Genomic DNA, 65,177 nt, shown 5'->3' with positions numbered 1-65,177 from the left:
TTTGTCAGGGATGTAAGATGCGTTCCGGGGGAGATCGTTGTTTTCTTGTGTCTCCCCCCGTCTGATTTGCCCTTCGGACACTTTATGCAGAGCAAGCTTCCGCTAGTCCGTGTTCAGATCAGCTGAGTAACCTCGACCCAGCGCGATGGATCCGCTGGCCGGTGCATCCAAAATTCAATTTCAACGTTCATGCTGCTGTGAATGTAGCTGCCCATTTGCTATACTTGGTTCTGCATCCTTTTCCCATCGAAAGATGGTAGACAACAGAGTCAGGTTCTTGATATCAATCAAAAACGAACAGGTTGGGAGAAAATGCCGGGTGAGGGCCATATAAGAACCCTGCTTGATTCTCAGGCAGGCTAGATGGTGCTGTGGTGTGCTTCGTGCTGTGATACCGATGACACTCACCTCGCCAACGACAGCATAGCCTAACTAGGGTATTTCATTCCTCCGTATGTGTTAGTTTGCAGGGAATCACTAGGTGAATTTTTCCATTGTGAAACTCGGATGCGTTCCTCACTGTCCTAGGGACTCGATGCGAAATCGTTTGATAGGGCCTTGTCGCTTTTACTAAGCTGATATTACTTCATAATCATCATAATCATCATGATCATGATCATTATGGAGACAATGTCAGATCACTCCAGAGGTTGCCACGTCAGACCGTCTGGAGAAATCCAGCCTGGCGTCATCATCATCCATGTCATGGCCCCAAGCTGAACCGTTTTACCCGATCCATACTGTCCAAGGAAAAATGGGGGGGGCATCTCGCCTCCCTTTTTCACAAGCCGTGTGTTAGGTTTGCGTGTCCTAGTGTAGTTAATGCAAGGCCTGAAGAGGAGGGTAGAAGGGTTAGAATTGCCTGGTTAGGTTCATCAACGCCGCATCATCCGATCAGCTGAGATTCATGCATTCCATGGCTTGTACAACCGGGCACATTCTCCAAGAGGGTCAAGACAGTTGATAGCGGGGGGGCAATCTGGCTCAAGGAAGGCACACGAAACTTCTAGCCTCTTTGACAGGGGGAGTCAGAATTTCTCCTCTTTTGCCACATCAAAATCTGGTTTTTCCAAGCGAGAGAAGGATGAGGCAATCAATTGCATGATCCGGTGCATAGGCAAGAAGAGGGTGAAAAAAAGTCAATCACCGTAGCTCGGGAGCATTGGTTAGTATTGCTTGGTTTCCTTTCGCCGGCCCGTTAGCGGGAAAACGGGCTCCAAAGTTTTAACTTAACTATGACTAAAATTATTGGAAGGGATCAATCATCCGGTCCTGGTGATGAAATTTTCTCTTTGTCACACTACACATAGACTGCAGCAGGGTGAAGAAGAGAGAAATGAAAGTCGGAAAGTTTGATTGACTTGAAAACGAGCTGAAGTGATCTGAACACCCCCATGGACCATATCAATTGGACGAGGCAGCTCAACTATGAAAATGTATGTAAGACGGCTTCGTTTCGAATGAGTCGGTCTATTGGTGGCCAGTGAAAGAAGGAAGAGAGGGAAGGAGGGGAGGGGGGAGGGGTATATCGGATTGAATCCCGTGAACGACATAGTATGTGGCCAGCCTCATTGTAATAGTCTTTTGATATTGGAATGACAGGGAAAAGAAGGTGTGTGGAGCCTACTGGGCAGTTAGGATGCTGCAGCACTGTCGGCGAGATCACTTTGACCAAGAGTAGTACAACCAGCTTCTTTTCTCTCCCTTCCCACAGTTGAGTTTCAGAGAAAGCCCGAGGTGGAGCAAGAAATGCAGGGGTTATGAAGTAGAATAGGAGAACGTAAGGACATGCAGAGGGCTTGCGACACCCCCTTAGGAGAAAAGCGAGCATGGGCTAAAAAGTTAATTGATAGATCTTCAACTGAACAGAAGGGTGGTCGTTGGCCAAGGGAGTGTCCACGACATCTGGTCAACCGTGCTAAACCGGATCGCATTTACACAGCATGCAAGGGTGCTTAGGCCAAGTTGCGAATGCATGAGGCAAATGTGAAAAGGTTCTCAGACAACTCCACACCCGATGTAAAGACAGACAGAAGCCAAGCTGAGGAGAAGCAGACCGGGGGACCAGAGGAAATCCGGACAGATAGACAGACAGGCAGAGAGTGCCGTCCAAGGCCAGTGAAGGTGGGCAGCAATCATGCGAACACGACAGTTGGCCATCTCCTCAATATGCAGGATGGACGTGGTATCAAAATATCCAAAGGTGCTCTCTGCGTCGAGGCATAAATATCGCCAGCTTTCCCCCGAGAATGCGGAAGAGATATCATCAACAAAGCAGACAACTCCAGTGAGCAGCAGCAACGAGAACAACACACTTCCAATTGATAAAATCAGCACACAAAACAACAGCAAGCACCGCATCCTCCTACATCATCAATACTTCCCTCCTCAATAGTCAAGCTTTCCCTTGCCAAACAAACTGCTTTGTCAGTCAGGAACTCGATCCGCCATCGGGTCCATAGAAGCAAAACTTGAAACACCGAGAAAACAACAAGGAAGAAAAAGAGTTGGTGAGTGCGCATTGAAAGCTCCAAAGGTATAGAAGACTGATGAAGAGTGTTTCAAAGTCACCATGTGCTTCTACAGCCAGAAGAGATTCCTCTGCGGTGATTGGGCCTGGGGCAGCTTTGCTGCCAAGTGCAATCATGAATACCGAATGGGCGAAACCTGCGGCATGAAACTCGTCCACAACACCGAGAACATCCAAGCCATCTGCAAGCTTTGCGAGAAGATCCAAACCAAGCACCGCCGACGCAACACGGAGGTTGAGCGTATTAACCGGTGGCGCCGCGAAGGAAGCGTCATGAAAGCTTCCATGGAGAAATCTCAGGCCATGGTCAAGGATTTCGAACAGGAAATCAGCCAATTGGAGCATGAGAGACAATTGAAACAGAGATCCATTGGCAAGTGAGCACGACCAGGGACTTATGCGGGGGCCAAAAATCGAGTGAAGCATGGGAGAGTTGGTCCAACGTGCAAAAGAAAAAGGGGGAGGTATCAACTGCTAACGATATCATGTAATAACGCTTTCGTTTTCGTTTCTTCTGCATTCTCATTTGTTTTTCCTTTTTCTTTACTTTCCTGTGGATTTTTTTGGTTATGATTTTGCAACACCTTTTCGGGATAATGAGGATAGCATGGGCTTCGGACTAGCAATGACTGCACGGAGCAGGGGCTTTTGACTAGCTAGCTAGTTAGTGGACCAAGATTGAATGGAATCTGTTTTAGCGTTGTCACAATTGCAAGCTGAGAGTCGCCGGTTGCCAATGGATTTTCGTAAAAGCTGCATCGACAGCCGTCTCAGGGGCCCCGCGCCAGCCCTGGACAACGGGGATATTCTGGCGTTAGGCGCCCAAGGGGTGGCTTTTGTCTTTTTGTGCTTGGGACAATCTGTCGTTAACCGCCTATCATTTTCTTCCATGACCAGGGGCGTCGCGACACACAGGGCGGGCCTGCGCCGCAGCCGAGCAGCTCGCGCATGAAATTTCCATCGGCGCGAAAGACAGACTGCCCCGTCTAGCACCTCGCTTAGCCCCTTTTCCTCTGCCTGTCTGCTTCTCTTCCGCTCTTTTCCTGCGCTTTTCCTTCGTCGTTTTGTTGTTTGACGTTGAAAAAGAAAATAACGAAAAATATAAAAATAAAAAAAAGGCGGGAGAGGCCCGTGACCTCGTCTACGCTTCCCGCGCGCAGTTTTGGGCACCGCGTCTAAGCGCGCGTCTGCCTTAAGTATCATGTGATGTAAGCGCCGCTGCGTCTTTCTTGACATCAAAAGGGGGAAGCAATTACAAAAAAAAATAAAAATAAAATAACAACGACGAGCGGAGATCCTGGGTCAAAAAAATAACAGCTGAATAGACGTTCAGAGGCTTGTGGATAATGCTGTCAGGCTGGAATTGCGTCTTGGTTTGGCATCAATGGGCCAGCCGGGAGCCGTAGTTGTCAATAACTAAGCCCGGCTGCGAAGCGCTCTTTGCCTATTCGCATTTGCTACGCGCTACATGGAACACACGCCCCCTGAAATCTTCCTTTCATCCCACCCTTGCCAGCCGCCTTCAGGCCTTACACTCATGCGGTTAAGACACCCTGGGCCGCATGGAGCGGGCCAAACGGGCTCCGGGACCGTTGCGTTTTGCTTACCGCCCGCTCCCTTGTCCCCCTTTACCCACTGCTAATTGACCGTCTAGCCAACCTCCCACGTCTTTAGTCTATGGTGCTGTTTCATACGGATAGATATTCCTACAGCTTCACTGGCTGAAATCGGAACCTTTCGCACACGGGAGCTATTGTTGAATTTCCCCGAGACCCCTTTTTCATGCCGGACCCTGCAGGGTCACAGCTTCGCCGTATTTTCTCCCCATTCAGGCACCACATGTTGCTTTTGACCAGCTCTTCCGTCAATATCCTTTCCGCATCACTCCGTTATGCTAATAAGGCTCGCGAGTCCTCTCCTTTCTCTCGAGACACTTTAAAGATTTGATGCCACAAGTAAACACCCCAGTGGACAGAGTTGAGCCAACGTGTTTGGCAATGCCTGTACATGTACCTCCTACGCAAAATAGATGGGTTATTGCCAATAGATTGAGTACTTGCTAGTTAGGTAACTAATTCAATTATATATTTAGTTGCCTAAAAATGCCCCTATCTACAAGTGCGTTAAAATCAGTGGCAATATGAACATATATCGTTAGGGTGTCTCAGAATAAGGTGCCGATTGCCGTAAAATGCCTACAACTTCGTAAGATCTGCATAAACGGCTCTCTCAAACGTAGTCGTCAGCTCCTCAAACCGTGCATCTGATGCTGAAATAACTTGTGTGAAGGTCGTTGCAGCAATGCCTTCCTGGCGATCAATCCACCAAAACATGTTAGGTTTTCCGGACCACTGTACAGTGCCAGCAGACCTCCTTTCAGGGATGCCATCTACATACACTGGCCCAGCAATGGCAATCTCGATGTTTTCAGCCTCCATATCGACAGTTGAACGCAGTGATGCGCGGAGAGGGCCAGATAGCAATTCACGTAACTCATCGCCTGCAATTGCTTGTGGCTTGAACATCTCGTCCACGCTTCTCTTCTGCAATATTGGTCTGCCATCACAAAGAATCATGTGGACAAACTTGTTCCAGTCGCGTGGCGTCGACCAGAGGCCATGTCCGCCACACTCATGGGCCGCTGGAAGCTTGGTATATTCGGCGCCAGGCATGAGGTACCCGTCATCGTTGCGTTCGTAGAATTCAACACGTCGTTTTAGCATGTCAATGCGTTTGTCAGGGTGGAAGGTTGTCGAAGTCATCCCCAAGGGCTTGCAGACCTCAGCCTGCAAAAACTCCTCAAGGCTCACCCCGTTTAAACGTGCAACAAGCTCTCCAGCCCAGTCAAAACCTGATCCATACATAAAATTTGACCCTGGTTCAAACATCAAGGGAAATGTTTCCATAACTTTCTGTGGGAACAGTTAGCCATACCCTAGCTAACACATTTGATAAAGGAGGCAGATCCTTACAAAATCATTATCGAAGATACTCTCTGTTCGGCCATTTTGTTTGGCCCATCGCGCCAGATACGGGCTAGAATGATACCCACAACCACTTTGGTGAGTAAGGAGGAGTCTAAGGGTGATCGGCTTACTTCGCGTCTTAGTCGAGTACTTTCCTTTGGCATCAACACGGTCAAGAACCGGGAGAGAACATAGGTCAGGCAAAACGGAGGTAACGTCCTCGTCTAAGGATATTTGACCACGTTCTACACAGAGCATGACAGCAATTGCTGTCATCAATTTTGTCATCGAGGCCATCCAGTAGACTGAATCAAACCCTGCCCTTTCATTTGAATGTTGTGAAATTGAGCCTTCCGCGTGGGAGTACAGTTGATCACCTACAGAATTTCCCGTTAGCTTTGGTATGCAAGTTAGAGCGTCAACTTACCATCCTTCTTTATCACTGAACAGACATAGGAGTGTGCCACTGGCTTCGGTCCCGAAACTGCCTGTTTAAGGTATGTAGAAAACCTCTCTAGATGGGACCCAGAGCCTTGATGATTCTCCTCAATCTCCTGTAGTAATCCAGCTCCATTTGTGCCATTGTCTTCCGCGTGTGACTTTTCAATTGTATCAATAACGATATCTGCAGCTTCAGCGTCTTTGGCCACCGTTGATTCTTTGTGCTTCCGTGCAGTGTCATAGATAACTCCAGCTAGGTGTTTCGATGTACACATAGGGTCCAGGAGTTCAAGAAAAGACATGCCAACAGAAAATTTCTGGGACAGCCAGTGTATCATCTCGCTGCCATACATACTGTCAATGCCGTAATGTGATAGTGGGCGCATGATATCAATATCATCAGAAGCAACAAAAAGTAGCTTTGCCAGCCTCTGAGCAACCGCATCTGCCAGGATTATCATAGCCGCGTTTCGGTCCTCGGGGATATCTAACGCTTCGTCACTCATCATTTCAGCCGAAGCGGTACCTTCTCCAATTGCAGCTTTACGGGATTCTAAAATAGTGACCAACAGAGCGGAACGGCGATCCTTTTCAATCCTGGTTACCTGAACCATGCTCAGGTCATGTTTGCTGTATTCCACGCCTGTGAGAATATGCGCTTGGGTATTTCTGTCGAAATGTGGTGACTTTTCTTGTTCCTTGATGAGTCTCTCAAAATGATAAATAAACTCGGACTCTGGTGCTTCAATCAAACCAGATCGTAGTAGGTTTTCAGCATATTCCGGTTTTCTGTTTAGAGTCCCAACCCCCTTGATCGGCCCTAATGAAATTGTTGTCGCTGGAAGGCCCAATTCACGTCTATGCCTTGCCAGGTTGTCAAGGACCGCATTGGCTGCCGCATAATTAGATTGAGAAATATGTCCAACATAAGTCACAGTAGAGCTCGTCATGAAGAAAAAGTCCAGTTCGGCTTGTGCATCAAGTGTCGCTTTATGCAGGTTAAGGGCGCCGAGGACTTTGGGGCGAATAGCCGCATTGAAAGTTTCTAGAGTCATAGTATCAAAAAACGCATCCTTTTAATAATTAGCTATGTGACAGGATATTGTTGTACTTAGAAGATCTGGACTTACCTGTAAAACCATCGCAGCATGAACCACTCCTTTCAAAGGGCCCATCGAGATTGCCTTAGTAACAGCCTCCTCCACATCCACCATTCTGGATATATCTCCTCTCAGAGATGCAACATTAACGCCCTTCGCTTTTGCTCGTGATATGAAGGAAGCATTTTCTTGCTTGTTCTCCCCGGAACGAGATAAAAACACTAAATTCCGGGCACCATGCTCGATCAACCAATTCGCAATGCTGTGCCCAAGGCCACCATGGCAGCCAGCTAAGACATAACTGTTGTTGGCGTGAATTCCGCGGGGCTTTAGAACTCCATGTAGTTTGATTTTATTTTCAGTTTGGCCATAGGTCAATACTACCTTACCGATATGTTGTCCTTGGCCAAAGTATCTAAGAGCTTTTTCCATGTCGGTAATGTGGAAAGTCCGATCTATTTTAACTGGCTTTATCTTCTTTTCCCTTAGGAGCTCCGTCATATCTGCTAGAAGTCTGAAGATTATTAGCCAAAAAATAGTGTGAGATAGGTGGATGGGGGTCATACCGTGAAGCAAGTTGAGGCTTTTTCTCGAGCACGAAGTTGAGGTCGAAAGAGAACACACTAATGCTTTCATCAAAAACATGCAATCCCAGCTTTCCCTTGTCCAAAACATTCCCTCTACCCACATCAATTAGTCTTCCACATGGCGCCAGGCAGCCAAAGCCCTCATAGAAGCCTGGGCCTGAGATTGTGGAAAGCACTACATCAACTCCTCGCCCCTTTGTCTCTTTCAACAGGTTTTGCTTGAAGTCAAGAGAGCGAGACCAAAAGATCCGATTTTCCAGGATCCCCAATTCGTTAATCAAATATTCCTTTTTCGCTTGAGTACCAACAGTTGCATATATTTCTGCTCCGACGAGCTTTGAATATTGTATTGCTGCCAAGCCCAGACCACCTGTAGCAGCTTGAATGAGAACTGTTTCTCCAGCTTCAAGTTGTGCTAGGTATCTCAGGGAATATAATGCAGTACCAAGTGCAATGCCAATTGTAGCCATTTCAATCAAGTCATCACCGTCGTTTAGCTTTAGACACTTGGCGACGGGGCTTCTCAAGAATGTGTCATAATGGCCTCGCTCGAAGCATATAACCTTGTCTCCTGGTTTGATGTTCTTAACGTTAGTACCAACGCGGGATACAACCCCAGTCGATTCGATGCTGGAATTGACGCTTTCAAAATTTCCCATAGCAATAACATAGTCCTATACTATTGTTAGCTTTTGGGCAGTTGCTAGGGAGCGAGGAGACGTACTTTCATATTCAGGCCAACGGCTTTAACATTAATTTCCAGCTCATCTGAGCCGAGATCAATGTCGCAAGTAGGTTGCTCACGGAAGTATATCGTATCGAGAAGACCTGGTGTTTCAAGAGCTAGCTGCACATTCCCAGAGGTTGGGAAATCTTGGTCTACGCGACCATCTCCATTGTCCAACCTGAATTCTTCGTTCAGCTGAGCGTCAGGAACAACACGACTTATGTAAATGACACCGTTCTTGAGAATAAAATCGGTTTCACAATCTTCTCTTGATTGCGCCTTTGCAACCAATAAGAATATGTCCGCGATATGCTTAACAGCTGTTGTAGTTTCAGAGACAGCCGCATCGTCGAGGTCCAGTGTAGCAAACCTGAGATTCTTCGTTGAATTTTCATTCATCAGGACCGTATTGATTCCGTGGGCCATGGCAGCTGATGGATTTTTTCCGGCCATAAGGTCCCCTGCAGTAACCCAGAGAATGCTTGAGGCTGTACGGACAAGCTTCTTAAAACCTTCAAACTGCATTGGCTGCATATCAATTAGAGTCGGCTTATCGAGTTCTTCCAAAACGATATATCCTTGTGGCTGACTCGAGTCAACAAGCTCGGGCAAGTTTGCCATGGAGCTATACCTGACACTCCCTCCCGATTTCTCAATGAGTTGAGCAATAGCCAGGGCTAAGTCTGCCTGGTTAGCTGAGTGCACCTTAACGATGTTAGCAGTTGTCCACATAAAATAGGATATTCCACTTACAATGATTACAGGACCAATTTCCGAGACAACTGTAGTTCTAGTTGATGCGTGGATAGCAGTTGACATCATGACACTCTCAAGTGCTAGGGGTTCTGGGAAGTCTCTCAGAATCAAATCCAAGCCACTAAAACCAGAGAGGCGAAGTTGTTCATCCCAAGATGGCAGCGTTCTAAACGGGCCCAGGGGACGGTCACCATCAGCATCATCAAGACAGCCCCAAAAGCTCGGGAGAGTACCAAATGCAAATTGGACAGGTGTGAGACTCTCAGTTTGGGTGATCTCGAGCATGACCAGCTTTCCACCAGGCTTGAGGAGCTTGCAACAGTTCGCGAGCAATTTATCTGTATTTCCAGGTGCATGAAGCACATTGGATGCAAGAATTAGGTCGTAATCATGGCTGTTAAAGCCCTGGATTTCTGGGTCCCTTTCGACATCAAATACCTTAAAGGTTATAGCAGAGTACTCCGAAAACATCTCCTCGGCCTTCTCAAAGAAGGATGGTGAAATATCAGTAAAGGTATAATCTGCATATCGCTTTGCGTGCCCGTTGTTCTTGTCGTAGGTATTCAAAATGTCCAAAGCGACAGATGTGCAGCTTCCTGTTCCCGCACCCACCTCGAGAATCTTCATAGTTGGGTTTTTATGGGCTAAGTTATCAACTAGAGACCGAAGATTTTTACGCGCAGCATCATGAATTGAGCCGTCAGCATAAACACCAGCAAGAACTTCGGCCTCGACCGCCAAATTCACACCAGAAGTCGTTCCATTCAAGATTCCGCTCATATTTTCCATCACCACTCTATTATATTCTAGCTGGGGAAAGTTGGAAGGAAGCTCCGATAGCAACGCCTCAATTCGACGTTCTCGCAGATCAGGGGTAAGCTGTGTAGCATTATCATCGCAAAGTACCATGTTACCAGCTGCCGCCTCAGTCCTAACATGTCGCATCCAGTCATAGTATGCGTGAATCCACCGCAATGAGGAATCCGAAGGGAGGTTTTCCTTGCTAATAAGCTCAAGGGTCTTGCATATGTAAAAAACAGTCACTGTTTCTAGGCGAATGCGAATATTGTAGATTTCATCGAGGTATTTGATTCCCAAGGGAGACTTGAAATCGCTATGGTACAAGTCATTGGCCTTCTCCGAGTTGAGAAAATCAACATCTGGTTTCCAATGTAGTCGATAGTATGGCTCTCGTGCAGTACTCTTAGCCAACTTTTCTTGGCTACCCTGGTTCTCGAATTGGCGCCATCTGACATGTTTAGTCGAAATTATCTCGTAGCCATCCTCAGTTACTAGCCTGGAGTGAGAGCCACCACTCCGGGCACCCTCGGTCCAGGCAACACTGTCAATGATACCAGGCTGGTTTTTTGCCCAGGAGGCAGGATAAATTACCATATCTTCCACAAACACGGGGATCTGGGTCGCCTCTTCCTTGTCTATCCGGCTATTGTAAACAGCAACAACTCGGCCCTGGAGTACTGCATCAATTGTTAAAGGGTGAACTGCATACCGAGATTCGTGCGGAGTATCCTTAGCCATAGTCTTCAGAATGGGTGTTTTGGCTCGAGCGCGAGACTCGTAGCTTAGAATCTCGATTTCGTCTATAACTCGGAAGAAAGGCCCAAAGTCGAAACCTCGATACTTGAGTCGATCATACCAAGCGTCCTTGCCAATTTTCTCTTCAAATATGGGATCGGCTGTCTCATCAGCAAAAGAGGACTTCATTGTCCGCTTACCGTGCATGATTTCGTAGGAAATGGATCCATTAGCGTGTTCTGTCCACCGGTCATCAGTTACAGAACAAATTTTGAAATCAAACCGGTTACGCGCAGCCGAAGCGTCAGTTGGCCGCAGGTTGATCATAATGTCTGCTGTTCCACTGGCACCGATAACTAATGCAGCTTTGACAGCCATAGTGTGTAAGTGGAATTTTGCATCCTCAAACTCGAAATCAGGGCCACCAAGAGTCTCGTCTTCAGCAAACTGAGCAGCAGCTTCGATTGCCATGGCAATATACGCCACTCCAGGGACAAGGACTGCATTACCAATCTATCTAAAGGTTAGTTGATAGATGATATTCACAGTAGATATGTCAACTTACGACATGATCTTTAATCCAAGGCACGTCTTTCAAGCGGAGATTGTTTCGCCAGATTGGCTCCAGTCGATTACTGCCTGGAAGTCTGCTTCCAATCAAATCATGTCTTGGATGGGTAGCAAATTTATAGTCCTTAGTTGCACGGGTAACAATAAGTGGGTGTGGGTTTGTATGGCTCCAAGGGTATATTGGTAGGTCAGCGATAGGCTTTTCGGGTTGATAGGAAGCTTGACCGTTGACTTGACGCATATCAATTGAACAGCCTTTCATAAAAAGGTTCGCAGCGAGTCTCATCATGTCGTCTTCTGCATTGTGTTGTCTTTCAAGAGTGGACTCATATGATATCTTTGGTGCACTTCCGAGGTTGGATTTCCATATTTCGGTGACTTCCGGAGAGCTGATGATTTGATTGATGGGCCCCTTGAGAGCATTATGAGGCTGCAGAAAGCATGATTGTTAGTAGGACTTGACATATTTTAGAACAAAAGCGAGAGGGCATACCCCTATCTCTATCAAACAGTCCACGTATCGATCTTCAGGGCCAAATGTAAGCTCTAACAGATATTTTAATGCCGGGTCAAATAAAACTGGAGATTCCAGGTTTCTCTGCCAATATGCACCCGAAATGTCAGATAGTTGAAGAGGCTCCAGGATAACTGACGAAATCATCACGGGCCTGGAACTACCATCGACCTTATGTCGTCGGGTAGCAGCCGAATGGGATTGTACTGTGGATTTATTAGTGCTACACGGCGTGGAGTTGACAGCCGCAACTGAACCATGGCCGTTAGGTTGCTGCTTTGTTCCATTTATACCGTTTGGTATTTCAACAGCCTCCCTTATAGCATCACTATACCCCAAGCCGACTGACCTCATGCTAGGAGAATGATAAGCTTGGCCTCCGGTAGCTAATTTCTTGCACAGCACGGAACGCGCTTTCAAGACACTGTGTAGGTTGTTAATCGGCTGCAGCTTCCCACTAAGCGTGACGCTCTTATGAGAGTTGATGCAAGCAACACACACATCTTCTGGAGGAATATCCTGCTCTGCAAGGAGATTTTCGGCATCTAGTACCCCCATTGCCACTGCCATCATAGCCCCCGGTTCCTGCGTCAAAGCAGCATGCACGCCTCGTAGATAAGCTGCAATAATTGCATTCTCCGCTGAAATTAGTCCTGCAGCATATGCAGCAGCAAGTTCACCGGATGAGTGGCCAATTGTTGCTACGGGATTCACTCCCCATTCGCGGAGCAAATCCACTAAAGCGATCTGAATTGCCGTGCATACTGGTTGAGAAAATGCAACGTCTCCAATTCTGCTTGTTTCTTCTGGTTCAAGCAGTATATCTATTAGGCAGCTGCATTAGTGCATCGTAATCTCCGGCATAATGTGCTCTTTTATAGACATTACCTTGGAGTTTCCATGCTGGAGCAGGCTGTAGTTGAGCTAATGCTTTATTTAGCTTCCAGAAAACTCGTTTAACCTCAGGGAAACTATCTAGGAGCTCTCTTCCCATCCCCGCCCATTGCGCCCCCTGCCCGGTGAAAACAAAAGCTACCGTGGGGACTGCGAGATTTGCCTTCCCCGTTGACGGTTTGCCGAAGCCATCCTCATGATTGGAAATTGTTATGGGTATGATGCCGCGATAAGTAAATCTAGTCCTGCGCTCAGTTAAGGTATAGAGCAGCCCGTGAATGTCATATTTTCCACTGTGCAATACGTCAGATACGTTTTCCAGGCTTCTCGAAAGTGAGTACTCATCGTGGGCGGAGATCGGGAGTAAAAACTGTGTCTGCAAAATGGACGTATAAGGGTCGATACAGAGCTGTGCCTGCGCACCAAGCAGCATATTTGAGCCTTTCAGATATTCCTCAATAGTTTCAAGCACTACATGCCCATTGGCGCCCCCATACCCTGTACAGTTGACGGATGTGCGCTTTGCTTTGTTTGCAGGCCAGGGAGTGTTTTTGGTGACAACAGCCAGGCATCCCCGTCGCAAATCCACTGATCAGCGGGGAATTAGCTAGTTAGCAGCGTCCGACAAACATGACATTAACTAGTAATCAGGGGCACTCACAGTTTGGATTCAGCCTGTTGATACCGATTGTTCCGGGAATAATTCCTTTTTCCATCGCAAGAACGACTTTGATAATACTTGTCAGGGCAGAGCCAGCCTCACCATGACCTACCTGAGGCTTTGTTGATCCGATAAGGATGGGATCATGCCAGTCTCTACTGTCTTCAAACACGTTCGCAATCGCTGTGGTCTCGATCGGATCACCGATGGGCGTTCCAGTCCCATGGCATTCAACGAACCCAACGGCGTTATAGTCAATAGGCCCCGAGTGCTCATATGCCTTTCGGATAGACAACTCCTGCGCCATTGCGCTAGGCAGTGTGATACCATTGTTTTTGCCATTCCTATTCGAGGTATTAGTACTCCGTAGCTGCGCAGTATCAACCTCCCAATCTCAATAGTCGCCTCATACGGGCTCTCTGTGGACTCACGCAGTTAAAGAGACGCCTCTAATTACCCCCCTAATAGGATCTCCGTCTCTCAACGCATCAGAGACCCGCTTCAAGTATAAAACATTGATGGACTCTCCCCGCGCGTAGCCGTCGGCAGACGCGTCAAAGGCGTGGCACATGGCGGTTGGAGACAAGGCGCCAATTTGGCCAATAGCAAAATGGTATTCCAGCGTCAAGATAAGGTTGACGCCGCCGACAAACGCGGCTGGGATCTCGCCGTTGCGAAGAGCCTGAACGGCGAAGTGGAGAGCATACATCGTGGAGGAGCACGCCGTGTCCATGGTGACGCTAATCTAGTTGTTAACATGATACCCTCAGAGTAGCTAACCATTCAACAGAGATAGCTCACCTTGGTCCGTTCAAGTTGTACAGATAGCTGACGCGGTTGCTCACAGTCGTCCTCCCCATACCCAGAACTTGCATGCCCTCGATTTTCTCAGGCTCTTTGAACGCCAGTGACTCGTAGTCACTGGCAAAATTACCAATATAGACGCCAGTCATTGTATTTGCAACCTGGTTGAGGGTAATACCCCCGCACTCAAGAGCTTCATAGCAGCATTCGAGCAGCTGGCGCTGTTGAGGATCTAGTGTCTGAACGTCCGCACTCGTCATTTCAAAAAAGCCATTGTCAAAATCCTCGAGATCATTGTCAATACAGTAGCTCTCTGTATAACGAATGCACCCGGTCCGGTCCTTCTGAGGATTGTAGAAGGCTGCAGCGTTAAACCTGCTAGCTGGGACTGGGCCGCGGGCACAGCGCTGGCTCAGGAGGAAATCCCAGAATGATTCTGGGCAAGTTACACCTCCAGGAAGGCGACAAGCTGGTAGATTCGAGTACGCTATCGTCAACCCCATATATCCAAAGTGAAGCAGTAGGCCACTTACCCATGCCAACAATGGCAATGCCTTCATCAACGGTGTTTGCCATATTTCTTATAGCTTCAGTAAAGAACTAGTTACCTCTGACGGCCAAAGGTGAAAAGGTATACTTCATTAACAAAGACCCCAGAGTGATTCTGAGTTATCCTTGAACAGAAAAAGACCAGAAATCCATGGTGATGTAGTAGGTATATCAATAGAGGAACGGGAATAGGCTCCTAACATAGTGTATGGGTCTCCGGTTATCTCTAACGCTGCCGGGTCGTTTGGAGCGAAGCAGGCTACGCAAACTTGTCAGGCGTGGGATAATTCTGTGAATGCATGCAATCAAGGATGTCCGTACTCTGGAATGTTTGGAATTGCATTAATACTCCGGACACCCTCTAAATGCATGATGTTATCCCAGGCAGAGGCTTGGGCTTTAAGACGCAAACAGGGATTGGCAGGACAAATAGCCAACAGTCAACTCTCCATGAGCCGCCTACGGCATGGCTAGGAGCATTCACCGTCTCCACCTGTCCCAGTTGTCCGGTTCAAAACTCTACGCTGGTTCTCTATGGATGCCGTATTTGCCTTGATGCGTCCTGGAATTGATGCATTCCACCTGCCAGGTTCAGGGAATACCGCCCAATTAGAAGCCGATAATCCTGGGGGTTGCATCTGTAGTAGCAGGCAGCGACATATCCCCCCTAGCTCACCTAGGCACGTTTCTCTATAACTTCCCGTTTGATTGTTCCCGCATGATACACACTTCCGCATGTGCATGTATAACCTTTCCAGACATTTACTCCAAGTTGGCGGAACTCCGTCCCCCGAACCATCCTCAGGGGTGTGAGGGGGAAAGTCGACAAGATGTAGATACCAAGACACTAAGGGACCTGAGTTCAATCGACGTGGTGACGTGGATTCCACCTTCCTTTATGATAACAGAGCAAATCCCGTATGCAGTGACATCTGAAGAGTAGCTGGGATGGCCTCCACATAAGGACACGCTCTATTTCAAGTGACATAGGATAGCGGGTCTCCTTTGGCTATTTAAATGGTCTTTATTGACCAAATGAACGAGTGTGTTATAATTTCACGAATTAGAGATTTGCGGCGAATATGACGATTGTCCCTAACCTTCCTGTCGTTGCTCTTGCAGCCCAAATTCGGTCTCCAGATGTGTCTTTAATTCAAGCTGGCGAATTGGAATACTGGCAACGAATCCGCAAATGCCGAAGGGTATTGCTAACAACCATACAAACCTTAAAGATTGAGTATATAACCCAATCACCTCCGATAATAGTTTCGGGTCATGCATGAGGGAGGATGAGAGGCCGGAACTTGCGAGTGCATATGCTCCACCGTTCGAGAGCTGACGCCTCAAAGAAGGATCGCTGATTCCTCCGAGAAGGGATTCAGTCTTCTCGTTAAATATTGCGGTGGGGATAGCAACCCCCCAGATGGACCCAAAACTCCGCATAAATGCCCAGGTTGCAGTTGCCGTAGCCATGTCAGATTCGTGCAAAGAGGCTTGTATTGGCGGTAATGTGCTCGAATATATCAGGCCTGACCCAGCTCCAAAAATTATCTGGAACCCTGCCCAATATCCAGCCGATGAGTATTGATCAAGAACTGAGAAGAGTCCTACGGCGATTGACATAAGACCGAAACCAATGAAATGGAAAGCTCGGTACTTGCCCCAGACAGAAATCAGAATACCGGCCAGGATACCGAAGGGGGCAACTGCACCCGTAATCGGAAGAACGAAAAGCCCGGACTTCGTTGCGGACGTTCCCAGCACAGCCTGGAAGTAGACTGGCAGGAAGTAGCCAACCCAATAGATCAGAATAGAACCCGTGAATCCTAGGATGAGGGAAAAAAGGGATGTAGGTGTGGGGAATAACCTCAATGGGATAGATGGTTCACGGCAGAAACGCGATGTCTGATGTGCATAGAAAAGAATCAATCCCAGGAACCCAATAGCGAGGGGTAAAATAATCTTCCAAGAAGACCAAGGGTAGAGCGTGCCCGCCCAGGTCAATGACAAGAGAATAGATATGACAGCCATGACAAGTATGACATTGCCAATAAAGTCCACACGTAAAAGCTGTTTGTAGAACCCATTACCTGGCGGAGATGCCACACGCAAGAAAAAATACAGCAAAATCAGGGATAGCCCGGAGAGAGGGAGGTTTATATAAAAAATCCATCTCCAGGAGGCATGCTCGGCTAGCCCGCCACCAAGTACTGGCCCTATCACAGTGCCAATGGCCCAGATAACACCCATTAGCGCAACGTATTTTCCTCGTTCACGCATAGGTACCAGATCCCCAATGACAATATCTATCAGGGTATTGATGCCCCCGCCGCCAATACCTTGAATAGTTCTGCCTAGAATGATCACGGTAGTTCCGTTCGCACCTCCAGCTAATCCGCTACCGACAGCAAACCAGACAACCGAGAGGATTAAGAGCCATCTCCGACCGAAGATGTTGGCTGATTGACCGAAGAGGGGTTGCGTGACAGTAGACGAAAGCACGTACGCATTCGTAATCCAGATGTATAGAGGACCAGCGCCCAAATCCTTGGATATAGTAGGCAGCGCCGTTGAGAGAATTGATGTATCGAGCGCAGATAAAAAAGTAGTCATGCATAGTGCAGGGAATATAGCCCAAAAACGCCATGTCTTCTGCGTAGAGATAACCGTGCTAATGGTATCGGCCTGGCTGTGTACTCCTGCCTCTGTTGGAATTGTAATTGTATCATTTCGGGAGCAGGCAGCAGTTGCTTCTCTCATATTGGCCAACGCCCAGCAGTTATGCAGCTCGTTGCTATCAGGCCTCATAAAAGAGGATATATATTGAGCAGAGACATTATCATTGAGCCGTGACAATTCAGTTGGCAGGCACCAATATATATATCTCGGTCAACAGAGTTTGGGGGCACAAAAAGTCGCCCACATTGTCAATCACCAATCCTAAAATGGTATGCATTGCGAGCATGCTGAGACGACCGGGTATTTTTATGTCGACAGGGGTCCCTAGAATGGTCGTTCACTCCCGTCAGCCCCTTCCGGTTGGTCTCTTGCGCCTGCATGGCGTTGAATCCTTGGAGCAAGTCGGCATCTCGTTCAGGAGCAGTGCCGGCATCTTTTGGCCATGGGTATCAACACATATCCTAACAGCAATTTATTACATAGTTATATATCGCAAAACACCCGACAGAGTGCCAGTATCTGTGTATTTGTGAGGCCAGCAGTTGATGCTGGCCGTCGTATTGCATTGGAGCATCTGAGCTGAACTCATGTTTTGCATGCAGTTATTAGAGCCAGTTAAGGTCCAGGGTCCTTGCTTTCGATTGGCTCCATTTTAAACATTTCTGATTGGCTTAAGTTAAACTAGTTAGGTAACTGCTTTACGTGCTGCCTTGGCATGGACTTCCATTAAACTCGAGAGGCTCGAGAGTTACGTTACTGGGGAATTGTCGACTGCAGTAGGGATTGTTTACATAGTTGCCAGGCACATGTCTCTTAGGCAACATTATATACCGGCGCGATATAATGCTGACTGGAGAATGGACAAATGGACCTAGAAATAATGCAGCTCAGGACAGGAAAAATCATAAGCTTACGACTTTATATGCTGACAGAATGCAAGGACCAGTCTCAAGTGGTTATATTATGGGCTGCAATGATTGATAGTCTTGATCCGCTGCATAGTGAACACAGAGCCAGAACGCCGTCTCGTTATAGGCAGAACATGGTTGTAGAATCGTGAGTTAGCCATTTATCCAGTCTCCTGGTCGTCAGGCTTAGCTAGATCATGCTCCTTTAGAAGAGCATCGATCTCATCAGCACCCCAAAGGTGGTGGTAGATTTTGCCGTCCTTGGTCTTTCCAACAGTGGCAAACTCAACTAAAATTCCCCATGCTAAATTAGATATATCCAACAAATAATCTTGGAAAAGATGTAAAGTGCTTACTCTTCTTGCTGCTCAGTTTGGTAGAGTCCATGGTCTTGCTCAGAACCTTGACAGCCATGCCACATGCCTCCTTCAAATCACAGTCTTCCTTGTAGTCTTGCTTCAAAAGACTTTGTGCGCTAGCATTGTTAGCCCCGACACTGGTAGCTTTCCATCCACCATAGTTGCCGCTAGGGTTGCTCTGGTATAACTGGAATTGCCGGAGTGGGTCGTAGCCAGCGTAGATGAACGATACACCGAACGGCCGAAGACCACCATGCTGGGTGTAGCCCTGCTTCAAATCACATAATCGACGGACTAGTTGTTCACACGGGATATCTTCGTTGTAGGTGAGGAGATATCGTTGAGCGGCTTGACGGGCATAGTTGATGAGTATATTGGCATCGGCAGTCATTCCGGCAACGGCACATATCATGTTACTATAGCCATATTGTTAACAACGGGCGGGATTAGAGTGACATTGCTCCATGGAGGATAACTGACTCGTTTAAGATGTAGAGCTTCTCTGCAGAGGTGTCCTGCTCCAGAAGCTTGCTGGTGACCTTCCGCTCCGCAGCGAGAACTATCCCATCCTTGGCCAGGATGCCGAGGGCAGTTCCGGCGTGGGAGATGGCCTCTAGAGCATATTCAACCTGATACAGGCGGCCTTCCGGCGAGAATATAGTTGTCTACAGCCAGTATCACCGTCAGCCTGGCGCCTTCAGCTAGCTAGCGAGCCGATTAGTCGGAAGGAGAGAGGCCTACCCTAGAGTCGTATCTCCGCGCCATTTGTCCTGTTCCAAGTGCAGATCCGTATCTGTAAACAGTTTAATCTCAAGCAATCTACTTCCAGCGCCCGGTATGAAAGTAGTGTCGGCCTTCCCTCTGCTTCCCCGTCGTCTGTCTTGCTGTCGTTGTTGTTGTTCGGACAGCTCAAGAAGCAACTTTCAGTGAGTTAGGTTAGGCCACCAAAAGCATCGCGCGTACCAAGAGAGAGCTCGGGCCAATCAGAGAGCAGCCGCAGAACTTCGACATAAAAAAACACCAGAAAGGCAGAAGGCGAGGAGAGGGAGAACAACACCAGAACAATTAAATACGTCTTCCAGGACGGCGAATACTTTGGGGACATAGTGAACAGGATGCTGAAGTCGACTTATACTCCAGCCAATGCCCTCCCGCCAGGATGGACCGAGCACAAAGCGCCCTCAGGTAAGGAGATACAGAAGCCTGACCCTTGAATAAACGGTTCATCCTGACAATTATATGTACCAGGGCATCGATATTACTATAATGCAGAGACAAAACAGTCAACATATAAGCGGCCTGTTGAAGAGACACCGGTGCCTGTGGCGGTACCAGCTGCACTACCGTCATATCCGCTACAATTTCAACCACCTGCCCATGTTACCCGAGGCTTTGACCCGAACTTCCAAGGACTCTCTCGAACTAGAGAGCCCTATAGAAAACACCGTCACCCTGAAGACCGGCCGAAGACAAAACATGCTATACCCGGATGTGCTCCGTGGGTTCTGGTAAAGACAAAGCTGGGCCGTCGGTTTGTCCACAACCCAGAGACAAACGAGAGCTTTTGGAAATATCCTGCCGAGGTGATGAAGGGTGTTGTGGAATATGACCGTATTGAGCGAGAAGCTAAAGAAAGGCGTGAGAGAGGAGAAGAGGAGATACCGAAGGCAGAGGCTGGTATTGAACCATCTGAAAAGCGATCAGAACAAACACCAATTCCCGCTGAGGCTGTGCCCAAGAGACGAGACTCAGATAGCGAATATGAGGAGGTGGAAGTGACGGACGATGAAGAGGAAGAACCGTCGAAGCGACTAAAAACCGACGAGGAAGTTAACCAGCAGGTCGAATTCAACGAGGATGACATCGAGTATCAGTTGGCCGCCATGGCAGACGACTACGGTGGTGGCCCCGGCGAGTACGACGAATATGGCGAAGCTGGCGAAACTGAATGGCAAGAGAATGAAGAGGAGCCACCCCTCTCTGAAGAAGATACCATTGCTCTTTTCCGTGACTTGCTTGACGACTTCAGGATAAGCCCATATACTCCTTGGGAAACTATTATCGAAGAAGGGAAGATAGTTTTTGATCCGAGGTACACGGTTCTGCCAAATATGAAATCAAGACGGGAGGTCTGGTCTAATTGGAGCCGTGACCGAATCCATGAGCACAAGGAACGCAAGAAGAAGGAACAACAAGCAAACCCTCGAATTGGATATTTTGCACTTCTGCATGAACATGCTACCCCTAAACTCTATTGGGCTGAGTTTAAGCGAAAGTATCGAAAGGAGCCGGAAATGAAAGATAGCAGAATACCAGAAAAGGAGAAAGAAAAGCACTACCGTGACCATATTGCAAGACTAAAACTTCCAGAAAGTACTCGAAAGTCCGATCTATCTTCTCTACTCAAGTCTATCCCGCTATCATCACTTAACATGTCAAGCTCGATCCACTCACTACCTCAGCAAATTCTATCCGACATTCGATATATATCCCTACCTTCGCAAACCCGAGATGAGCTTATCGAGTCTTACATCCTTACACTTCCCGCGGCGCCAGAGCAAGCGGATATGCTAGATGATGCTGAAAAGACCGAACAGCTAAAGAAAGAGCAAGAACGGCGAAAGCGAGAGAAGGCTTTGCATGACCGTGAAATGAGAGTGCAAGAAGAGAAGCGAAGACAGCAGAGAGCAGTTATGCATAGCAAAGATGCTCTCCGCCAGGAAGATGCGGAGGTTCAGAGAGCTATGAAAGTGGGCAGAGAGGGTCTTAAAAGTTATATGGATGACACCTAGCTGCGTGTGTACCGCATATATTCTGGTGCTACTAATTGTAAATAGGTATCGCGCTATGCTATATTACATCAACGAACATGATCATTGGAAGACGAATTAAAAGCAGGGTATCGCTTATAAATGACTGATTCAGGACAGTTTTCAACCATTTGTACAAATCCTTTCTTCATCATCTAAATCCCCAATCATCCCAACTTTCTCCCTCATCATCGTCGTCGTCGTCATCGTTTTCATCTTTGTCCCCATCGCCGGCCGTGTGTTTATTATCCGATAGCCCACTTTCTTGTACATCATTGAGTCTGCTCCTCTCTTCTTCTCGTTTTCGGCGAATCTCATCCCGCATCTGCTTTAGCCGTTTGACACGTTGATCCAGTTCCTCCATCTCGTCGAATTCTTCCTCTAAGAATCTGGTAGCATCCTCACGGTCCCCCAGCAATGCTGCCTCTCGGCTCTTTGCCATCGCCTCCCGATCCTCGCGTTCACGCGACTCAAGTTCAGCGGCAGACACGGGGGCAGCAGATATTGTCGCCGAGGTATTTATTGTGGTAGGCGGTTGCTCCCTGGAAGGCTGAGCAACTTCCCGCTCGAAAGCTGCCCACTCATCCTCGTCGACAGCTTGATTTTCAGGTGCAGGTGAAATCTCCTCGGTAATTATCTCAGGTGCGGCCTCCGTTTTATCCGCACTAAGGCTTCGGGGAGGCGACGGTCCATCAGGTATCTCTGCTGTACTATTGACGGTCAGGGCACTCTCATCTTCCGCCTCGTCTTCTGTGTCTGCCCTGGGCTTCTTCCGTGCTGGCTCCAAGTCAGGGCCGTGTCTGCGTTTTTTGGCGGCTTTCGAGCTTGGGAGCTGTCTTGATGCCAGTTCGTTTCGAAGGAGTTCCCGAACATCTACCATAGTGACTTTCTGGTTGTGAGGGAGTGATAAAGATTTTTGGTAATCGGCCTGTGTAGTCGACCTGGAATGTTGACGCCATCCAAGAGCTGTCAGCCATCTCGTCTTTAGCTCGCTACCTTCTGCGGCTCCAGTTAATCTTAATTAACTTATGTAATTAAGTTATAGTCACGTGAACTGGATTACTTAGCTGATTAAAGTTTCTCTCTATGTTTATTTTTAGCTCATTGGAGCACTTCCGTCACAGGAATATTAGAACTGACCAGAACCTCGAGGGAGACCAGAAAGAATATAAGGAAGAGAGATGAGCTATCATACAATATAGCGTCATATCTACACTCATTATTTCGTGACGAAAATTAAAGATAACGTAGGAAAATCGTCCGTCTCAAAAGCCTTTCTTAAACCAGATACCTATCTGAACCGCCGAAACACCATTCCAGCAGCTAATCCAACAGCAAGGCCAACTAGACCTGTCACGATAGCCTCGTTCTCCAGTTCAATGTTAAACCATCCTGCCATTTTTCAGTTAGCTATAAATCACCAAAATTGGAATCTATATCATATGAACCTACCCCTTTGCGCCTCTGGCTCAGGCGCAGACACATCAACGGGACTTTTGATGAAGTTGCCTAAAACACAATCCCCAGACTTCTGTTTACCGTAGCTGACCTTTGCTTGGAGTTCCGGGTCAATGTTCAGGTAAAGATCAATAATGATATTCACATCTTCGCTTGTATTTTGCTCAGGAACTGCTCGTCTATGTTTCCTATATCCCGTCCTTGTGCGGTGCGAGGTATCACTTCTCGGTATCTCTGTTTCAGTCTCCTCTTCTGAAGAGTAATACCGGCCAAAAGTAGCCCGATGCCTCTTTCTAGACTCGGGTTTTGGAATGGGGAAATGTGGACGCCGCGTATTCCTATAAGTATCACTTAGTGAAGAGAAGAAGAAACCGGGGTGTCTCCATGGCTTTACATACCATGTTTGACCAACACATGGGTACCTTGGTCTTTTCACCCGCTCATAAAAGCTATCTGAAGAAGTTTCCGTGGAGGCATTCTCGGATGGTGAGAGTACGCAACTCGGAGAAGTAGGACCGCCCATGCGCCTTCTCTCCCGCCGTTCCATAAAATCAAACTCGGACACCAGAACGACATCAAGGTAATCAAAATTCATAGGCTCCACGCAAATATTGGTACCATGCAATTTGTCATACATGAGTAACTCGTCATCTGTCGAAACATCCATGGATGGCTTACGGTAACGAGGTGACGCAGGTTCCCCTCTAGTATTCCAGGCGTTTCCGCAGAAGTGCGACTTGAATGATATAGGGTATTGGCAGGCGGTACCTCAGAGCGTGAAACTTCTTGATTCTCATCTTGATTCTCTGTCCCCTGGGGTGTAGTCACTGCCTCTTTCTCATTCGCATCCTCAGTGTCTTGCCCCTGCGGGGAAGCAAAAATGGGCTCATCCTCACCCGGCTCTACTGTGGGTTGCAAACCGGGGGAAATGACTCTCTCTAGATAATCGTGGGATTTTGCCAGGGGTGATTCTCCAGTGTCAGCCTCATGTTCATTGACAGGTATATTTTCGGTCTCAGTTTCTTGAAGCCCTATTACACTTGGTCCGTCACCAATACACCAATCGAAGAGCGAGCGTGGGGCTGATGGCAAGCGAGGAGGTGTGGGTATACCTTTGGCTCATCTCTTTTCCCTTGTCAGCCTCTCAAACTCAGATAGTGGAATGAAATTTCGTGGATATGGCTCCGAAAAGACACAATATTTTGGCCGCCCGAGCCTAGCAACTTTCTCTTGTATCTCCTGATCCTCGGGTGAGGTATCTTCCGGTGCACCCATAGTTTTGGGTGCAGGATTAGGAGGAGTTCTGGAATAGTTTTTCATGCGCCTATCACCAGGCAGTCGAGGGCCACTTGGCTTTTTAAATACCCAAGGAACAGGCCCAAATACCTCGTCACTAAGCGATGTGTCTGTATCAGATGCATCCTCGCTTAACATTTGTTTTTCAGCTCGCCGTCTTGCGCGTGCGTACTTTCTGTCCTGCCTGTCTTCTGAATCTTCGGCTAGGAGACCCTGATCCAGGCGCTGCTGACGCATCTCTGCGTCTTGTTCTTTGCCCATTCTCCTATTTCTATCTCTCTTCTCCCCAAGTCTGTCCTGCCATTCTTGATAACCCTTGGCCGGAGCTGCATATCCCGATTCATCAACAGGGTATCGCAGATGAAGTATGTCAGAGTGAATAGGAAGGTCCTCCACATCATCTTCTGTGATTCCCAGATCATCTTCGTTCGACGCTTGCTTCTCCCCTTTGGTACAATTAGTAAAGGATGTGGCTGCTTCATCCTCAAATACCCAAGGAGCAGATCTAGATTCATCCTCGCTAAGGGAGCTGTCGGTGTCAGACAGCTCATCCCTATACGCTTGTTTCTTTGCTAAATTTTGAGTCCGCGTCTTTTTTCTCAGCCGTCGAGACTCTAGCTTGTCCGCAGGGAGACCCTGAGCTAAGCACCTGGTTCTTTCTGCTTCATGAAACTTCTTTATTTCATGATTCTGCTTGTTCATCAGTTGCTTTGAACCATCCTTCAATTCTTGGTATCCATTGGTTGGAGCAGCGTATCCGGATCCATCGGCAGAATAATTTAGACCAAACGTATCTAGATAAGGAGGAAGCTCTTCGACATCATTTTCATTTATTGGGTCATCTCGGCCCAGTCCGGGGTTTTTGATACAATCGGTAGAGTTAGAGTCGTATGAAGAGGAATCACCCAGTTTGGATGATGTATCACTAGAGTAACTGGCAGAATTTTGAATCTGATTATCCACCGAAGTGATAGCCGGGCTGTCCTTATGGTTGTGGTGGTCGATATTACTCGCGTCACATACTAGGTCCGGTTGCATTTTGACGGCGTGCAAAATCCAGTTTGTTGGGGATAAAAGGTAGTTTGGATGCAATAATAAATGAACATGGAAAGTTTATCTGCCAGTATGTAAGGAGAAAGAAGATGAAGAAGCTAGAGACCAGAAAAATATTTGTTCTCGATGTGGTTGTTTGTTGGGGAGGCCAGACAGGCAGCGGGTAGTGTCTATGCGGCTAAGCGCCGGGGCTGCTGATGTCACAAGTTAACCATCCCTGCATAACGAATAGGTAAAAATACTCACAGAGGTCCTATAAATAGGACGACATGTACGTCGTCCCCAGGCTGGCGGTTATGCATCAGATTATCCGGTGTGTTCTTGGTTACCAGCCGAGAATATATGTGAAACAAGCCCTGGGTTAGGTTTCGCTACCGTGCTAACTGGGAGATGAGTGCATATATATAGATACTCCCATGTTTCGCCTGGCGCTGAAATATACAAGGTCTTGACTCGCACAAAGACGTCCCTTGAAATACCTTTTTTTTTTTTTTTCTTGTTTGATCTAGGCAACATGGTCACGCATGCTCGATCGATGTCCCAGGTTTTTAATAATTATTACCGCACTGTTGTACCTTCATACCTCTTGGAATTGCCCACCATCCAACCAAACGATCACAGGCAGAGGATGGCTGCGGCGCTGGCATCTACCCCAATAGCTCCTTTCCCCTCCTATTTCCCCACCAAAATATTTAATGTAAACCGTCGCGGTGACACTGCTGCCTACCCAGGAAGCTGGAGGGAGATCTCGGAACCCTGGCAAAAGATCTGGAAAGCAAGAGAACTGCTATTCTAGCCAATTACTTCCAGGATGGCGCAGAAATTTCATGCAGAAGTATACTTCTAGAACCCCAGGACAGAGAACAATGCGTTGCTGGTGCTGCTGTCTGGTTGGGTTGCAGACAACTGGCTCTTGACTTCTAATAAAACAGCATCGGAAGCAGCAGCAGCCGCCCAAGAGAGACTGAGAATACCCTGGGTATTGATAAAAACTTCCTCCAGTGAATGCATTGACCAGGGCCCTGATCTACAGTGACTTATTATATGTCTAGAGCAAAAAGAAACGAGCATTTGAGCTAGTAAGATATGTTCAAGAAACATGCTGAGCTATTATCTAGCCCTATTGAAATTGTATCAAGGGGTATTTTCATAGTGATTTTCACTAGTTGTTATTTTGTTTGTTTGTGAGTTGTAATTATTTATAATTTATGGCTTTTCTTGCAAAAAGATAATGTTCTAGATAGTATAAAACTTTGTGTAGAATCGGATAAAGGCAGAATATAAAGATATCAGTATTCAGCTAAGCTAAATAAAAGTAAGCAGGTTCTCCTTTTTTCCTCTGTTGTTGTTGTTGCTGTTGATATAAAAGTTGTTCTTTTGACGTTGATTTTAGAGTAAGCTATCACGTGAGAGTCTAACCACTTCTAGTAACTATTTGTCAGCCAACTTTTTTCTCTTTCTTTCTTATGACAACAACTTCAGCAATATCGCAGCAATAATAACAAGTTTCTCTCTTTTCTTTCTCCTTACGCGCTTTTTGTTTCATGAATACTAGGGGTCCCTATGATAATTTATCATAACCCTATCCTCTGCTTGATAAAAGATACCACATTGCAACGTGTCCTGAGCGCGCTTTTTGCTTCATCCCGTTCGCGCAGACAGCCCCAATACAAGCAGCGATAAGCAAGAGTGCGTTTTCCTGTTTCCAGGGCAGCGATACCGTCACTACATAAACTTGAGTTGATAAAGAGAAGAGATATAATTACGATTCCTTCTCTTACGGTACGGCTATTGAGTCTGGGAGTGGAGGCTTTCCCCGCACAAGAAAAGTATCACTCTGGTATACACGATATTACGTTCAAGGAGGGAGTTCAGATATCAGTTATCCGTCACGTCTGCTGTCATCAGAGACAAGCCCTGTGTATTACTCTTAAGCACCTTCGATGCCTGTAGTCAAAACGGTTTCGTTGGGTTGCAAGCAGAATCAACAGCCCTCGACGCTCCTGAGCTTCAAAGGATTGTAGTTATCGGTTATCAACAGCGTTTCTGTCTCCTTAACTTATAAGATCATGGCTGGTAAGCACTTGTATCCCACACTGTACATTCTTGGTTTGCCAGAGAGCATCCAGAACAGCGATGCCTTCGTGAAATCCCGGTCATCCGTGTCGTGGATGGAGCAGACCACGTTTTTATGAACAGAAACTAACATACGGTGACAGACGAACCACGCCGCTCCGGCCGAGCAACCAAAGGCCAGCACAAGAACCTCGATATCGACCCCCCGCAAAACAAACGGAAAAGCAAGGGCCAAGGAAAGGGTCAAAAACAAAGCTCGAACGAACCCACGCCGCCAGTGTTGAACGAAGAAGACGAAATAATCCGATGTATATGTGGCGAATACGAGGAGGAAGAAGACGTCGAACGTGATATGATATGCTGTGACAAATGCGCTGCCTGGCAACACAACGACTGCATGGGACTTATCTTCCCCAAGGGAGAAGAGCCAGCTGAATATTTTTGCGAGCGGTGCAAGCCAGAGAATCATAGGGAGTTGTTGGACAAGATAAGTAGGGGTGAGAAACCATGGGAAGAAGCGGCAGCAAAAAGAGCACAAGAGGCGGAAGAGAGGAAATCTCGCAAAAAGAAGGGTGGGAAACGAGGAAAGAAGGCTAGGCAAAGTGACGTCAAACCAGAGCATAGCGATACTCCAACTATGGCCAAGAGTGACAAACAGTCGCCCCCAATGCAGCACAATATTGAAGTAGCTGTGCCTCTTCATCATGAGGACGTCGGTGCCCATAAACGCAAACATGAGGAACGAGAGGAGAGTATTACGCAGGAATCCGTAAGTTCAACTATGTGCCCCCCCTTTTCCCTTATATACAAGCTTACCATAACAAAACCCTAAGCAGGGTTCGAGACAGAAACTTCAAAAGCTGTCTACAAACCTCCCAGCATCATCCTCGCCTGTTCAGAGTGGAATGCAAAGCGCAAGGCAAAGTGCCACGAGCCCAATGACTCCTAGCCAGGGCCCCAATTTGAAATCTCGGTCTGGGTCTACAGCTGGGACCGATCACCTGATTGTAGCCAGGAGAAGCGCCGCAACCGCTTTGTCCAAGCTGGTCACCGAGATTGCTGGTACTGCAGTGGCTGCTGGGACCTTCACTATCCCGTCAGACAGCACAAAAGAGGCTGTCGGTGAAAGGCTCGGAACAGAAATAGAAGATTGTATGTACAGGAATCTTTGTGGGTCAGCCGGGGAGCCTAATGATGCCTATAAAAACCAACTGCGGACCATCCTGTTCAATGTAAGGAAAAATCCTTCGTTACGTGATAGTCTGCTTGTAGGCCGTACAACACCAGATGCTATATCGACAATGAGCACACAGAACATGGCCAGCCAAGAGCTGCGTGAAAAAGATGAAGAGATCAAGCGGGAGGCTGAGAGACAGCATACTATCATTCAGGAGCAGGGGCCTCGTATCAGACGGACCCATAAAGGAGAAGAGCTGGTAGAGTCCGATCCACAGACAATTGGCACCGAATCCGTCTTCTCTACCGCACCAGCTCGTCGGGACACTGCTACCGAAAGTGAGCTACCATCCGCCAAGAGCCCGCGACATACCAGCCCAACTGCCGCCCATGGTCAACCACATGCAGATAGGACTACGCGCGAAACTTCTGATACCAATCGTCGAAACTCTTCCAATTTCAATATTGAAAATGTTTGGTCCAGCGTCCATTCTCCCGGCGCCTCTCACTCGGAACAGCAATTCGGTCCCGCATCCTCATTCAATGAGCCTTCACACCCCATGAACAAAGTCCAGGAGGACGCAGAGATTGACAACTTGCTGAGGGACGAAGCTGATTCCCCTCCTTACTCTCCCAAGGACATTCAGGACGATGGAGACATTTGGCACGGTTCCGTGTCTATGAGCTCTGTAGCAGAATTTCGTACTGCCGGAAGGCATGTCGGTGGCGCGGACCTCAGTGCAAAGATTCCCTGGTCACAACTTGTCCCTCCAAGAATTACAGTGGATGGTCGGATCGATGTCCAATTGGCAAGTAATTACCTTTGCGGATTAAGATATAGCCATACTACAGATATTTCAGTGGTGGCCCTTGAGCAGCCCCATTCAGCAGACGATGCCGTACAGTTCAACAGACTGTTCAATTATTTCATGGACCGCAAAAGGTACGGAGTGGTCGGAAAACATCCTCTTCCTGCGGTCAAGGATGCCTACCTAGTACCCGTAGAGGCCGGTCACAGCAAGAAACCCGACTTTATTGAACTACTCGAGAACAACCAAGTCCAAGACCCCACACCAACTCGGCTTCTCCTCTTTGTTCTTGTTGTCAAAACCAACTTCAACCAATCTACACCCTCCCATACAACCCCCCAGGCCCCTTCCAGGAGTGCTGCCAGTCCTTTGCAAGCGGATAATGAGTACAACCCAGTCGATCCCGCAGGGCTAGGCCACGCTCAGGGAAACACCCCTGCCCAAGGTCCTAACCCCCAGCAAGGACAGTTCAACAACGGTTCCACCAACGCCCCGTCACCTGGCCAAGCTCTCACTGGCCAGCAGGCAGCCATCCACGTGCTTGGACCACTAGCTGCGGCTCCCGCTATCCAGGAGCTATTGCAAAGAGCGCCTAATGCGAGTGTCGAGCAGCTCAATGTAATAGCAGGCATTTTGAGACAGAATCCACAGGCCGCCAATAACCTCCAACTGCTAATGGGTGCGATTTTACAAACAACAAATGGCACACAGTTGAGTTAAAAAGGCATTTGGTCGTGCTCATTGATACCCAGTTATGCTCTCTACGCAAGTTCTACCCGCAATCAGCGAGTTGGTGCTTTTTCTATCCACAAAGTCAACAGCTTGTCTCAATCCTTTAAACACGGACAACCAATGTTATTACTGAGTAGTATTTGTATTGAACATACTTCTCGATTATTTTTCTGTTTTGAGTGAAACGTTTTCCCCGAGATATGCTTCTTTCAATACCTGTATTCGTGTACATATGTGTGTGTAATTTCTCTTTTACCCTTATTTGCTCTTCTCCACAAAAACGACAAAGACGTGCCTCTAACATCTTTGGAAGATCCCGGGCACTGAAAATTTATCCATGGAAGTGTGGCGTATGGGCGGTATTTTGTTTGTACTTTTCTTTGTCTCTATCCTATGCCATGGGCCATGTTTGAGTGGTGTTTGATTTATTGGAGAACTGTGGCATATCTTGTATGATTCTATTACTTTTGCAATTGCAATTCTGTCTGGTGACGCTAACAACAAGGTTTATTAAGAAAATTGTATTAATGTCGTGTAATTAACGTTGTCACATTATATTTTCGTAGACAATGCCTCTATATGGACGAGTGCTCAACAAGAAGACCTTCCGAAACAGAGGAGGATAGGGAACTAAAAGATAGAACGATTTACAGTTCGATGTACGTTAATCGGTACTAGTATCAGCTATCTTTTGGAACCAAAAAAACTAGCAACGCCGGCGCTATGCAGATGACATTAACGGAATTGGCAAGTTGATCACCATCTGTTGTAACCACCACCGCCTCCTTTTCTTCTATGGCCACCTCCACTACCTCTGTAGGAACGACCGCCATATCCACCGCCGCCATCTCGGCCCCAGCCAGCATCATCAAAGCCAGCATCACCGCGACCAGATGGACCGTCATCATGCCTAGACGGAGGCTGCCCCTTCATCTCTTTCTGCAAAATACTGTAGGTCTCCCTCATTTTCGCATATCCCAAATGCATTTTCCCGAAGAAATGGTCGGCAAGGCGACGGTCATTATCTAGTCGACTGAGATACGCTCCGCACACATCACAAACCTGCAACTTCTGATGTCCTGAGGGGCCAGATGTATCTGCGAGGGCCTTAAGGTCTCGTTCGAGAGACTCCTTCTGATGCTTAGCGGTTCGTACTTTGTAGAATTCGTCAATAGCAGTAGCAACTGCTCCGAGTTCACCGAGAACGGACGTTTCCTCGAGTCCAGCGTTGATAGTTTTGTTCAGATCTGATATTTGCGACAACTATTGATTTGGTTCATTTCACATTAGCAGACTGAATTTTGAGGACACTAACGGAGTGACAATAGTTACCAAATGGTTTGTTTGCCGTATTTCATCTGGCGTCTTCTCAAGACGGCGTTGTGCCGAATCTATCCTCCTGTTGCATTCATCGATGTATTTCTGCATATCTCGCAAGTAGTCATACTCGAACCCCCATTTAGCCTTTTCGTGTGATGATGCAGCATCATATTCAGCTTTCAAGCCTTCGCTGTGCAATTTTGGACAGGGTCCTAGGTCTTGCTTCGTGTTGGTGAAGAGGTCGTGGGGACATGTACCAGCAAGATAAGAGCGGCAGACTTTCGGGTCGGTGATCGCAACTTGCGCGTTTCGACCAGAACTAGGCCCCCCAATCAACTGATCAGCTTGAGAGACGCGATGAGTCAGTTTATGCAGCGCTTTTAGTTTGATGTGGTTAGATGCAGAAAACACTTACCTCCCATGAGCTGCTCTAAGAGCTTCCGCTGCTCTGCAGCCATTGTGAGTTGTGGAGGCGCAAACCAGAGACAGTGCCAATTTGTAGATAATAGTCAATTTAGCTTGCTGAAACAAACTGCCTCTATACAAATTACCCCGTGAGACTTGGATCTTATATCTCTCTCCTTGTCTCCATAAGACGTTGTTCAGCTTTTGCGCAAAAGCAAGAAAAGAGACTCTCATTAGCCGCTATTATTACATAATCGAGATTTAACCTAGTTATTAGGCGCGCGTCTATTCATACTGGCATCAAAAAGCAAAGAAACACCCGCGAAAAGGAGACCAAGACGAAGACGAAGCAGACGCAGGACGATACAAAGAAGAAGGGATCAAGCTGGAGGTCAGGGATGGTGCGAACTGGCTGGGAGTGACAGCCCTTTTTCATTTCGCTCGCTCGATATGATGTCCTCCCTGCATTCGCTGCTCTGGACACTGGTAGTCTCAGCCCTGCTCGCCGCCGCCAATACTATCGACTATCATGAGCAGCTGGTGCTTCACCCACTGCCGCCATCAAACCTGCTGGCGTCCTTCAACTTCCGCAGCAATGAGTCCAGTGCTGCGTTCGAACAGCAGAACTACCGATATTTCCCCCGTTCTCTAGGCCAGATCCTACAGCATACACATACGAAAGAATTGCATCTGCGATTTACCACCGGACGATGGGATGCTGAGAACTGGGGAGAACGACCCTGGCATGGCTTCAAGGAGGGAGGCACTGGAGTAGAGCTCTGGGCGTGGATTGAGGCGCAGGACGCTGATGCGTATGATAATCTTGAAGCAGTCGATATTTGAAATAGATGGCTAATACAGTATACTTATTCTAGAGCATTCAAAAAGTGGATTTCGCTCACGCAGTCGCTATCTGGACTATTCTGTGCATCTATGAATTTCATCGACTCGACACGGACCACGACCCCTTCTCTTACTTTTACCCCCACTGGAACTATACCGCATGACGGACTACATCTTCTCCATGGCACGCTGCCGGGTGAGGTTGTGTGCACCGAGAACTTGACGCCCTTTCTGAAGCTTCTGCCATGTAAAGGTAAAAGCGGCATATCCGGACTCTTCGATGGCCACAAGCTCTTTGATGCGTCGTGGCAGACTATGTCTGTCGATGTTAGGCCGGCTTGTGCGGAGGAGAATTCTGAAATATGCCATGTCGAGATTGAGCAAACCGTGGACATGGTCCTGGATCTGGATAGATCAAAGCGGGCTAGAGACAACCCTATTCCTCGTCCTGTTCCTGCTGCGGAGCTGATTTGTGATGAATCCAAACCCTATCACTCCGGAGACTTTTGTTACCCAATTGGGGCATCCCGGTCGCAGACATGGAGCATTGAAGACGTCTTCGGGCGAACGATACCCTCCAGCTGCCCTCTCGGTCGGGATGATGCGCAAACTGTCTGTATCAAGGTCCCCGATAGCATGGAGGTACTGCCGAGCTCCGACGCAGTAGAAACGCGTGCGCCAGACGGCAATTCGCGCTGTTATTCTCTGCATCCCAACCAGCCTTTCAATCTGGTCGTCCCAGCGCAACACTCCAGTAGCAGCTACCTGGAGGCCCAAGTTGTGCACTTGGAAAGGACCATAATCGGCCACGGCCAAGAACGAGGAGGCCTCAGGTCTATATTGACCAACCCTTCGCAAACCGATACAGCTAACTTCGTCTACTTTGAAACCCTTCCCTGGTTCATGCGCCCGTTTTTGCATACAATGAAGACAAAGATCAGTTATGGTTCAGAACCCGCGGTCGAAGTACCGCTCTCTGATATTATCAAGGACATCTTTTACCGGCCTGCTATTGACCGTCATCGTGGCACGCAGTTGGAGCTCGTCTTGTCTGTCCCTCCAGCCTCGACAGTCACCCTGGTATATGAGTTCGAGAAGGCCATCCTTCGGTACACGGAGTACCCACCAGATGCCAACCGAGGCTTCAATGTTGCTCCCGCCATCGTCCGTGTTCTAAACAGAAACGAGTCGATAATGGCGCCTCCCGTCTATCTACGGACCACCAATCTTCTCCTACCGCTTCCGACGCCCGACTTCAGCATGCCATACAATGTCATCATCCTGACAAGTACAGTTATCGCCCTCGCATTTGGGAATATATTCAATGTGATAATCCGTCGGTTTGTTACCCTCGAGGAGGCACCTCGCAGGAATATCAAAGCGCTTCTACTGGGACGAGTGGCAGCTCTTAAAAGCAAGTTGGGAATAAAACCCCCAGAGAAAGTAGCGTAATGCAGTATTTTTCTAGCTTCTACTGGCTGGCCTTGATATCCATGTAAATATCGTCATAGCTAAAGCTATGAATATATATAACTACCTAGTCGGCCATCGTTGGAATATTTTGAATACGTAGAGTATGAAGTAGCTAAGCTGACCCTTGGAAAATATCAACCTCCATCCTTGCAACCAACGCAGACCAGGCTGGTTGGCTGTTCGTACATTTAAATGGTTAGTTACTACTCCGTAAGTCCGTCGCGAGTTGATAGGCTAAGCTAGCTAACTTGTTAGTCAAATAAATATCCGGGGGTCTCGACTTCGAACTCGAACTTAGCTTGGACTTCCCCAGAGCTCGCCAAAGAGTCCAGATATCCCAGAACTCCGCGACACAAGGCTCAAAAACACCCCCATCGCACGCCAGTCTCCTCGATATACTCCCGCCGACTGCCAGAGGCATCATCCTCGCTGTCCACTCACACAGCTACTACTAAATAAGCAGAACGAAGCAAGATGGCTACGCGCCGCGGGGCCGCGAAGGAGACGCAGTCCGAGATATCAACACCAAAGCCGGCATCCTCGCAGCCAGCCGGTACTGAGCTAAGATCTCTCCCCGGGTATGATTGTCCTTCCGGCTCTTTGTGAGGTCCGTTTGTACTCGGAAGGTAGCTAACTGGTTAAATGGTTGCGACGCAGTGGCGTGCTATGGAAGTTCATACTCTACTCGGTGATGATCGTGTGCTGTCCTCTCGGGACATACTACGGGACCGTCGATAGGGTATTCGACGGTACGTCAATTACAATTTGATTTGGCTTACTTGTTCTACTCATGGCATTGCTAACTGATGAGTGTAGGCAACACTACGTATGCGGGCGCAGCGGCGGCGGGAGCAGCAAATGTGGTGTTGATCGTGTACATCATATTTGCCATTCGAGAGGATAACGAGATCGAGAGGAAGGCTGCAGACGAGTTCAAGAAGGATAGATAAGTTAATACTGTGTTTGTTTGGGTATACTCTCTATAAGTCATGATTATATAGCAATGCAATGCAGATGCTTGATGCTTGATAATATAGAACCGGAGACTGCAGGGCTGGTATTCATTCTTGAGGTAAAAATATTTACAGGAGCAGAGCGTACACCAGGCCTGATCAATTAAATTCAAAGGCGTAAAATGAGAAAGGGGGAAAAAGGTCAAGGTATCAATATCAAATCAGCACGAAATCCAGTTGCGTCGCCGTCTTTCCGTTCCACCCCCATTGCATTCCATCCACCCATATCCATATCCATATCGTACCGTACCATAAAAACTACCAACAGAAAAAAAACCGACTGCCGTAGATCACAAGATATAAACAGAGAAATCAAACGAGGGTTCACGTTGAAGTTGAAGCTGAAAGGATTAATAGAGATATATCGTTGCCAGAGCGGTAGAACAAAGGAAACAATCAAACGGTAGAGTTGGGTTCGTGGTATCATCAAACATGGGTCCAGTGAGTAAGTGAATAGACAAACGGGAACAATTCAATGGCACATCCTTGGTAGTAATCCTGGGCCGTCCCATCGACCGAAGAGTAACAGCAAAGTAAATCTTTCTTTTTCTCTAACCTTGATAGTTAAGAGGAAAGGAAAGAAAAAAGTAAATGCGTAGGCTTTTTGGTTTGTTGTGTTTTGTAATCGTACATGGCTGGATCAAGTCCTGCTAATCCGGCGTTTGAACCAGCTTTTGCGTTTACCTTCCTGCAGTGTTGCTCCTGTCACAGCCGGGGGAGGAACGGCAACGGGAACTTCCTTCCGGGGAACGGGAGGAGGAGCCTGGTACTGTTGTCTTATTTGCTGCTGAGGAGGCGCACTGTAGATGTTCTCCTGGCCGGAATTCATGAGCTGCTGGGACTGCTCTAGCTGTGGATCGGTGCCGAAGCCAGCGAACCCATATGACTCGGCAGGCTGGTCATCATACTTCTGGCCTTGGGGATGATTTTGTTGTTGTTGTTGCTGCTGCTGAGCCAACCTATCCATGGAACTATTGACAGAGCTCGGATCCGTTGAGTTTACCCAGTGGTCCACAGATCTACCGCCGGAGCCCGAGGGAGAGTTGGAGTTCGGGTTGTCCTGCTGGCCCTGGTACTGCGGCTGGGGGTAGTAAGAGCTGGCATTGCTGGGGTAGTGTGTTGGGTAAGAGCTGTAGGCGTAGTTAGGGTCTGAGTTAGTGCGAGGTGGAGGAGCCTGGCGGGGAGGTCCGGCTCGAGCAGGACGTTGGTTGCTGTAGTTATACTGGCTCATATCCACGGCCGAGCCGTAGCCGTTGCCGTACGCATCGACGTAGCTTTCTGGTCTTGACTGGTAGCCACGGGAGACCGAGTAGCTGTCGTAGCCACCTCGTTGGTAGTATTGGCCATTCGACCGATCTGAAACATGGTTAGTATGGGTGTTGTAGATCTAGATATTGGCAGCCCAAGCGACAAAGACGGGCAGATGCAGGAACGATGACGTACCACCTCCAAAGAAGCTTGTCGGCCTGCTGTGGCCATTGGTACTCTCATCTGGGGGGCGGTGGATGTTAGCTGGAGCTGTAATAATAACTAGTCCGGGTCGTAGTGGCTGCGGTGGACCAACCTGGCCGGGCGTATGACATGCGCCGACTGCCGTAAGTGCCGTCGATAGCAGCCTCGAACGATCTGATAGTGTCCAGCGGGCGCTCAAAGCGATACCTCGTGGGGTTCGACAGGTCCGGCTCCGCTATGCCTTGTTAGCCAGCAGTTCCAATTGATAATGGTATATAGGGACACTCACTGATGGGGTTGCCGAAGCGGTCCTTGTGCTGGATGCCTCGCAGCTGTCCGAGACTCGACTCCTCTAGCGCAATTGCAGCTGCAACAGTCAGCATTGGCTGCCAGGACACAGATAGAGTAGTATAGAGGGACTAACCAGGCTGTGCTTCGCTCATGGCGAGCGTGGGGTCGGCGTGGGTGCGCATCTTGTTGCTGCCCGGCCGGTCTGCGCTCTTGTCCGACAGATCGGTATTGTTCCTCGCGTGGCCATACTGGCGCTGGCCGGGGCTTCTCGGCTGCTGCTGCGACGAGCTCGAGGTCTTCTGCGGGCTCAGCGGCTGCTGCTGGTTGGAGGCAGACTTCCTCGACTTGCTGCTGGCGAAGCTGAGGACTCGCCCGAGCTTGCCGGCTTTCTGGTCTGGCATGGCGATTAACTGTACAGAGCAGGTCAGGGACAGCACTATCGAGCGAACGACGGATAACGGGGCGAGCACAGTTCTAGACAACGATGAAGCGACAGAGAGAAGATAGCGAGCAGAGGCTGAAGAGGAAGAAGAAGAAGCAGAAGCAGAAGCAGAAGCAGAATCAGCAGCCCGTGAAAAGGTGGCGCGTTGTACCAAGGACGCTGTGTAAGCAGGCAGACTTGACAGCCAGCGAGACGGCCAGACAGCCAGACGGCAGCGGAGAAGAAGCAAAAAAAGGATACGAAGATGTCTCGGAGTGGCTGGGCAGCTTGCTTGCTTGCTTGCTAGTCCGTTCGTTAACTTAAGTGACTTTAGCTATATGCGCTGGCGGGCCAGGATGCGCTGCTTTGGATGTCTCTCTCTCGCTGGCCTGCCCGGGATCGTCGCTGGGGCAAAACTCCACCAGCCACGCAGCGCTGACATCATCGCCGGCGCTGCCTCTACGCTTGACGGTTACAACAGTTGATACAGACAGACAGACAGACAGACAGTTGGTGGACGAAGTGGTATTTATTTATTTATTTTTGATTTATCGTAACGCCGGCAGAGACAGCGAGCTCTTCGGTCTACCGACACAGACAGACAGACAGACGCGGACCAGGAGCACCACCGCAGGCAGCAGCGAGGCCAGACAGACCGTCCTCTCGCCATTATTTGTAGTCGTATACTTAAGAATGAAAGGGGGAAAAAAAGAAGAGAAAGACAGCGTCCGTCAGCAGGCTCTCAATGCACGCGCGCGAGGCTCATCTCTTCAGCTTCGAGTCAGGTCGGGTCGTCCGTCAGCCGGTCGAGTGGCTCATCTCTGCAACTCGTCTCCTCGCACTCCTCTCAGACATCCACCACCACCCAACACCGCGCATCTAGATGGAAGATGGGTAAAGCATGACTCTGACGGATGCACCGAACGACTTGGGGGGTAGGTTGTGTCGGAACTGGGCACGGACAACACCAGAGTTTCCTATCAAACCGTCAGTATCTAAAACACAGCCGTTCTTCTGTTCTCCATGTTGGAAGTCATGTTTGAGCATACCGTGTGGCCGGGTGACTTTGCCCCAGATGACTCTGATCTTTGACCCTCTGACCTCACGCTTGGCTCTGTAGACGAAAGCGACCTTCTTGCCGGAGTAGAAGCTGGTATAATACGTTAGAACGTGTATCCTGTGCATGTATCACACCAGGTTCATAAGACGGTTGACATACGTAGCGGCCTTGGAGTCCTCAACGCCCTCGAGCTTGATGAGACTGTACTCTGTTAGTTTATCTCCATGTCCGGCACCGTCTGCAGCTGGAATTAAGGGCATACCTTGTGTTGGGGTTGGTGACGCGCTTTCCACGCTGGTAGCTCAGGTGTCGACCCCTATACAGCACACACAATCAGCATTTCCATCCATTGCGGAACGGGTATCTTCTGCAGCCCAATTCGTCTCCATTCTCGCACTCCATATTCATGCATTCGTCCACCGCCATCACACATTCAACCGTATATCTCTTGGTCCAACGTCACACCTTCAATCGCATGATATTCCACCTCTTCTATTCCAGCTCTTCCGCTTCTCCTCTCAATTCACATCACCGGGACAAGGTAGGCGCTTACTTGACATATACTACACGAGTCAGTCAGCATCATCTTCATCTTCATCATCTCGATCTCCAGTATCAACAACACCAACAACATCAGTCGCATCGGGAGTACTCACATCTGTGACCGTGATCGGAAGGCATCTTGACGACTGTGTCCGCGACCGAAGAAGGCGTATGAGTTCCAAGTCGAAGTCCAAGTCGTTTCCCCTGGGGTGTTCGTCGTCGCTGTCTTTCTTCGTCTTCGTTCTTCGTCTTCGTCGCTTCGACTTTTTTCCTTTTCTTGAAGTTTTTGTGAAAGTTTGTGTCTTGGGCCGCGCTAAGCCTAAAGCGGATGTTAGCGAGCCCTAGTCATGTGATTTGATCTTTGAGTTTAGAGTCTTGGCTGTTTTTTAGCTAATCGAAGTAGATTTTGATATTTACTTAGACAATGATATATGTAGACGATGATGATATAGACGGTGATAAAGACGATAATATAGACAATGACGAGAGAAGAGAATAGAAGTTCTGATGATTGACCGCCGACCTAGACTACCACTAACCGCGTACCATGCCATGCGCCGGTAGACAGAGATATAGAGAGATAGAGACAGGGAAAGACAGGGAAGAAGGAAATTACTATTGTAAGAGAGATAGGCTGGCAGAAAGAAAGATAGATAAGAGAGACATATATAAATACGAACAAGAATAGAAGACTAGAGATGAAAAGGAATAGAAAGGAAAGGGAAGAAGTGGGAAGTAAAAGAGGCTACTCGACTTTGAGCCTCTTGTCAACGGCCGTCTCGCTGCTAGACTCAGGCTCCTTTCTCTTCCGGTCAGACTCGTCGTCTCGCACGTTACCATGGGCACCAGCGTTACCATGCACATTGGCATTGGAGCCGCCGCTGCTGCTGGCGAACGGCTGAGAAGGGTTCTGCAGGACGGGCGTCGAGAAAGTCAGCGGGCTAGGAAGCATGTTGCTATCGCGGCCGGAGCGGCCAAAGCCCCATTCAGGATAGAAGCTGGACGGAGACGGCAGAAGGGTATCAGACACAAAGCGACTGGGTAAGGCAGAGATGGGGGTATCGATGTTGTTGTTGCTGCTGTTGTTGTTGTTGGTGCTGCCCCCGTTGTTGGATGGTTGGCTGTTTGATGCTGGTGGAGGAGGGCGCGCAAAGGGGTTAGGCGGGCCATGGGCACCGGCACTGAGTAAGGCAGATGCCGAAGGGGACGGCGGCGGTAGGACGACGGCTGAGTGGCTTGCTTCTGCGGGCTTGCTTGTTGTAGGCGGTCCGCCAGGTCCTGTGGAGGTTGATGCGGCGCCGGCAGCACCACCACCACCAACTGTGGGAGCAGGGTTAGTTCCCGTCGCAGGCGAGGATCCGGCGGTGATGCTGCCCGCGTCCGACGTCTCGCTGGGGATCTGGACCTTGAGAATGGGTCGTTTGATATTTGACTGGATGCTGTTTGTCCTCGAGGGCGGCGGGATGGAAGAGACTGATGTTCTATGGGGTATCTGCTGGGGTGGTTGTGCTTGGACTTGAGGTGGTGGCTGTTGTTGCTGTTGCTGCTTGGGAGGCTGTCTGGGTTCCTTCTTGGGCGACTCTGCTGACGGGCCGAAGCCAAAGTGTTGTGCCAGGACCGAACCACGATCGTCTATGGGGGTGAAGATGGATCGTGACTTGGTGGGCATGGGCTTTGGCTGCGGCGGCGGGCTCCGGTCCACTTTGATCTGCTGCTGAGGTGGTTGTTGCGGGTGTTGTGGCGGGTGATGCTGTTCCTGGAAAGCCGGGGCCGGGGGCATAGATTGCCGCCTGTTATCCGGGATGTACTGCTGGGCCATTGCCGGATGTTGGTGGTGCGGCTGCTGGTGGTGGTGCTGAGGCGGCGGCAGTGGCTGGTGCGAATAGTACTGCGGGTGCTGCTGCTGTTGCTGTTGCGGCGGCGCCTGTGGGTAGTTCTGCATGTAGAACCCATTTTGCGCACCGGCTGTCGGCGCTGGAGGGGGAGTGCCGTGTTGATGTTGCTGCTGAGGGTGGTGTTGCGGGTGCATGGCCATCCGCTGGACATGGTTGCGTGACGAGGGCCGCGAGGGCGCCTGTCCGGGGGGCGCATGAGGCCCGTCTATTGGAGGGGAGACGGACGGAGGCTGCTTGATATGCTGCGGATGCGGGTGCGGTTGTTGATGCTGGTGTTGCTGCTGCTGCGGTGGCGGCGGCGGGTGGTAGACGGGGCCCATCTGCTGCTGGTCGTCTGGCGCGGGCGACTCCTCGTCTTCATCGTCGTCGAGCGCGCCCTTACCGAGAAAGTCGGCCGGCCCCTTGTGCTCGTGCGGTTGTCCATACTAGACGTTCGTTAGCACACATACAACAAAAATAAAAATTAAAAATAATAATAATAAATAAATAAAAAAATAAAAATAAAAAACGAAAAAAGGAGGGACGCACGTATTGGTATCTGCCGAGGGTTTCCTGGATATCGGCGGAGGAGAACTCGTACAGCTTCTTGTTGTGGCCGAAGATGATCACAGTGACGTCGACCGAGCAGAGGACGGAGAGCTCATGGGCCTTCTTGAAGAGGCCGCCCTTGCGCTTGAGAAAGGTGACGGAGCGGTTGCGATCGTCCTTGATGGCCTTGATCTCGATCTTGCGGCGGCCCATGGCCAACAGTTCATGCCCTCCCGTCCGCGTCTGCCTGCTGTCGCCGTCGTCTCTGTCGCTTCAGTCGCGGTGCCTGGCCGGTCCCCGCGCCCGCGTGCGTGTCTCGGCTGTCGAGCCCGCCCGTTCGCCGTCGAAGGAGCCGTCGCCTGCTGCGAGCGTTCGCTGGCTATAGATCGAGGGTTCGAGATGTTGGCGTCGCCTTTGCTTGGTTGTTTGTGTTATTCTAAACATAGAAAAGTGAGAAATTTCTATAAAAAGACGAAGAAAAGAAAAAAGTTGCTAAAGATAGAAAAAGGCCGTGGCAGCAAGGCGCTGACTCAGCAGGACGTCGACTTAAGGCTGCTGACTCAGCGACGGGCCGCGCGCGCCGTGGCAGTAAGAATTAAGGTCAGGGGTGCGGCTCGTACTTCCACGCCGTCTCCCCTTAATTCGACGTCGACGCTCGAAAAGGCGTGCAAAAGCGAGCATAAACAGAGTAAACAGAGTAAACAGAGCGACGATTCCATCATCGGGGAGTATATTATCAAGTCAAAGACGCAGGAAAAGGTGGTGAGGCGGCTGGCGTGGGCGAGCAGCCAGCGAAACGGCCTGGATGTGACTGGTCCCGCTCCTTGCTTTTTCCTCGACGGGTTCCTCCTAAGTAGTTACTGTCTTTTTTTCTCCTTCGTTACCCCTGAGTCCTGCAGCACGTCCGTCCAGTGGGCCATCACCACCAGCGGATTTTCTTCCTCTTCCTGTCCGTCTCTTCTCTCTTCTCTTCTCTCTCTCTCCCTCCCCTTCTCTCTCTCTCTTCCTCCCTCACCTCTTCTGCCCGTATTTTCTCCGAGTGGTCACTCGCTTCCCTTTCTTACGCTCGTTTGTTTCGCCGTCGTGCTTTTTGTTTACCCGCCAATTTCTCTCGTTACGAACAGGGTTCCCCCCCTCCTCCCCCCTAGGAGTTTTTACTACCGCTACGGCATGCAGGATGCCTTTCTTTTCGCGCGTCTTCCGCTCCAAGGACCCTTCGAAGAAGTCTGGCAGGCTCAACGGGCTCCCGCTTGAGCCAGAGAAGCCAACATGGACCGATGCATGGCTCAGGACAGAGGTCGAGCCGGAGGAGGTCGTCGACCTGCTGCTCGGATGCACCTCTGAGCTCAAAGATAGGGGTATCTCCCCCCGTTCTCTTTATCTAGATAATGCGTCTGCATGAAGCAGCTTGTACTGACCACACAATGTCCGTTCCATTGGCAGCCCTCGATATCCCCTTTCTACTGCTCCCGTTCAGACCGACGTCCGACCCGTCAGCTGCAAAGTCGTTCATCCGCAATTTCTTTAGCCCCCCGCCAGAGCGGACGGACAGGCCAGGACCGCTGCAGGGGAGCCAGCTCGCCCAGGAACTGCGTCTCTCGGAGCCAATGGTACGTGTTTTTTTTTTACCTTTCGTTTTATTCAAAGTGATGGTAGACGATCTTATAATAAGACAATTGGGAACGATTCGCTGATAGGATGACGCGCGTTAGGTGCTCTGTAGTGTGATGAAGTGGTGCTGGGCCAGATTGCCCGGCGGAGTAGTTACTTGGGAGGCCTACGAGCTCTTCAAAGTCGGCGAGAATGGTGTGCTGCTCTTAATATTCATGACATAACATGCTTGTGAACGGAAAGGAAATGCTAATGGTGGATTATCTGAAGATGCCCAATTTGCCAGAGACGCTTTCTCGACCTTCATCCCGCTCAGTGTTGACTCGGATGCCCGCACAAAGATCATCTTTGCCTTCTTCGATCTCATGGCCGCCATCGCAGCCCATGGAAAATCCAACGGCCTCGGAGGCAGAAAGCTGTCCAGATACGCTGGATGGTGGGCCTTTGAACATGCAGACACCGGCAAGGGCTTCGAGGCCAGCTACAAGACATGGAATAGGTAGATACCCCCCTTTTTCGATACTATATCTATATGTATCCTGCTCAAAGGGCACAATGACTGACTTTGTAGTGCCGCCGATGCTACGAGTCATCTATTCTTTGCATACCTGAGATCCCAGTCGCCGGATTCCCTACGAGGTACCAACGGAATCTCGACCCTCCCCCTATCGCTGCAAAACCTGGTCCGCGCCACAGAGTACCCTCCAGAGACGCCCTCTTTGCTCCAGACTTCCACTACAAAGGTCGTCATGCTGGTCGATGTCGTCTCTCCCACTCCGTTTGCCCTCCTGCGCCGCGCAAAGAACTTTGAGTACCGTGCCAGTGACCATGCTCTGCAGCAGTTTGCCAGCTACGAGGATCCCCAGGACGCGCTGACAGAGGAGTGCAAGCGTGTCCTCTGCTGCATTGCCACTACAAATCAGTCGGAAGTATCCACCGTCAAGGCATCGACCAGCCTACAGGACGCCTCATGGTCTCGCTTTGAGGATATCGGTTTCGGTGGTGCCATCGAAGACGATCTAGATGACAGCTCCAAGAAAGCTAGCAGTACGCCAATGGGACTCAGATCCGCCCCTGAGTCTCGCACCGCTGACTTTGGTCGACCTACCACCCCGTCTTGGGCAGACTTCCTCTCCTCGGGCTTCTCAGAGGAGAACGGAGTCAAGTCACCGACTACGCTCCTGCTGCCTCCAGACAAGATCCTCCCTCCCCTCCAAGCTGTGCGTGGGCAATCATCCCAATCACACAAACGCGGATTTGATGATGGCTCCATGCTCGACCCCGGTGAGCTCGCCAGCATCTCCACCCTCGACCTCGACGACTCCTTCTGGTGGGTTTGGGTGAGCAGCTTGTCAGGCGAAGAATCAGCCGTCCGAAAGGCCGTCTTCGGCCGATGCGCCTTGCTCGAAACCGTCATCCCAGGCGGGAAATGGCTTATTCTTGAAGAACAGATCAAGGGAGCTGCCCCCGAACCAGAAGCCGGTGCCTACATCGCCGAGAAGAAGACCTTCTTTGGCTTCAAGACTCGAAAGGGCCGACTCGGCAGAAGCAAGACTAGCATAAAGAAGGGTGGCCTTATCGGAGAACAGTACAACAACAACAGCGGCACCGGTCCATCAAGCAAAGCTAGTATAGGACCAGATCAGCATGCGCGCATCCAGGCTGCTGCCGCCGCCCTCCAGCGAAAGCGAAGAGAACAAGAACTCGAAGAGGCAAACAAGGAGCGCGCAAAGACAGAATTGAACCAGACTTCCAAGACTAACTCGGTCCACACACTTCAGCCAGCAATGATATCAGAAATGTCCCAGGCAATGCGATGGGCAAGCAACTATGACAAGAACAACATTCGCAACGCATATTTGGAAAACTCCCTTGCCGGAACTGGAAAGCCTGCCTCAAGTCTTGATATGGGATCCAGATCGAGGTCGTCTACGGATCAGAACAAGCCAGAGGTACCACCAAAGCATGAAAGCACTACTTCCAGCCGTGATATACCCTCTATCCGCGAACGTCTGCCTAGGTCTACCACTACTTCTCCCACCCCAGACACTCCGCCAAAGACCGAGTCTCCTATCCCTGGTCCGGCAAGCAATATCAACTTTGACAAGCCTACACCTCCAACACCCCCTGCTGCTGCCGCTGCCGCCGCCGCCGCCGCTGCTGCTACTGCTCCAGCAGCTTCTTCTACTCCAGCAACAGCCTCGCCCGCCCCAACCCCAGCCCGCGTTGAATCCCCGGCGCCAACGAAAGAGGAGCCCACGGCAGATGACAAGAAAGTGAAGAAGAAAGCAGGCAATACCGGCCTGAAGGGCATGTTTGGCGGTTCCAAGGCCGACCACACCGAAAAGGAGTCCGCTGTAGCTGCTGCCCGTGCCGCTCTCGAGAGCCGAACCGCTCAGTCCCAGTCCCAACAGCGTTCAGCTAACTCCTCGCCTGCATCTTCTTCAAGAATCCCACATACCCGCCGTCTATCCGGCTTCGGCATGAAGAAACACCAAGAAGATGGCCAAAAGTCCAAACCAGTCACTGTTATTGAGCGCAAGCCAGTCAAGGCTGCTCCTGCTCCGGCTCCTGCTCCGGCTCCTGCCGCACAAGCTCCCGCACCAGTCAAGGAACCTCGCGTCTCGCCTCCTCCGCCAGAGGCCGAGCGTCCAATCGCAGGAGAAGAGTCCGCTCCCGTCTCACCCATTTCTCCCGATGACAAGAAATCAGATGCAGTCGCTTTCTCCTCGTTCTCCCACCAGAGCCCCATAGTCGACCAACCCGCTTGTGTCCCCGTCGAGACTCCTTCTCCAGTTGAATCAGAGCCAAAGGCCGCTCCAGTTCCTGCTCCAGCCCCCGTCCAGACAGAGTCGAAGACATTCAATGTCCAGCCCGAAAAGGAGGTCCCTGCCCCTGCTACCCCTGAGCCGCAGCCACAAAAGCAGCCACAGACCGAGCCAGAGCCAGAGCCCGAAGTTCCTGCTCTAGACCGCTGGGCTCAGATCCGCAAGAACGCCGCCCAGCGCGCCGCTGTCCCTGATGCTGCCGTATCCGCTTCCCCGGCCGCTGTTCCTGCCCCTGCTGCCGCTCCCGCATCTCCTGCCTCTGCACCAAAGCAAGCTAGCCAGCAAGAGAGTAAGTCACTTTTCCTTGACACCCCTGTTTACATGTATTATGCTCCTACTAACAAATATTAGCAATTGAAATGCGCGCTGCACGCATCAAGGCCCGCGTCGCTGAGTTGACCAAGAACATGGAATCTTCCCGCGCCAACTGATCCATGAAGCCAACAATCTTACGCCATCAAATGTGATGATTGACTACCCAAAAAGAACACAAAAGAGCTTGCTCACGCCTGTCTATCTGTCTGCCTGATTTCTTGTCTCTCTTTCTTTTCCTACATCTGTTTTAATATTTTATTTATTTTATTAATCTCCTTTGTTCTCATACCCCAATTTTCTCCCTCTTCTTTCCTCAAACCAGTTTCGTCCTCTCTCTTGCCTTGCTCGGCTGCAGTTTGATATATCCACAGCGTTCTCCAGTTTTTTGACATTTCTCCCTTTTACCCTACTCTACTCTACCTACTTACCTATCTATATTCCGTATTCCATATATACCCATCCACCTACTTCTCCTCGCCTCCTTAACTCTTTGATATCCATCATTGAGTACTATCCAGACCAGAATTTGTTTACCTACTTATTTTATACCCGGGCAAATCTCATATGTTATCTCCACCTTCTATATTCTCACAACTTCTTTCCACCTGTTCGATAGATAACCTATTCGCCTACGTTCGGATACTCGAATATCTCTTTATCTCTCTATATATCCTACCTTTTACCTTTAGTTACCCTTACCTTTACTCTATCCTACCTCTCCACCTTACTATCTATGTTGCCTTGTGTTGCGTTGCGTATTTGTTGCACTTTACTATAAAGTCTCATTTACCATTTCATTCTTAATATCCTAGCCTAGTCTCTAATTACCTACTATCAATATACAAAACTAGGGCTTGAAATATCAGTGAGTAAAGAGTTTCATTGACCAATATATACCAAGGAAATCAACATGATACAGTAGCTATTACCTAACTATTCCTTCCGACCGAAAACCATCTGCTTCACTTTATCAACAAACCCCTCATTAGATTTCTTATCACCCGATTGCTCCTCTGTTGCCCTTGGCTTCTCCGCTTCCTTGGACATTTCACTGTGTACGTTCCCTTGTCCCCCCCTCTGCATATCTGTTAGTCCCCAAAACCACACAAATCAGAGTAATGCGCACAACATACCCCAACATGATATTCAGTAGCAGAAGACTGCCTCATTGCAGTGGGGGGAATAACGTCTGCATCATGTGGTTGGCCGCGAGATGGAGGTATATTGGGTGACCCTATATTCCCTACTCCTCCACGCTAAAAGAACCCAGAAATCAGTAACGTTCCCACAGCATAATACTCGAATGATCCATATCATACCCCCGCAGAATAAGCGCCATCTCCTTGGTCCCCTTCAACGCCCTCCCGGACAATTTCTGCATCAACATATCTATATCCCGCATTAGAAAGGTTTGATTGACTGAAACAGGTCGCATTCGCGTAGGTATAAACCAACTTTGTAGAATCAGCAGCGATGTTTCCCTGGCCTATATGAATCGCAAGTAGGAATCTCTAGTTAGCTGGTTTCAAGATATGAAAGGTGGGTATACAGGAGCAAACCCCTACCTCCGCGCCCATGCGAAACGATCTGGGCACCTTGCTGTTCAGACATGTTGTAACTTGCTCTCTAGCTACGCGCAGTGTATATATGTATAATATATGACTTTCCTGGTCCTCCTCAGGTGTTCAAGTTGCTATTCTGCCTCATCGCCACTTTTCGACTCCTCATTCTTCGTCTTTTTCTATCTCGCGACAAGCGATAAGCTTATCGGCTCTTATCTTTGTGACTTTCTTACGTAATCACTGCTTATCTCGACTTCAGCCTCGTCGAATATCAGCGACTGAAGATAGTCAACAACATGGGGCGTTAGCAGGGCTTTGATAAGAGTACCCGGAAATTGGGATTCCATTAGGAGGATGTGTTGAGAGGGTGTGATTATGATTTACCCCTATTCCCATCAGAACAGCTAGAGAACCACGATGGAGAGGAAACTCAACTGCAGACGAACAGATAACAACTTAACCAACCCCTTTTCAGGCCCCCAGGAAGCCAAAGTTTTGCTGTTGTGATACCCAGCTACACCATCGAGCTTATGAAGGCCAAGACTACCTAGGCATGGGCAGCTTTCCACAGAGAGCAGATCTTATCCCGACCAAGAGCACCATTTGTCTCTGGGCGCCCAGTCGGTGGAATGGCGTTCGTAGTGCATACTCTCGCACCTGGCATGGCTGTAGGGTTTGCTGTTACCGTTGGCCCGTCCAAAGCGTTGGAGCCAGACGTTTGGTCGGCTTCGGCATAGCATCCACCATAGATAATACTTTCATTCAGCCATGTTGCGCCACCAGAAAACGAACGCATTGCCTTGAACTAGCCAATGGGACACTGTTTAGCAAAAGGCTGCAGAGCTACCGAGTATGAGATTTCCACCAGACAGACGCCGAGCTTCCGTATGAGGAGTGGGTGGGTAGTACAGACGCGGGAATGGAAGTAGGGAGACTGCACCAGTCGGAGGGCTTAGGAAAGGGGCAACCACGAATTCCAGAGGCAGCAGTCGAGCTGCAGGGCTTGAGAAGCTTGGTGGCGTGCGACCATATGGCTGATACCAAATGCTCCTGATGGCTTCGGATAACCGAAGTATTCGGTCAGATTATGTGTCTGACACAGTGGCGGATAAATCGTCGCGGCTGGGGTTTCTGTGGGCAAGATACGGGGTAACGGTGATGTCTTTATCTTGGGCAACTGCAGTCACAGCGGTCATATCTAGAAGGAAAATATAAATTGCTTTCATTTTGTCATCATACTAAGGCTGCGTATTCTGTACTCCATACTTAGTCAATTGACGAATGCTGTACGGAGTACGATGATATGTTGTTGCCGGCGATGGTTTGTACCATTGCCCTATTATTATATCAACAGGAAGATCAGGGGCAAAACACTGAATCTCCCGCCTGTACTCCGTACTTCCGCTCCCTCTGCTGAGCTGCTATACTATCATCCCTGTGCATACAAAGGCCCATTCTTCGAATAGCACATGGATACTTTATCTAACAAGTAGCTAACTTTGGGAACGCTTTATGCTCGATACTTGTTTAATATGCAAACAGCTGTTTGCCTTTCTACTCACATTAAGAGTAATTGTCTTTATCAACCTTTCAGAGTTGAATTTCTGCAGTATATTAACGATAGACAAAATAGTTAGCACGAAGAAGAGCAATTATCCTTTGGCGAGCATGAGGCTCAACCTTAAGCGCGCGGCTCTGCGGAATCCGAATGCTGTCCTGAAACCTTAAATCGGCTAGACCATCGAGTTGTTGATGCGAAACACGAACTCGTGGGGTAACAAGCTGCTTAATAAAGATCAATGCCATAGATTGATGCTCTAATTATAAAACTCCTATCTAAGGGCTTGAAAATTTTTGCCATGAGGAAAGCGAGACAGCCCGAAAAGGCCCAGAAAGAAAGCTATGTGTGTCAGAGGACTGTGGCCAACCGACCTCTTAATTCCTGTGTACGTATGATACTCATCATATAGGTACAGTCTCATTTCAAAAGTAGTACCTAAAGAAACGAGGGGTTGCCGTTTAAGAAGAGTGTTGTATATACAAATACCTTGTTTTGACTGAAGATCAATATCACAGTTTCGTCAATCATCTATTGCCGCCCACCGTTACTCCGATACCAACTATACATATCAAGTCCTTAAGATGACCAGTACTAAAACGTCAATTCTGTGAGCATTAATCACCTCAATTCATTCATTAGAAGCAGGATAGATAATGGATATGAGGTGGAACCAAATAAACAGGCCGGGTGAGCTTGAAGATGTATGTCTCAACTTAGTAGAACCAAAACTACTCTACTTACTCATTTTACCACTTAGTAGATCAAGTATGGTAAGAGAAGTGTAAACGTACCTGAATTATGGCAGCTTATATGTTGGCATTATATTGAGTGGACTGGCTCTGTTTGCCCCTCCCCCCACCTCTTATTGAAACCTTCATTCAACCGCTGTGGCGTACAAGGCCATCTACCTGACTAGCATTAACATGGCGAGGACCAAACATATCATCTCGTATATGTTGGTCAAGAGTAGTCTCTTATGGGCAAGGGTTGAGGTAAGGATCTAAATCAAGGTTCTCCATCCAGAGAGACTGCTGCGCTCCGAAGAGTATAGATGGTCAGGTCCAAGGCACCCGGGGATATTCGGAGTAGGGTTAGGATGGCGCATTATTTGCAGCCAGGAAGGGTATTTTTTTGCCGCTACTCCTCCAATACCCGTGCTGGAACGTTATTGAAGTAAGAGTTACTGCATATAAATACCAAGCTCCTCTTTTTGTTGATTTTGTTCCATGGGAATGAATCGGCAGTTTACTAGGCAGATGCCGAGTACACATGCAATGAAAGAGCATGGGTATAGGTTGTCAGCATTCGTATCGTATTGGGTATACACAACAGGCAGTAGCGGATATGTGGAGTTTGTAGTCTAGAAGGATAATCGCCTGTTGGTGATGTAACTATTCCCCGCCTCTTCAATCACGACATGGTATTCCTGAGATAGAACACATGTGGTTATCCGCCCAACCCTCTATATCAACTTCTCCTCCGTACCTGGCCCATTAAACAACCTCTTTCCCCGGGGTTCATTGGCCACAAATTAACGCGGAGATGGCCGGCGGTCGGCTTATGGAGTGGGTTATGCGCTAAGGGCAGTAGGCAAGGGTGCTTTGGTTCCTTTCCATAGACCAAGAGCAAGTTAGATGGTGGGTCCCCTTCATGGTTAATTTAACTATAATATCATGTACATTTAGTTCGATGCAATCTCGCATAAGACACCGAGCTTCCCTTTAAAGTCTTTCCCGAAGGTAGGATGGACAAGACTTGTTAGTTGGGGTATAGATGTTGCCTTAAAAGGTTTGCCGTGAAGTAAGTGTTCCTAGATTCGTAAGGGAAGAAGAGCAACGGTTCCCTGGGGAAACCTATCAAGTTAAGTTTTCGGTAATATTTCTCCGCTTTTCATTGCTCTCTATTCTGTCTAGCAAGGCTGCTCCCTTGACGGAAAGAGGAGAGCTCTGTAGCCGACACCACTACCGTCTGGATCCATCGTGGAGACTGCGGGAGTGGAGAAATCAAGGTACGCGCCAGCCGTTCTATGGGATGGCCGCAATAGATAGCTATGTGGTTATTTTTGGATTATCTAGCGACAAGCACGTGTAGGAGAAGCAAACTGCTCCACGATGCTAAAACATAACATAGACAATGGGCTGAAAAGGCCCAAATTTTACAAAGAGAGAGGACGAAAGACGAGATGTTGAAAGTTGAGGCTGAAAAGTCGAGAGAAAGCTTAAAAGTGGGTATGAATTTAAAATATATTATTGGCTGAATTTAAGCTATTGTATTGGCTTTATTTAAGTTATTTAGACCAATAGTAATTGACAAGGGTTATTAAATTGCAGCCAATAAAGACAGCTCAGGTGGGTGTACATCGTTTTGATACATCGCCAGCGTCATTCTGTATACCAACACCATCACCAATATCACTATTGTGAGATCGTCAATATAGCTCGTATAAGCATGACACAATAATACCATGTGCTTATCAACAAATAGACAGTCCATCCCATGTTCTCCCACTCAGCGATGCCCATGGCCTGAGCCTGGTATCACGTGCATCGCTCGGCTATGGGAGAAAAGCGAGAAAAGCTTGAGAGCTCGACGAACCCTTTTAAAGACTGCACTTTACACTCTTGCAGTGCGATAAGGGAGAGAAATAAAAAATGGAGCAAGACAACAAAAGAGATCGGGCAACTATTCAGATCTCAACGCCGTCAGATCCGATCTACGCTTTGCCGCCGTCGTGGCGTCGGATCTTCGGGTCATCCAACCAGAAGCCACGCTAGAACCTGAGATGGGTATCAACAGACAATAGTGTACAGATATTTTGCTGATCGGAGCGGAGTTTGCCCGTCAAGCAAAGTGCCTGGCGTTTTAGTGGGTTATCCGGATGGGGCGGCCATCCGTTCGTGAACTGGGCAGATCGTTCATTCTCCGTTGTCAGAAAAGGGGCCCGAAAAAAAACAACAACACTCACCACACAGCAACAGGCACAGCGTTGCATTATACTTAGTTGCCGACAAGGATCCGCAGACTCACTTCTTCAGATCTCGCTTCTTCAGGGTGGCAAAGTTGTTCTTAACTTGCGATGGTCATGGCTCTCGGAAAGGGTCCTCTTTTCCCGAAGAGAATAAAACAGAGGTCATATGAGGCGTGAGGAGATGCTATAACTGTGCTGGCGCGCACACTAGGACTGTCCGGGCTGAAAGTCCGTAGCCGTTCTCCTTGGAATCTTTAGATCCAGTCCATATGGCATCGGTGGACCTCCCATGTTTTCGGGATTCGGATCCAGGGAGTGGCTAGACAGCAATCTATGGAGCAACAATGTCAGGATATACCAAGAAGATGGGCAGCATAGAGCAAGGAGACAGGCCGCATTCCGGGGTGGATTCACCACGAGGTCAATCCCCTGCAACAGGATGGAGAAGCTGTTTCTCGAGAGGTGAGCTCATATATTATTGTCGCCCGATAAGCCATGACTGGGCGACGGAGTACTCCGACCTTAGCGAGATAATCCAGCGTCAACCCGGTCAGATCACTGTCTCTCGAGAGGGGCGTTTTGTAGCATCTTAAATTGGGCCTGTATCCGAGAGGCGTCCAGCCTCTCCCCAGCCAGTCTAAGAACAATAATGGGACATCAGGGGTTATTATTCAACGTGGCTGTTCTGTCCCGTTTTTGGCAGTCAGTGGAGTGACGAACAGCAGGGCAAACAGGTTGAGGCTCCTGGAGTCTATGGAGTAAGTATGTATAATCATTTCTGTCCATCTGCTGATCGGATTTGCAGGTGTAACGTGGTTTCATCTCGGTGATGTATGAACGCTTTTACTCCGCTCTCTGCTTTAGCATGGAGGTGTGTGCGCTGTTTTTTCGTTCTTCGGGAGGTTCATCATCAGGCTAATGCCTGGGAACCACCTGGGCGGCCGGGATGATGATACGTACCGTCGCCATGCTCCAAACACCGAGCTAACCTGATAAATAGCCATCAAGGTGGCATTTCAAGCCAGCTCGTGTGCTTACCATGACCGACAAGTATGCATAAAAACGCAAGATAACCGAATAGAAACGGAGCACTTGGGCATAAAAGTCCTGCTGTTAGGTGACGAATTGGGTCCACGGCACATTATGTATCAGAAAAAGCCTGTATCAGAGTTTATGCGAGACGTTCAGTGCTATGATGCCACAGCGAACCTTCGGAGGTCAGGAGAAGATCCTGTTCATCCGCAAAGTGGATGGCGACGATCCGGTGTTAATTACGGAGTACGGAGTGTCCGTACATAATCTTGGTCGCCGTTTTTCGCTTTCTTTCGAGAGAGAAGGCAAACTAATAATATCTGGCAACCAATTTGACGCTGGTAGTGCGATTTGCTCAGGTGTCCGTCCCGTCCCACGTTGCACCGTATTATGTATAATATGTGCCGTGCTAAGGCGCACTAACTAGGCAGCCTTTGGTACAGCCAGACGCCTTGAGATTTTCTGTAGATTAGTTAGTGTCATACCGGCCGGGTTAATTTCCCATCGCGGGCTAATTCCACCAGCCACCTCACATTCCTCGGCTACCAAAAAGCTTGTGAATGCCAATTCCGATCACCAGATGGTGATTTTTTTGTCTTATAGTAGATGCAATATTGTTTGATTAATTCAGGTATTGGTACAAGTATCATTCCAGAATGGATATAAAACTATGCATGTATACGGAGTACTCCATAATACAACAGACATGTCCAAGAAGGTAAGAAAGGCAAAAAAGAAATGGTATCAAGGAAGAAGAATTCGAAATGCTCAAAGAGACCTCCGCTCGTACTCAGTATATAGTGGGGGAAACATGCAAAAAGCTCGAACTAGGGCGGGTGAAGAGGGGGAAACCGACAAGCATGTCAAAAAGAAATCATAATATAAAGATAATAATGGAATGGGTATCATGGATTAACCACTCTAAAGACCAAAACGGTAGGTAAAAGAGCAAAAAAAACGTGGCAGGTCAAGTTGGGCGGTTTGGGCCGAGTCGACTTCCCAGACTGGCTGTTAAGTCGAGCCATAGTCTCGTAATCGTCGTAGCCGCGCTTCCATGGTCGATATCGTATAGTTGATATGCTCGGCCGTCTCGACACCCTTGACAAAGCCACCGGGTAAATTATATAAGAATAGAAGGAAAAGGGGGGAAATGCTCCTCTTGTTTTTTGGTGAACATCAACGTCATGCCTCATTTAAAGAACCCGTAAGAAAGTAAGCTACCAGACTTCACGGACATTCTCCACACGCTGCTGCTCTTCATCGTGTAAACTGCCTCTATCCTCATGCATGATCTCGACGGAGTTGGAGATCATAATGCCTCGGGCTGGTAGGGGTTCCTGGGGTTCGTTGTCTATTGAGTTGAAGGTCTTGAGGTCCTGCATCTTGACGTCGTCGTGCATTATACGTTCATCGCTGCCATTGAGGGTGAAGCTGGTCGTGATGTCACTCTGGGGCTGTCGACGGCCCTTACTCCGGTTATTGTTATTGTTGTTGTAGGACGAGTTGCCTCCGTGGGGGGTGCCGCCGATGGTCTGAAGCCCCGGGGTTTTGTAGCTGGATTTCTTCTGGGTTGAAAAGAGCTTGGAAAACCACGGAGAGAGCATAGCACGGATAAGAGGGAAGATCATGGGCAAGTTGGTCACCATGACAGCGACAAAGGCCTCTCGTACTCCCCATGCGCCAGCAAGTTGTGCGCCATGCACAGGGTTCTTACCTTGTTAGTACACTTGTGTAATAAATTTTTGTACAAATAGGGGTATATCTAGGAAGTAACTTACTACAAGAACGAAGATGCTCTTGAGACATGCGCAGACAAGGACAAAGATACCTGCACCGAGCACAATGCTGGCTGCTATCTTCTTGATCGTCCGCAGGGTCGAGCGCCACAGCATGGGTAGGGGAATCAGTATCAGATAGATGTCAGTAATAATGTTGGCGGCGAACGAGACCCAGACGACCGGCTTGGATACCGCAGGCTGGCATGCATCTAAAGACCGGCATTAGCCATATATACATGCATAACAGCAAGGTAGTAATGGAGCAAAACAACGCACTGCCTGGGTTTGGATATATCTGCCAGTACTTGTGGAGGGGCCTGCAGGAGAGGAAGATGGTGAGCAGCGAGGCCATACAGGTGCCCGCGACGAGGCCAAAGCCGATGAAAATCTGCATGCGGTACGTTCCACCGACGCCCTCGGTCAGCCTGATATAGAAGGCCAGCATCGAGAACTTGAGCATCGAGATGAGCCAGGTGTACGTCGTCCAGCCGGCCAGCTGAATCTTCGACCCGGTGACCCTACATTAGTTACTCGCCCGTCAGTCCCCCTGTCTGTCTGTCTGTCTTGTGTCTCTCCGCCGTTCCACTTCCAAATTAAAACCGACTCACCTGAATTCGTACTCGATGCTGTTGACCGGCAGGGCAGCCCGCTCCGAGTCCAGCTTGAAGTTGTTGGCCAGGCCGTGGGCCTTGGTGCCGACATGGTAGCCCAGCGTCGACTGCGCTGCATACAAGACCTGCAGGAGAGCAACATGGATGGTCAGCGCTTCTTTTGTTCCTGCTATCGACCGGGGACGGACGTCACCCCATCACCACCACGCAAACAGCCACAAAACAGACGGCCGCCAGCCTCAACTAACCAAAGCTACAAGCACCAGAAAGTCGTCTGGCCGCAGGTTCCTGACGCCGACAGCGTGTATGCGTGCATAGATCCTCAGCATCGTCGCCGTGAAGCCGATGGCGAAGAGCGTCCATATCTCGATCGTGGCCTTGCGACCAGCTTCCTGGGCCGCAGCCACCTCGGCCGGGCTGGTTGGCAACATGATATGTTTATTCGATATATATATAAATATACTATAGCAGAGCGGAACGGGGGTGGTCGGACAGGCGCAAAAGTGATAGATCGAAGCGGTCTTCCAATTCAATGGCTATGCATCGTCGGGAGCAGGTTGTCCAAAGGGTCGAGATTCTGTCCAGGGGAAGGGATTGAGATGCAGGCAGGAGGAGGAGGAGGAGGAGGAGGAGGAAGAGTACAGGATGCCAGGCATCAAACCAGGCAAGCAATGCAGGCAAGCAAGCAGAATGGACCACCATGCCACAGAAGAGAACGAGGGACCTGAGTTTTATGAGACGCAGACAGAGAACGTATTCTGGCTGTATCCGGGATCCCCTGCCGTCTGATCGCCCGAGCCCTGGTTGCATTCTAAGTACGTGAACTGCCAGAGAGACCGAGGGATACGAGCTCGAAATCTACAAACACCACCAGCAGAACTAGTAGTTGGTGCGACCTGACAGCCACGGACGGTCCTGAAGGCAAAACATGACGGAGCCCATGGCAAAAAGGAAAAAAACAAACGGCCAGTCTGGGCTGTGGCCAATAAGTATGGACCCTGAGACCGAATAGATGGGCCGTCCAGTTCTGCCCATCTCTGGGGGTTCCATCAACCATTTCGTGGTACAGCGTGAACCCTCCCAGAGTATCATTATTATTATACCTCGAGAGTGGAGATGGACCCTTCTTTTGGATTTCCAAATGGCCCATTTTTCGAAATCCAGGGGTACAGGGGTCCGGGATGATGGTATTTTACCAGTCTCTCCCCCCTGAACCCCCGGTCTATATTTGACGATACTAACCTCTTTGCCGCGCTGCCATGCCGCCTTGCTCTCTGGTCTGCACCACGTTAGCTTCGGAGTACGGTGTGAAAATAGTCTGCAGGGCCCGCAATATTGCTTATTCTATTCGGCTCATCTTCTTTTTCTGTTCTTGCCTGCCAATCTTAAGGATGTGGTGCTGGCGTCTCCTCTGGCTTTGGCTTGGGGTTTTTAACCTCTCATTTCCTGCATAACATTGCATCAACATCTTTCCTTCCCCCCATTCCCTTTCATCCGCCCAGCCCACCCCTTATGACCATTAAAGATGCAAGGGCTTCTTAAGGGGATCATCATAGCACTGGCTGCGTGGGCTAACAGCTCAGCCGCCAGAAGCATCCAGCAGCAACAGCCTTCAACTAGCGATGTTACGCCCGTGAATATATGCCCCAGAGCAATGGATAATTGGATAGACGATATCAAAACGGAACTCGTCCCGAAGCTGTCACCAGAGGCAAAGGTCTATCTCCCTGGCTCTGGCGACTTTGACACTGCCACAGCTCGCTGGTCTGCCCTTGGAGCACCTGCCGTTAACGCTGCCATTTCGGCAGCCGTTGCTCAAGATGTCGTTGAAACGGTAGGCTCAATTTATCTTCCTTTTCTCCTCCTCGGAAATTTCATTTATGCGATAAGTATACTCACATGGAGGGTGACAGGTCAAATTCGCAAATAGGAAGGGTGTTAAGTTCCTAGCTTACAACTCTGCCCATGGCGCCCTCACCTCCTTGGGCAAGGTAGACAGTGGCATCGAGATATTCATGAAACAGCTCAACAGTGTCGAAATCGCCCAGGATGGTAAATCAGTCAAGGTTGGAGGTGGAATAAACTCCAAATACCTCGTCGACACTCTCTGGGATGCTAAGAAACAGGCCGGTTAGTTCCCTTTTTTTTTTTTTCATTTACTTAGTTATTACATCTATTTTTATAACCTATTTGATTACTGACTCGCGTTTTAGTAACCGGAACCTGCGAATGTGTTAGCTATCTTGGACCAGCTCTTGGAGGCGGCCACGGCTGGCTCCAGGGTCACCATGGCCTCATTGCCGACCAGTTCCTATCGATGGATGTTGTTCTTGCCGATGGCACCCTCAAGACCATCGATAGTAACTCCGATCTCTTCTGGGCGATGAACGGTGCCGGCCACAACTTTGGCATTGTCACCTCCGTCACTCTCAAGATCTACGATATCGAACACACCGACTGGGCTATCGAGACCCTGACTTTCTCTGGTGATAAGGTCGTGCCTATCTATACGGCTGCCAACAACCTCTTGAAAAATCAGCCAGAAGGTGTAATCCACTGGTCGTACTGGCTCAACAACCCCAGTGCCGATGCCAACAATGTCAGTTCTTCCTTTCTTTTATAATATTTACAAGCGTATATATTTCCATTACTAATATCAGTATCTCCTAGCCCGTTATAATTGTCTACCTGATCCAGGAGGGTGTCAAGCAAGTCGATCCGGCCATCACCGGCCCATTCCATGACATTGGTGCCCTCAGCGTTCAGCCCGATTCGGGTACCTATAAGGACTTAGGCAGATGGACTGGCATCGCCCTTGACTCACCACCATGCCAGAAGACCGGTGCCTCCAACCCTCGCTTCCCTATCTACCTAGAGTCCTTCAATGTACCGGCCATGCAACAAGCTTACAAGCTGTATGCCTCTCAAGCTAATGTCTCCGGACCCTTCCATAACTCCATCTCCATGTTCGAAGGGTACTCTACCCAGGGTGTCAAGGCCGTCGACCCCAAGAGCGCCGCGTACGCCTTTAGGTCAGACAACTTCCTTGCCGCTCCGCTCATCAGCTACGAATCCACCGGCTCTGATCTCGACCAGAAGGCCATTGATCTTGGCCAACAGCTGCGTCAGATCCTTCTCAAGGGCAGCGGTCGCTCGGAGCTCCACACATATGTCAACTATGCTTTTGGTACCGAGACTCCTCAACAATGGTACGGCTACGAGCAATGGCGTCAGGACAAGCTCAAGGCGCTGAAGCAGAAGTATGACCCCGAAGGAAAATTCAGCTTCTATGCACCGATTGTATGAACGACGAATGAATGATATATATATACATACATTCTCTGTAGATAATAGACATGCATGCATACGGACATGTATACATATACACTAACTTACATAGAAACCCATGGCATCCAGCGTTCATATGCCATAATTTTAATGTACAGGAATGAGATTCGACAGAGCCAAGAATGCTACCTTTCAACATACTCGTGACTTGATAATAATAATTGTGACGTAACTTGCCAACTGCAGTCTCCTTTATATGTATGCATACCCAACCTCAACAGCATAATCATGAGATCTAGTCAATGCCCCTGTGTTGATTATCCCGGGGATTGGCCAATGCGGAGGTTCCAGAAAGCGTTCGTCCATGCATCCTGTGCTGATACCACGATACCTCAGACCCATCCGTACTAAAAGCCAGGAGATGCTCCACGCACATCGAATGAAGTGCTTAAAAGTCCGAACAAGTTCTTGAGACAGACGCCAAATTTCCTGCACAGGGCGGCATCGTCGGCACACCGGCCATGGCATGATCCATGGCCCCATACTCTCAATACCCCTTTGTGCAGGACCTAATCCCTATCCTGGACAGTGACCGATTATCAACACCACCGAGAGTGTCCAAGCCAGAAGCAATTCGAGACAGCTCTGGTCGACTACGTATCATCTTCCAACACGGTCGTAATCTTGGTTTGAAGAGTAACCCAGAGGCACGTTTGGGGTTTGGGGGTGTGCTCACGAGAACAGGCCGCCACCCTTGTTTCAGGGAATGAAACTGTTCAGTTACAAGTCAGGCTAGAGGGGCCAATGTTTGAAAAATTGTCGGCCAAGGCGTTGATATCATCAAGGAAGCAAAGATATAGACAAGGACGTTTTCTTGGGCGGTGTTTGGCGACGTTCCAGCATTAACCATTTAGCCGGCCGTCACCTACCCGCGGCTGAGCTAGGCGATGGTAACTTGGATAAATGTCCTTGGTCAATACCCCAGCTACATGGCAGGCTTTTCCTTGCTTCTCATCATCAACTTTGCCCTCACAACAATTTCAATACCCGGGAGAGATGAATATGGTTGCGTGATTCTGCATGGCTGTCAATTGGGAGATGAATTGACGCGTAAGTGCTTTATTCGATGCAGTTGAAGGCCTTGCATGGGAAAAGGTTCCGCGAAGCCGTAGAATTGCTCAATATTCCCACTCCTGAGAAGATCTGGGGCAGACTCGCGGAGAACAAGGCTGCATTGGGATGGGGCTTGGCTATTGGGTTATGCAATGGGGACAAGTGATGAAAATCTCAATAGAAGATGCAGTTATATGAAAAAAAATAAATAAGGGTGATACCCCTATACTCAAACATGAATCTGCTATGAGAGCCATGTTTTGCCTACCACGTGGGATACTGGTTTAATAGAGAGGTTGCATATCATGTCTGCACATGTCGAAGACCATAAAACAATCATATGCTTCATATTCTAAGAACGTCAAGTCAACATGTTCATTTTCATGGCCTGGTCCTTGGAGATTAATCGATGGACGGGGTACGATCCTATTATCACTATCTGAAGGGTCGATCCCATGTTTCCGGTTAATTGCAGGCTGAGGTCGATTGGGAAAAATCAACCGACTGAGTCGTTGATATTGGAAGGGACCTTGCTGCTGATGTGAAGACTTCGAATATAATGCTGATCATATCTATTTATTCTATCTAAATATTCTATTAGCCAATGATGGTTATTAGATAATTATACTATACATGTGGAGCAGCTATATTAGAGCTATAGGAGCCACAGAAGAGCGGCTTTCTCGAAGGGAAAGACCATCTATAAACTGGTGACCACTAGATGACATACTATGGGCTTATCAGCATACGTAACTGGTTATATCCGGGGCTAAATACTCACTGGGATAAAGATGTAGGGAACAGCCTTCTCGTACTGCTTCCAAGCCTCGCCGTACTTTCGTCGACATCTATCAATGTCCCTCTGAGTGCGGTGAATGATCATGATCATGAAGAAGACGAAGTAAAACCAAGGGAAGGGACTCCTGAAATACTCGTTAGCCATGGTCCTAGGTAAAAATATGGTCTGTGACTTACTTGAAGCCGGTGAGTAGACCCCAGGTGAAGGAGAAGAACATGTCTGGGACGTAGTTCGGCTTGCGGATGATCCCAAACCAGCCATCGATAAGCAGATGGTCGCCTACGTCTGTCTTGATGGTTTTGGGATTCTCGATGGCTTGCCAGGGCACCTGCGGAAAAGTGTTGCGTTTGATGAGCTGGCCCCTTTCCTTGTGACGGAATGCGTTCTTCTGGCCGTTGGCGCTGTCCCACATCCAGTACATGAAGAGATAGACGACACCGAGAGCAGAGAGAGCAATGGGGTTCCAGCGGTACTCTGACGGGTGGTTTTTGGCCATGTACAAGGCGCAATGGCAGTAGGTGAATGGTACACCGGCCATGTTCCAGAAGGTAAGCATCCAGCCGAGCTTCTCAAAGTACATGTCCCTGGGTTTGAGGTTAGTATACAAAAGGTCGGATTAATTGTTAAACTCGACGGTCTCACCAGCTAGTAATGATCATCTGCTCTGCTTTGGCGCATGCATTGGCATAGAGATAATGTGCAACAGCCAAAAAGATGACTTCAGGCGCAACGTAGCCGTATGTCTCATACTGGCGAGTAGCGACGGAACAGGTGATAAGGAACAGGATAAACCACGGAATCCTGACCTCGTAAAACATCTTAAAGTCCAGGATCCCAATACGGGGGTTCAGTTCAGCACCCATAAAGAAATCATAGACGGGATATCCAGAGAGGCGGTGGGTTCGGCCTCGCACCAGCGCCTGAACGTAGACAATAACACTATTGATGAAGCCAGACAAGATGGCAACGGTCATGATAGAGCCGAACTCATCGATCAGCGTGTATAACGGGAATAGGCCGGTGACATGCAAGACTGCAGCAATAGCCAAAGTCGCGTAGAACGAGCAATACGCAGAGCAGTAGTAAGGCAGCCTGCGACCCCCTTCGTGCCTGAGCGGTCGTCCATGGCTCGACACGCCCGGCATGTAGCAGTACATCAGGGCTTCGGCAACGAAGAACACCCAGTAGATAGCCCATGCCTTGGCCGTGGGATAGCCACCCTCGTACACCAGATGGGCGAGATGGAGGGTAAAGTCCGTCCAGCTCTGGCCGGCGGCAGGCCAGGGGAACGCGCCGTCATAGTATGTTGCGCCAATCCACATATACCACATTATCAGCGGGGACCCGAGCATGACGCCCATAGCACCGAGCGAGCCACCAAACTCGAATTCATCCGAGGCGCCGTCGGTGAAATTGGTCGACGTTGACCCTGATGCTGCGGGCTGCTCGACCCCCCTTGGGCCCCTTCGCTGGCTGGCACCCATGACGGCTGATACTGAGCAACGAAGGCCAGACTAGATGCAATTAATCGGTCAATTAATCAGTTAATCAATTGATGCATCAAAATCCACGGTCGAGGAAATTAAAAAAAATCGATTCATCACGAGAAACTCGACGGCGGAAGAAGTTTTCAGCTTGCGTTGATCCACCGTCCCGCGCTTTATAAACAGCCTAGCGAGGGAACAGGAAATCCCGGGAGCCGAGGGCCAATAACTAACGAAGCCAACGGTTATTAACCGCTATGGAGTCCACAGTAATAACATCTAATGGACCGTACGATGTCTTGCGCCCCGGATGAAGCATTTACCGCGAAGAGCACTCTGAGCAGTGTCTGAATATTGATAGCTGCTCATGCTGATGCCTCCAAGTCGGTGGCTGGCTAACTATTAGTTAGTTCAAGGGCTTCGGCTTCTGGCGTGCTAATATCCAAAACCCGGCCTGGACAAGGGAGTCAAGAGAAGAACCGGAGAAATAAGACGGCATCGATGGCGGAGAATGTCAATTCCAGCATGGCAACAGGCAAACAGGTGTTTATCCAGCCTGCTGGACAGGTTAATGATCATGTTATGACGCGGCTGGCATTGCATCTCGCCGCCAGCCATCGCAGGGGCGCGAAATAAGCCTGAAGCCAGCCGGCTTGGCTGCGACGTCTTTGAGATGATTTAACGCGAGGCGAACATGTTGAAGTCATAAACTTGTCGACTATCATTGCCTTCGTCTCTTCTTTGCTCTCGTCAGGCTGGTTGTGGCCGTGTGAAGGCGATGTCAAGCCCGGCGTCTCGCCCCATCGCCGGGCATCAACAAACTCACCATGGCCATCCCCGCAGATATCCTGTGACCAGCAAATGAATACGACATATGGATTGGATTCTGGGAATAATACGAACGGCCTGCCCCGTCCAAGATAACCTAGCATGATTTGGCTCTCCGTCCAGGGTTGCAGCCTGCACCCCGGACTCGTGCAAGATGAAACAGCGGGGAACATGCTAGAGTGATGTGCTATTCTGGCCCAGGGGAAGAGAAGACGGGCCGTCAGGTGTGCCTCTGATCATGATCTACTCTCTGATCGACTGGAATAATGCGAAGAAAATGTACGCTTCGAGATGGCGGCTATGGTGTTGATCTACCGGCGACGATCGAGCATCGGTCAATATCAAGTTATATAAAAAGGGGGTTCTCTCGACATTCATCTTGCGCCCTCTACTTTTCAGCCTGACTTGATATCGTTCCTCTTCGTCTACGGCTTGCTACGACGTGCTTGAGAGGCATGGTATCAAGCTCCACAAGCCCTGGGTAGCCGAGTCAGCTGGGTGCTCGAGATAGCAGGGCCTCCCTCCCACGGCCGATAGCTATCCAACAGCAGGCTTCCTCTCTCTCTCTGCCTCCGCCCCGGCTTCTAATATCCGGCTTGTTCTTTTTTTGGGGGGGACCCATTTGACATTTGACCTATGACATATGATATTTGATATTTGACATTCGAGTCACTCGAAGCTTTACAGGCCTTCTTTTCACCGCTTGGTACTATGGATGTTTCTTCATAAGTGCCCTTCTTGTTTTCGTTTCTTTTCTTTTTCTTTTCTTTCCTGTTTCTTCCTACTCTTTAGCTGGTTATCTCGAGCGGCGGGCACGGCTACGGTCGGTTTCATGCTTTGCCCCTTAGCTAACTGGATTGCGGAGGAGATACCAGCCATGGTTTGGCGACTGATATACCCTTCCCCAGTGATGGTTCGCAGCCAGGGAGCCAAGGCTTCATGCGAGACGTTAGCCCACTGAACCCGCATATTCCCCAATGCGACTTTCGTATGGACCAATTTCCGCCATCCGGAGCGATGGCCTGCTTTGTCGAGAGGGCTTGAGCTCAGCAAGAGGTGTATATAAGGAATGATCGTCCACGGCTGTCGAGCTGGATTTCTTTTCTTTCTCTTTGCCAGAAACCAAGAAGACCAGACCAGACCAGACCAGACCAAGCCAGAAAGTCATTGAGATATATCTCTATCCTCATAAAAAATCACATCCCTTCAACATGCGTTTCTCCGTCCTCCTTACCGGCCTTGCTGCCGCTGGCTCCATTGCCACTGCTGAGCGAACTTGCGGTGCTGTTCCTCCTCGTGCCTATGAGAAGGAATTCACCGAGGCTCTCAACTCCCTCAGCCCCGAGGCCGCCAGCGCTGACCTGACTGCCGGCATCACCATTGACACCTACCTCCATGTCCTCACCAGCGGCCAGACCGGAAACATCCCCGTATGTCACTTCCACTCCCTGTCTGGGTCAAGAAGAGACGACGCTCTGGGTTGGTTGCTAACGAATTCTACAGGACTCCCAGCTCCAGGCTCAGATCAACGCCATGAACCAGCACTACAGCCAAGCTGGCGTGCAGTTCAGGCTGGTCAAGGCCACCCGCACCGACAATGCCAACTGGGCCAGCGGCAGAGACGAGGCTGGCATGAAGAAGGCCCTGCACATGGGTACCTACTCCTCCCTCAACATCTACTTCATCCCCAACCTCAGCAGCGGTCTCTTGGGAGTAAGTCTTTGTCCTATTAACTCTAGTATCAAGAATATTATGGTGACTAACAAATACTAGATCTGCTACTTCCCACGCGCCAACCCAAGCCAGACCACCATCATCATGGATGGCTGCATGGTCCGCTCTGGCACCGTCCCCGGTGGTGAGACCACCAACTACAACCAGGGCAAGACTGCCACCCACGAAGTCGGCCACTTCTTGGGTATGTTACTACACCTACCTTATCACTGAGTATAAAGATGTATGACTGACGTCTGCAGGTCTCTACCACGTCTTCAGCGAGAACGGCTCTTGCGTTGATGCCGACATGGTTGCCGACACTCCCGCCCAGTCCAAGAAGACCAGCGGCTGCCCAAGCTCTCAGGACTCTTGCCCTGGCGGCGGTGTTGACTCTATCCACAACTACATGGACTACAGCTATGAGTATGCTTCCCCCCTCTTTCTTTTA

At 49.2% G+C, this 65,177-nt stretch overlaps 22 protein-coding genes across 22 annotated transcripts in view; 9 read left to right on the top strand and 13 right to left on the bottom strand.

Annotated features, from left to right (window-relative positions):
• Window positions 1-2,176: 2,176 nt before the first annotated feature.
• TRV_06913 (uncharacterized protein) lies at window positions 2,177-2,911 on the top strand (the record flags this gene model as incomplete). Its single annotated transcript, XM_003019042.1, has 3 exons — window positions 2,177-2,287; window positions 2,463-2,510; window positions 2,543-2,911. 3 exons carry the CDS (start codon window positions 2,177-2,179, stop codon window positions 2,909-2,911), a joined length of 528 nt encoding a protein of 175 aa, XP_003019088.1.
• A 1,814-nt stretch (window positions 2,912-4,725) lies between these two features.
• TRV_06912 (uncharacterized protein) lies at window positions 4,726-14,662 on the bottom strand (the record flags this gene model as incomplete). Its single annotated transcript, XM_003019041.1, has 14 exons — window positions 4,726-5,442; window positions 5,503-5,873; window positions 5,924-7,010; window positions 7,068-7,551; window positions 7,604-8,298; window positions 8,349-11,156; window positions 11,209-11,643; window positions 11,707-12,055; window positions 12,227-12,551; window positions 12,616-13,092; window positions 13,283-13,626; window positions 13,714-14,022; window positions 14,084-14,522; window positions 14,620-14,662. 14 exons carry the CDS (start codon window positions 14,660-14,662, stop codon window positions 4,726-4,728), a joined length of 8,883 nt encoding a protein of 2,960 aa, XP_003019087.1.
• Window positions 14,663-15,730: 1,068 nt separating this feature from the next.
• On the bottom strand, window positions 15,731-17,443 carry TRV_06911 (uncharacterized protein; the record flags this gene model as incomplete). The annotated part of the gene is made up of 1 exon (XM_003019040.1): window positions 15,731-17,443. One exon carries the CDS (start codon window positions 17,441-17,443, stop codon window positions 15,731-15,733), a length of 1,713 nt encoding a protein of 570 aa, XP_003019086.1.
• Window positions 17,444-18,383: 940 nt separating this feature from the next.
• Window positions 18,384-19,346, bottom strand: TRV_06910 (uncharacterized protein; the record flags this gene model as incomplete). Its single annotated transcript, XM_003019039.1, has 4 exons — window positions 18,384-18,511; window positions 18,579-18,997; window positions 19,062-19,246; window positions 19,323-19,346. The coding sequence occupies 4 exons, from the start codon at window positions 19,344-19,346 to the stop codon at window positions 18,384-18,386; spliced, it is 756 nt and encodes a 251-aa protein (XP_003019085.1).
• Window positions 19,347-19,696: 350 nt separating this feature from the next.
• TRV_06909 (uncharacterized protein) lies at window positions 19,697-21,373 on the top strand (the record flags this gene model as incomplete). Its single annotated transcript, XM_003019038.1, has 2 exons — window positions 19,697-19,766; window positions 19,854-21,373. The coding sequence occupies 2 exons, from the start codon at window positions 19,697-19,699 to the stop codon at window positions 21,371-21,373; spliced, it is 1,590 nt and encodes a 529-aa protein (XP_003019084.1).
• A 169-nt stretch (window positions 21,374-21,542) lies between these two features.
• Window positions 21,543-22,271, bottom strand: TRV_06908 (uncharacterized protein; the record flags this gene model as incomplete). The annotated part of the gene is made up of 1 exon (XM_003019037.1): window positions 21,543-22,271. The coding sequence occupies one exon, from the start codon at window positions 22,269-22,271 to the stop codon at window positions 21,543-21,545; it is 729 nt and encodes a 242-aa protein (XP_003019083.1).
• Window positions 22,272-22,682: 411 nt separating this feature from the next.
• Window positions 22,683-23,516, bottom strand: TRV_06907 (uncharacterized protein; the record flags this gene model as incomplete). The annotated part of the gene is made up of 2 exons (XM_003019036.1): window positions 22,683-22,735; window positions 22,844-23,516. 2 exons carry the CDS (start codon window positions 23,514-23,516, stop codon window positions 22,683-22,685), a joined length of 726 nt encoding a protein of 241 aa, XP_003019082.1.
• Window positions 23,517-23,968: 452 nt separating this feature from the next.
• On the bottom strand, window positions 23,969-25,183 carry TRV_06906 (uncharacterized protein; the record flags this gene model as incomplete). Its single annotated transcript, XM_003019035.1, has 1 exon — window positions 23,969-25,183. One exon carries the CDS (start codon window positions 25,181-25,183, stop codon window positions 23,969-23,971), a length of 1,215 nt encoding a protein of 404 aa, XP_003019081.1.
• Window positions 25,184-27,267: 2,084 nt separating this feature from the next.
• On the top strand, window positions 27,268-29,979 carry TRV_06905 (PHD finger domain protein, putative; the record flags this gene model as incomplete). The annotated part of the gene is made up of 3 exons (XM_003019034.1): window positions 27,268-27,274; window positions 27,418-28,043; window positions 28,111-29,979. 3 exons carry the CDS (start codon window positions 27,268-27,270, stop codon window positions 29,977-29,979), a joined length of 2,502 nt encoding a protein of 833 aa, XP_003019080.1.
• Window positions 29,980-30,747: 768 nt separating this feature from the next.
• TRV_06904 (uncharacterized protein) lies at window positions 30,748-31,769 on the bottom strand (the record flags this gene model as incomplete). Its single annotated transcript, XM_003019033.1, has 3 exons — window positions 30,748-31,254; window positions 31,324-31,589; window positions 31,727-31,769. 3 exons carry the CDS (start codon window positions 31,767-31,769, stop codon window positions 30,748-30,750), a joined length of 816 nt encoding a protein of 271 aa, XP_003019079.1.
• A 400-nt stretch (window positions 31,770-32,169) lies between these two features.
• TRV_06903 (uncharacterized protein) lies at window positions 32,170-34,011 on the top strand (the record flags this gene model as incomplete). The annotated part of the gene is made up of 2 exons (XM_003019032.1): window positions 32,170-32,528; window positions 32,592-34,011. 2 exons carry the CDS (start codon window positions 32,170-32,172, stop codon window positions 34,009-34,011), a joined length of 1,779 nt encoding a protein of 592 aa, XP_003019078.1.
• A 1,598-nt stretch (window positions 34,012-35,609) lies between these two features.
• Window positions 35,610-36,524, bottom strand: TRV_06902 (uncharacterized protein; the record flags this gene model as incomplete). The annotated part of the gene is made up of 3 exons (XM_003019031.1): window positions 35,610-35,695; window positions 35,730-36,432; window positions 36,489-36,524. The coding sequence occupies 3 exons, from the start codon at window positions 36,522-36,524 to the stop codon at window positions 35,610-35,612; spliced, it is 825 nt and encodes a 274-aa protein (XP_003019077.1).
• A 218-nt stretch (window positions 36,525-36,742) lies between these two features.
• On the bottom strand, window positions 36,743-37,189 carry TRV_06901 (uncharacterized protein; the record flags this gene model as incomplete). The annotated part of the gene is made up of 2 exons (XM_003019030.1): window positions 36,743-36,864; window positions 36,922-37,189. 2 exons carry the CDS (start codon window positions 37,187-37,189, stop codon window positions 36,743-36,745), a joined length of 390 nt encoding a protein of 129 aa, XP_003019076.1.
• An 83-nt stretch (window positions 37,190-37,272) lies between these two features.
• On the top strand, window positions 37,273-37,533 carry TRV_06900 (uncharacterized protein; the record flags this gene model as incomplete). The annotated part of the gene is made up of 1 exon (XM_003019029.1): window positions 37,273-37,533. One exon carries the CDS (start codon window positions 37,273-37,275, stop codon window positions 37,531-37,533), a length of 261 nt encoding a protein of 86 aa, XP_003019075.1.
• Window positions 37,534-38,088: 555 nt separating this feature from the next.
• Window positions 38,089-38,658, bottom strand: TRV_06899 (60S ribosomal protein L35Ae; the record flags this gene model as incomplete). The annotated part of the gene is made up of 3 exons (XM_003019028.1): window positions 38,089-38,359; window positions 38,429-38,513; window positions 38,601-38,658. 3 exons carry the CDS (start codon window positions 38,656-38,658, stop codon window positions 38,089-38,091), a joined length of 414 nt encoding a protein of 137 aa, XP_003019074.1.
• Window positions 38,659-39,557: 899 nt separating this feature from the next.
• TRV_06898 (uncharacterized protein) lies at window positions 39,558-41,448 on the bottom strand (the record flags this gene model as incomplete). The annotated part of the gene is made up of 2 exons (XM_003019027.1): window positions 39,558-41,132; window positions 41,236-41,448. The coding sequence occupies 2 exons, from the start codon at window positions 41,446-41,448 to the stop codon at window positions 39,558-39,560; spliced, it is 1,788 nt and encodes a 595-aa protein (XP_003019073.1).
• Window positions 41,449-42,412: 964 nt separating this feature from the next.
• TRV_06897 (uncharacterized protein) lies at window positions 42,413-42,637 on the top strand (the record flags this gene model as incomplete). Its single annotated transcript, XM_003019026.1, has 1 exon — window positions 42,413-42,637. The coding sequence occupies one exon, from the start codon at window positions 42,413-42,415 to the stop codon at window positions 42,635-42,637; it is 225 nt and encodes a 74-aa protein (XP_003019072.1).
• A 325-nt stretch (window positions 42,638-42,962) lies between these two features.
• Window positions 42,963-46,025, top strand: TRV_06896 (morphogenesis protein (Msb1), putative; the record flags this gene model as incomplete). The annotated part of the gene is made up of 3 exons (XM_003019025.1): window positions 42,963-43,041; window positions 43,090-43,345; window positions 43,418-46,025. The coding sequence occupies 3 exons, from the start codon at window positions 42,963-42,965 to the stop codon at window positions 46,023-46,025; spliced, it is 2,943 nt and encodes a 980-aa protein (XP_003019071.1).
• Window positions 46,026-54,329: 8,304 nt separating this feature from the next.
• Window positions 54,330-55,932, bottom strand: TRV_06895 (uncharacterized protein; the record flags this gene model as incomplete). Its single annotated transcript, XM_003019024.1, has 5 exons — window positions 54,330-54,821; window positions 54,891-55,099; window positions 55,167-55,408; window positions 55,499-55,626; window positions 55,750-55,932. 5 exons carry the CDS (start codon window positions 55,930-55,932, stop codon window positions 54,330-54,332), a joined length of 1,254 nt encoding a protein of 417 aa, XP_003019070.1.
• Window positions 55,933-57,026: 1,094 nt separating this feature from the next.
• Window positions 57,027-58,807, top strand: TRV_06894 (uncharacterized protein; the record flags this gene model as incomplete). Its single annotated transcript, XM_003019023.1, has 4 exons — window positions 57,027-57,335; window positions 57,415-57,631; window positions 57,754-58,100; window positions 58,172-58,807. 4 exons carry the CDS (start codon window positions 57,027-57,029, stop codon window positions 58,805-58,807), a joined length of 1,509 nt encoding a protein of 502 aa, XP_003019069.1.
• A 1,864-nt stretch (window positions 58,808-60,671) lies between these two features.
• Window positions 60,672-62,185, bottom strand: TRV_06893 (uncharacterized protein; the record flags this gene model as incomplete). Its single annotated transcript, XM_003019022.1, has 3 exons — window positions 60,672-60,849; window positions 60,878-61,285; window positions 61,344-62,185. The coding sequence occupies 3 exons, from the start codon at window positions 62,183-62,185 to the stop codon at window positions 60,672-60,674; spliced, it is 1,428 nt and encodes a 475-aa protein (XP_003019068.1).
• Window positions 62,186-63,845: 1,660 nt separating this feature from the next.
• Window positions 63,846-65,177, top strand: part of TRV_06892 (uncharacterized protein) — a gene marked incomplete at both ends in the record, with an annotated part of 1,454 nt that continues 122 nt past the window's right edge. Inside the window, 5 exons of the mRNA XM_003019021.1 lie at window positions 63,846-63,961; window positions 64,149-64,443; window positions 64,517-64,726; window positions 64,787-64,931; window positions 64,990-65,152. Coding sequence (XP_003019067.1) covers window positions 63,846-63,961; window positions 64,149-64,443; window positions 64,517-64,726; window positions 64,787-64,931; window positions 64,990-65,152 — 929 coding nt within the window. The remainder of the gene's footprint in view (window positions 63,962-64,148; window positions 64,444-64,516; window positions 64,727-64,786; window positions 64,932-64,989; window positions 65,153-65,177) is intronic.

Source organism: Trichophyton verrucosum (assembly GCF_000151505.1).
Source record: "Trichophyton verrucosum HKI 0517 chromosome Unknown contig00832_1.f1.exp, whole genome shotgun sequence".
Lineage (NCBI taxonomy): Eukaryota > Fungi > Ascomycota > Eurotiomycetes > Onygenales > Arthrodermataceae > Trichophyton > Trichophyton verrucosum.
This window is presented reverse-complemented; position numbering and strand designations above follow the sequence as displayed.